This window comes from Podarcis tiliguerta (assembly GCF_965153285.1).
Source record: "Podarcis tiliguerta genome assembly, chromosome: 7".
NCBI classification, from domain to species: domain Eukaryota; kingdom Metazoa; phylum Chordata; class Lepidosauria; order Squamata; family Lacertidae; genus Podarcis; species Podarcis tiliguerta.
In genome coordinates, this window is record NC_139540.1 from 25737023 (window position 1) to 25809111 (window position 72089).

Consider the following 72089-nt stretch of genomic DNA (forward strand, 5'->3'; position numbering starts at 1 on the left):
AGAAGGGAAGAAGACTGCAGGTAACTGGACTGTTCAGTTTTATTGATTCCATACCCTCGTAACATTTCACAAACATATTCCTGCAATATTTCATTTCCCAAATCAAAGGTCACTGCCTGATTCCCCCTGTCCCCTGCAAAACATGTTGGTCTGCTGTATTCATATGCTTTGCAGGGCCCTGTCTGACACTGGCTTCTGTAGAAGCAATTAGCAAACTGGAGAGCGGTTGCAGGTCAGTGGTAGATCGTTGTTGTTTTCTTTGCATGCAAAAGGTCCCACTTTTAATCCCTGGCATCTCCTGGTAGGACTGGAAGACCCCCATGTAAAATCCTGGAGGGCCACTACTAATCACTGTGGACAATATTCAGCTGGTGGTCTGACTTAATATAAAGTGTTTTGGGGCAGTACATGAGATCGCAGACCCAACTTTTGTTCCAGGGAAAGATCTCAACCCGAAATCAGGTGAGAGCAAGGTGCCCCTAAAGGCCCCACCAACCTCAGCCTGCCTTAAGCAAGCCCTCAGCTGCCTTCCTTCCTTCTTACTTACAACCAGTCCGGGGGTGGCGCTGCCTGACAGCTTCCTCCTCTGTTGTCTTAGTGCTGCCCTCCCTGAATGAAGCAGGGAGGATGAGCCTGCCATTGGCTCTGGCGGCACTTATTGTTGGTCTCCCTACCTTCTGTCCTACCAGTCCCAATGGGCACCAGCCACGAATAATGAACTCCCTGCTTTCCTTTCCTGTCATGCTAAGTCCACCTGCCTTTAATGCCAAGTGTTCACTGCGCCCTCAAGATTGTGGGAGGAAAAACCAAGCTTTCAGGCTGTGATTAGGGGGAAAGGTCTGTTCAAGCCTTTGTTTGTTAAGATAAGGCAATTGCACTGGAGAAGATTCCCACCAGTCAGAAGCTTTTCTGAACTGATCAGCAGAGTGTTCTGCTTACACGTCGAGCCAATAGCGACAAAGTTGTCACAACCTGGTTAACCAGAAGAAATTGGGAAAAGCACAGGACTGTCAGCATTGCTGGAATCCAAACCTTTGACGGAAAGAAGTTTCTGGTGGTAAGGGCACTTCGACAGTGGGACAGACTTCCTTGGAAGTTGGTGGACCCTCCTTCCTTGGAGGAGGTTTTTAAGCAGAGGTTGGATGACCATCTGTCATGGATGGTTCAGTGGAAATTCCTGCATTGCCGGGGGTTGGACGTGATGACCCTTGGGGTCCTTTCCAGCCCTATGATTCCAGGGCACTCCATACAGTGGTACCTCTGGTTAAGAACTTAATTCGTTCTGGAAGTCCGTTCTTAACCTGAAACTGTTCTTAACCTGAGGTACCACTTCAGCTAATGGGGCCTCCCACTGCCACCGCACCGCTGCCGCATGATTTCTGTTCTCATCCTGAAGCAAAGTTCTTAACCTGAGGTGCTATTTCTGGGTTAGCAGAGTCTGTAACCTGAAGTGTCTGTAACTCGAGGTACCACTGTATTTCCTTCACTCTCACTTTCTCTCCCACCTTCATGCCAGCTTTCTTTTTACACTATAAAAGAGACATAGCCTTATGAAAACAAGACCTGACCAGGCCCAAGCCTATTACAAGGCCCAGGTCCTTGCAGACCCCATGCTGCTTCCACAGAATCTGGTTGGACAAGACCCTACCATCCGGGAGAATGTGGCTGCTGCCCCTGCTTTGAGTTTTCCGTATACTCTTGAAGGAATGGTTCCGTGCTCTTGTTCCTAAGCGCAAAGGGTGTTGTGAGGATTGATGCTGACAGTGTACATTTGCAGATGCCACCATATGGGTCTGGAAGTAAAAAAAAAATTGAAAAAAAATCCCACAAAAAAACTAGTTGCACTGATGATTCCCTGCACATGTAGGAGACAGTTTGCATTGTTGGCACCGTCCCTGCACAGAAACAAGCACAGCTTAGCAAAGCTAAGCAGATGGCGCTGGATCTGGTGCCAGGGAACCACTGAATTAAAGGTTATACCCACCAGGTTTGATGCTGTGCCAGTTTGAATTGGTACAGAAGCTTCGGCCCACCTGCTTATTGGCCTCATGACATCTGGCATCTTTTTTTATTTAATTCTTTTTTTTTTTTGACTGGGCTAAATGCAGTAGAAGGTTGGGGGGGTAGTTGTTTTAAAAGCTACTTACCAGCAAATGGGATTATAAAAGTCCCAAACATCAAAAACAAGAACACCAAGCTGAACATAAGCTATATTAGTAGTTATCTACTCACAATGTATTGGTGAAGACTTTTTTTTTTAAAAAAGGAAAGAATTGAACAAAATTTCATTTTGCAGTATTATTTCATTGGCTTGATGAGTGTTGCTAATGAACTCAAGGAAATATTGCGCATTTGACTATCTTTTTCTTCTTCTTCGGTGATCACTGGTAGCCGAGTAAGATTGTCTTCCATAAACACGGTTTTAACAGTAAGTCCGTAAGTGACTGTGGAGGCCAATTCTGGATCCACAATTCTGCATTTGACTATATGCAGGACATAACAGGTGGGCCTTTACATATCACAGTACATCAATGATAATTAAGGTATAGCTAAATATTACAATGGAAATGCGCTATTGGACCAACCGTACTACTAGGCAGAATGAGGCTGCTGCCTCAGGTGGTAGATGCTAGGGATGGTGGTGTTAACTCCATTGGCTATTCCTCCTGAGCCCCCTACTGCAGGTCAGAGATGTGTATGCTACCAAGACACAGCTGTGTGTGTCCCATAAAGCTAGCCTGCTGCTCTCAGATGTGGTAGAAGACATTGCCCCACCTGCAATCTTGAAGTAAAAATAAATCAACAGCCTGGCTGGCTTCTGTAAGTAGATCTGAGGAAGTGTGGGTGCCATCTTGTTCTTTGTCTTAGGCAGAAATAGTTTTTGGGCCAGCTCTGATGGACAGATAAATTAGCTGGCTGGATGACTTGCTGTACACAGATGAAGGGGACAAATATCAATGACACTGATTGATCCATATCAGACTCAACCCAGGCCTAGTGAGAGACAGGAGTTGGAGCTTTCTGCATAAGTTTGGGGTCCAGAAAGACACACGCACACACACACGATCTGCTCCAAATCTGTCATGTGTCCTACTTTACAGAGGACAGTCCTCCATGAGTTTTCCATCAACTTTTGGCACTTGGACAGCATGGAAAACAGATATTCAGGTCACCTGGCTGTAGCCTTGCCCACTATGGTGAGATGCATTGAATGTCTTAAATAGCAGTGTTTTCTAATATAAATTTGCTTCTATGCACATAAATAAGCACCTGCAACTTTAATGCAAAACGCTTTCCTCTTTCGGAGGGGCCATGCATTTTCCCTCTTCAGAGAGCCACCATATCTAAACCGACAGGACCAAATCCAAGGATCCTTGTGCCCAATCCAGTTATTTCTCTTACCCAGTGCTAAGATAAGGCTGTCTAGCAAGTAGTCATGTTTTCGTCGACCTGTAGAAGTATTTCCAATCTGTTTGTTATGTTTGGGGCTGGTCTTTGATCCTGAAGCAGCCAGAGCACCCTTCGCAGCTACGTAACATGGCCAAGGTCACTGTAAATCCCATGATATTTTTCCATCCACGCTGCTATGGGGACTGTAGCTGTTGTGCAGACTGAGAATGTTTATATATCTTGTCCTCCAGGAATGTCAGATCCTGCTCTTTTTGGTGTGAAATGAAAGCACCCAGCTGTATGGCATTCTGGCAATGACTGCTACCTGCAGAAGTAAGGCTGAGTTTATGTGTTTATCCACAGCCAGATTCATCAAGAGTATATTGACTTGAAAAAGAATCTATACAACATGGCTTTTGAGGGCTGGGGGGAAACCACACACACAAACGCACAAAAGGGCATCAGGCAGCCTGAATAATTGTAGGAAAATCTTTGAAGATTTAGTAAGTATCTGAAAAGCGGTGACATGCTTCTGGTGTCACCTGGAATACCTGGAGGGGAACAGGAATTAAGTGAGAGCTGAGCTATCTTTAAACAGATCTACGATATTAAACATTCTTAAAACAATAAAAAAAGGATTTTAAATGGTTAAAAAAATAAAGAAGTTGAAACTGCTCTGCATCCTGTAACCTCTTCTTTTTTTGCAAATGGCCTTGTGGAAAATAATAAGGCGCTTATTCCAAGATGGGTGTTATATGCCTTTTTCAAAAGGCAATTAGACCACTACTGGAAAAATAATACACAGATTTCTCATCAGTTATATAGACTTAGCTATATTATCAACACATGGATAAAAAAATGTTTGGGGTAAGAGCAGTGTTAACAACACAACCCTATACCTGTCTACTCAGAAATAAGCCTCAATGAGTTCTTACTTCAGCATAAGTGTGTATAGGGTGGCAGCATAAGTCTCTTAGGAATTCAGTCGTGCACCAAGAAAAATGGCAGAAGAAATAATTGGTCTGCAGTGCAGTAACAAATGAATTAAACCTGCACTGTCTAATCCAAGACACGAACCTATTGCATATGCTTAGAAGCCCCTCTACTAATAAGCAAAAGCAAGAAGCAGTAACAATGGTGGCAGAAGTGGTGTGGCGGTAGGTAGCCATTTGTCCACAAAGCCAACAAAGTCATGTGGTGTTGCTGAGGAACACTGTTGACATTTGCAATGGTAGGTGTGGGGTTGTGGGGGCTGGGGGACTGGGACCAGGGCAGCATCCACAGTGGTGGTCTCTTGGCAGCTGCCCAGTGATGCTGTGTGCCAGTGCTGGGCTTGTTTGTTTAAGACCACTTTATGAGTTCAGGATGTGGTGAGATTTGAACTTGGGTTTCATATCCCCGGCTCTTCTCCACTCTGCTGTACCAGCACCTAATTATTTTGTGGGCAATCATGGCCTTTTTCAAATGCTCTTAAGAGCATTTAGGCTCTTCTGTGTTATGCCAGACTGGAGATGGTAAATAAATATCATACACATCATCATGTAGAGACACCAGATGGCTACTCTTTTTCTTTTATTTCCTTTTTTTAAAAAAATATACAGTAGGGTGAGAGACTTGTCAGTTTGCCTTGATCACCAGCAGTTGTTTGATGATCAAGTAGCATTATTTGTTCGGACATTCGTTTCATGCCTTTTCATCCAAGTATTTTCTCTTAAATGCAGACCTTTCTTTTACTGTGATCTCTCACTCAAAAGCCAATGCATGCCATATGATTTCCTGTGGCTGGGCTTTCATCTTAAATTCATTCACAAAGCAGTACAGTGGTACCTTGGGTTAAGAACTTAATTTGTTCTGGAGGTCCGTTCTTCACCTGAAACTGTTCTTAACCTGAGGTACCGCATTAGCTAATGGGGCCTCCTGCTTCCGCTGCACTGCTACGGCACAATTTCTATTCTCATCCTGAAGCAAAGTTCTTAACCCGAGGTACTATTTCTGGGTTAGCGGAGTCTGTAACCTGAAGCGTCTGTAACCTGAAGTGTCTGTAACCCGAGGTACCACTGTATAGAGATTTTTGGACGCAATCCAGCAAAAATGAGTTGTGGTGACTCCTGTCACACTGAAATCAATAGGACTCAAGCATTTGACAATGCATGTTAGTTTCACTGATTTCAATAGGACGATCAACTTGACTTTCTCTGAACGGTGTGCCTGGTATCTAGAAAGACAGTGCTTCCTTTATCAATCAGCAGCTGCACACTGATGAAAGGAGTGTTATGAGTATGGAATTATGCATCTTTTCAAAACTACAGTACTTATGTTTCAGTCTTCAAGGACATTAGTAATGTAGGCTGAGGATGGTCTACTTACACATGCTTCTCCTGAGGTTGTTTGTTTAAAACAGTTCTTCTTCTTCTGTCAGCCTGTTCAATTTAGTTACAAATGAACCATTTCTTAGGCAATGGTAGGCACACATTGCCCAGGCAGGCACATTATGTGGCTCTTGAGTGAGGTGGTAATAATTCAGATGGACACTGGTGTAGGGTGAAAATCAGGCAACAACTTTATTGACTAAACAGCAAAGTGAGGTTGGCATAGCATCAGGGCAAAGATCAGTTCCTCGTTCCAATTAACCCTTGTTGATGGAATGGCATTTGGCTTGGAGTTTGGAATAACCCAACTCCCTCCACCATGGGAGTTATCCAGAGTTGGAAGTGACCAAAAGGGTCAATCTAGTCCAATTTCTTGCAGGACTGGAATCATAGCTAAAGAATCCCTGATGGATGGCCATTCAATCTCTGTTTAAAAACCTCCAATGAAGGAGAGTCCACCACCTTCCAGGGTAGTCCATTTCTGAACAGCTCTTGACATCAGAAAGCTCTTCCTGATGTTCATTGGGAACTTTCTTGTAACTTGAATCCATTGGTTTGAGTCCTACCCTTTGGAGCAGCAGAAAACAAGCTTGCTCCCTCTTCCATGTCACAGTCCTGGAAATAGCGATCATGTCACCCTCAGTCTTCTCTTCACCAGACATACCAACTCCTTAAAAATATAATTGTTTTTAATTGTCTTTATAAGAAAATATTTTAGCTGTTTTTTATATATGCAGTGGTTCAGCATATATTTCTATTGTAAATTGCTTTGGGATGCCTCATTAGAAGTGATTCAGAAATAAAGTAAATGCACTGATTTTGTTGTTTTACTGATTCCTGGGAGTATATATATATATATTAGCTGAAGGGGCAGGGTATAAATTGCATGATATATAGTCATCTGCCAGCTATGCCTTTCCATTGACTTACATGGGACAAGCAGGTCAGCCTCCATACAAAAGACACAAATCTGTCACTTGAAATAGCAACAGCAGAAACCAAGGGCTGAGCATTTAAATCTCCCAGGACAATTTGCCACTGACTGGGCTGAAAGTCATAATTTTTCAACAAAGGGACAGACTGGCAGGGCACTGCTGAACGCCTGTTGACACCTTCAAACACATTCACTGGATGTGTCAAACTGGTGAGTAGAATCGAGCCAACTCATTCCACCCCAGACCTCCAAATATTCAGCTAGAAGCATGAGAAAAGTCAATGCATGGTTTGGGATCCTGATTGTTGTGGGTTCCTGATTGTACAAAGCATCTATACACATAGGGTTCTGTTCACAGCATTTGCTGAATGAATGGAAGCCAAGAATAGGCTCAGCAGGCATGATTCTCCTCACCCTTACATGTGTTCAGTGAATGCATTGTGAAGGTGAAGGCAGGTATTAAATTCAGGCTTAAATAAAAACAATCCTCTTCATGGATCACTGCCTTCTTGTGGCAAAGGGGCTTGGAACAACTCACAGAAGCTATGAGCTATGCTGTGCAGGGCCACCCAAGATGGACAGGTCATAGTGGAGAGTTTTGACCAAACGTGATCCACCTGGAGCAGGAACCGGCAAGCCACTCCAGTATCCCTGCCAAGAAAACTCCATGGACAAAGACAACAGGGATATAAAGATGGTTGGACAGAGTTCTCAAAGCTACCAGCATGAGTGTGACCAAACTGCGGGAGGCAGTGGAAGACAGGAGTGCCTGGCGTGCTCTGGTCCATGGGGTCACGAAGAGTTGGACATGACTAAACGACTAAACAACAACAAAAGACAATAGTTTCTTCCCCTTCTACTTGAACTCCAAGTAGAACTGCTGAAATTAATGATCACGGCTAACTTAGCCCATTAATTTCAATGGGCTACTGTGAGTAAACATTAGTTGAATACAACACAACACAATTTAAACACTGCTTTTCAGAGTCCCAAAACCACAAACATATAACGGAAGCACACAAAAAATACATTAGACACATTGAAAAGTGTAAAATCCCATCAAAACAGCTTCTTTTGAATCACAAAAGCCATTTGGGTAAAGGCAGTCTTTAAAACAATAATCAGTTTTGAGGCCCAATGAAAAATCCGTATTGTAGACACTAAACACAATGTATTCCAAACAGAGCTGCACCATGTATTCACAATTGTGGGGCCACCACCAGGAAGACCTGTCTTTCAAGGCCACCAACCAAACCAGCCATACCAGCAGTCACAATGAGCACAGCAAAACTCAAGATGGTTTTAATATTTCATCATCACTGTTACTATAAATACATTATTATGCATTTAAAGTTTTACACAGACTGTTCTTCATGTTTTTCATGGCCATTTGCCCCCACATCACCCCCCATGCCCATATGTATCTATATATCTTGGATACATACCATATTTTCCTGTCTATAAGACACCCCCATGTATAAGACGCCCCCTATTTTGGGGGACTCAGATTTTTAAAAATGGGGGGAGATGGCCCAGAGTATAATACGCCCCCTAATTTTTGGCATTATTTTTTAGGGGGGAAACCTAGTCTTATACTCTGAAAAATACGGTATTTTGTAGCTGAGGATAACATATCATGGGCTCAAATCCGTAAAAACTTATGTTGCAATAAAACTGTTAGTCTTTAAGGTGCCCTAAGAGTCTCTGTTGCTTCCGCTCTGTCTTTTACCTTCATTAGTGCACAACAGCAAACACCCTGCTTCTATTTTTGTTATCCAGAATATAATTCCTACTAATGAATGGTATGGGACAGATGTATTTACCTCCTTTCATGGAAGATTATGCCTACATGAACACAATTTCCTCATTATTTTGGTAGGTTGGATTTAATATTGCAAGTTACAGAGTGCCAGTTTTTTTATAGACTTTCTTTACAATTGGAATGGCGGACAAATAAAAGGGAACATAAAAGGGGTCATTTGTTTTTGAAAGTTTTACTGCTACATTTACAGATAGTTCATGGAAGTGTAAAAATACCTGGACCCATATTAGTTCTGCCATATATTCTAGCTTTCTTCCTTGTTCAAATCAACCAGTGGAAATATATATATATATATATATATATATATATATATATATATATATATATTGGGGGGGGGGAGGAATGGGAAATGAGAAAAGAAAAGAAAACAGGCTTGTTGGCTTATTCCCCCAACACTTAGTAGCCAATAGTTTAAGGTTGTTTTCTGTCTTAATTTACTTTGCCACGAATCTGTAAAGTTCACATCTTCATAGACCCTCAGTCAAGTATTTGAAGTCTATGGGCGCAATGCAGTCAAAGGCAAGTATTCTTATATTCCTGTAATTGCAGTAGGAAAGATTCAAGGGATATAACAATGCTTACCTTTGCTAACCTGGTGCCCTCAAGATAGCAAAAGGTGTGCCAGAAATTGAACTACTTTATATACATGGGTGCCAACTTGAATAAAATATTGGGGGGCCCGAAGTAAGCCCTGCCCCACATAATTGATCACAAGACCCAGCACACATCCACACCATTTGAATGGCAATGCCCATCAACTTTGGGGGGCCCTACCACTGCCCCCTCAAATATTTAAGGGGGGGCTGACGGGACCTCGTCCCCTAGAAGTTGACTGCTTTGCAGATATCCCATACAGGGATCAAACCTACAAACTTGGCATGGGAGTTGTAGTCCAACATCATCTGGGGAGCCAAGGTTGAAGAATGCTGTGTTATATCAGAGTTAACAGGACCATAGCACTGATTTGCATCACAGGAATTAACATCAGAGAACAGAACAGAACCTAGTTTTTCATATGGCACCTGCTCACCAGTGATCTCTCATTGCTTCAGCAGCAAAGTCAGTGAAATTTTGCTATTTTCAAGCATTTAGCAAAGACATTTGGCACAAATATAGCAGTGTGGCACAAGCAGTTCCTCGCTACGTGTTTATCTTCTACTCCAACAAACAGCCTCTGCTTTTTCTCCTGCCTGCTTGTCTCTCTTCCAAACCTGTTCCAGTGAGCTATTGTGGAGGAATATGGCTGTCACCAGGCTGCTACATACATACATATCCGCTAGGAGGAAACTATAACAAAAATAAAGTTTTAACAAGGAAGAGCTGCCACCACTGCCTTTGTTGATAAGCTCCCATACTCAGAAAACTACTCAATTTACTGTCATTTTCCCCAAACTAGGCTATTTTTTTACCCTTTTACCCATGCCAGTACAATAAAAATAATAAAAAGTTTCAGCTTAGCCTTCATCATTTCTACTGTTTCAGTAAACAAATTGGACACAATCCCCAGTCCAGCAAAAGCTGGGTATCTGGTGCAACCGAAATCAGCGGGAGGTGAATACTCTCATCTTCCTATTAATTTAAACAAGATGTTAGCATCCCTGTATCCCTCTCAGTGCTCAGCCCCCTTAATAAGCTTACGTTGCTTTTAAAAAAAACTAGACAATTTCCATGCTTAGCTCTGTGTTTTGTTATGTACATTACTCAGCCATTTGACATTATCAGCTGCTGGGAAATGTGTGGTGTTTATGAGCTTAGCATGTAATTTTTGAATGCCCCCCCCCCAAAATAATAATAAGAGAGGACATATTAATGACACAGAAGACAGTGCTTTGACATTTTGAAGAAAGTAGCTTTTGGACACTGCAGACTAAATAGGCTCAGAAGAAGGAACTGCACCCTGTCACATAAATCCTGCTTAGCGTTCAGATTACTGACCCAAATGCCTCCTTAGGTCGATTGTGTCAATCCAGCTGCCATGCCTTTGCATGATGTGTACAGGCATTTTAATAGTCCCACTTTTGCATAAATATAATCAGTGGCTCTGCTGTAGAGCCAGCGATTCAGTGAAAGGATACGGGCAGCTTCTCCTGTCATGCCTCCTGACCTAACTCAAAACATTTGAAGCTATGGCAGATTGACCTTTTTCTTTCTTGCCTCATCTCTCCCTGCTTTGGCACATTATGAGTTGTTCTACATGTGAGCCGTGTCTAATCTTCTTTGAAACCAGCCTTTCCACCCAGGGCCACCTCAAGACGTTTTGCTGCCTGAGGCAAAGCATAAGGTGATGCCCTCCCGTGACACAAACGGAAGCCAACTGGATTGGTGGTGGAATTTGACTTCTACACTGGTGGCGGATAACTGTAACCAACACGTCACCAGCAGGTTAGCCTAGTGAGCAGAGAAGAGGTTATGTGTCACACACAGCTCTGTCTTCCAGCATCCCACCACCACTCCTGCAACACCTCACTGACCTTCTCAAACATCTCCCACTCAAGGCAGCTGCCTCACTCTGCCTAATGATAGGAGTGGACCTGTTACCACTGTGTGAAGCTGGTGCTATTTTTCTAGGAAAAGAGGTGCTTAAACTCACCATGAACTTGTTCTCTTATAATAGTAATGGCGCCTTCTTGAGAGGTACCAGAATTCAGTTCCGGCGAGTTCCAGCTGGAAAAAAGCCCTGTGTGAAGCTAAGTAAAAAATTAAATACTTTCTTAAAAGAGAGGTGGCAAGTCTCACATTTGCTTGGAAGACACAGCCTCTGGTCTTGGAATCAGGCTTTTATCAAGTCAGGCGATTGGTCTATTTTGATTGGCATTAGCTCTCCAGGATCTCAGATGTGGTTGAGTTTTCCAGCTCTTCAACCTGAGATCAGTTGATTAAAGATGAGGCCTGGAATCTTTTGCATGCCTTTGTTCCACCAATGAGTTGTGGTCCCCTAGAGCCAAAAACATCTGCCAGAAAGCTGTGATTACCTTGGTGATGTGGAAAGTGCTCTCTGTACATGCTCAGATAAACTCTTTAAAAATCAAATATGTCTGTGCTGGGTGCAAGTACTGCAAAGTCTATATATTTGAAAATGCTACTCTATTCATTGGAAAACAAGAACAAAAACCACCTGCAATCTTTCAAAGGGCCAGCTTTGTAAATGAGCATTTCCCTTTTCTTTTTCTTTTATGTACATAAAAGAGCATGGTTATATGTATTTTGATGGGCAATTAATTGTAAAGGCTTACTGCTAAAAGATTTACTTGAAGTTCAGCAGCATAATAATCTGTTGGGCATTTGCTATTAATCATGGTTGTTGGCTCCTGTCTCTGCTAATTAGTACACTAACTTATTATTAAGTCTCTTAAAGATTATATGAGATCTGGGCTGCGTTACTCTGAATTGCTATGGGAATGAGAACATTCAAACATTTTATTGCGCACCTTCAAAGACTATGGCAGATTGTCTTGGTTTCTGGACCGTTCTAATCTACATCTGACAAGAACAGATACATATCTCCCAGTATCCACTCTACCCATCCATAATTATAAATGAAGGCTCTTTATTGTGCAGCCTATAGTATGTCAAATCAGTCATTTCTGGCGCGCTGAATAAAGGTCTCTGAGCTCAATAATTCAAAGTGACTGGTAGAGTAGTAAGTGAAGTTTTAAACAACAGTAGACAAGTTGATTAGAGCCTTTGGAGATGCATGCTCTGAATAAAAGGATAACCTTTGCAAACTTTGAATACAAAGCTTTCAAATGAATTTCATATGAAATATGGAGGCACAGAGAGGCACTATTCAGGAGGGCTGATTAATTGAGTCACAGTACTTTGTAAACGTTGGCAATGCTGGGGGGGAAGGCATTGATATGCTGCATAGCCACACCGAGATGACAAGATCGACAGGAAAGGCTGAACCGAGAGGAACAAAAGTGGCTGTGTTGAACACCTCTGGAGATACTCAGGGTGAGTGAAATGCAAAGCCAAGATTTAAAAAATATTACACTGCTGAACGCTGTTACTGCACACAGATGGAGGAAGGAAAATTCCTGTTCGGATCCATTAAGTGGTTTAAGATGTGCAAATAGAGGTTTCTGGAGGGAGGCGAGCATTACAAGCCACCTGGAGCATGTGGTAGAGATTGTATCCATCAATACAGCAGCTGGGCTGAAATTATAAAGAGCACTGCTTTTCATCACGCTTATTTTTAATGCATACATTTCTCCTGTCACCGGTACTCTGGAGGCAGGCGGGGAAAAAACGGCAACAACAAATACAAATGGTACCCATTAGCTTATATTCATACTTGTGACAACAGAAGCTAGGATCCCACCACTACAGTAAACAATGAATATTCATTTATTTAGTAGCACTGCGCTGAACGTTCTCCAGTTGCGACTTACAAGAAGAAACCAGCAATTTTGTGATGGCTTGGGTTTTTTTCCTTGGGGAAAAAATGTTTACGATTGCATGCATATGTATTTCCCTATAAAATTAGCATTATGTTCCAGGCTGCTGCTGCTGCTGCTGCTGCGCCTTCAGTGCCCTGACGATTCAGCCTGCCCTGCCTTCCAGGATTCATCACATGGGTGACTCCACCCAATCAGGGGTCACACAGTGAGTGGGGCGGCGGCTTCACAACACTCCCTAGCCAATCAAATGTTGCTGCATGATGATGTCACAGAGGACCAGTAAGAACAGATTGACCGCTGAAGACACCATCACATGCCTTCTTTCCTGAGTCACCTGGACTGAACCCCTCCCTCACAATGGCAGCTGTGAAAGATATACAGTCACACCTCAGGTTACAGATGCTTCAGGTTGCGTTTTTTTCAGGTTATGGACCGCCGAAACCCAGAAGTACTGGAACAGGTTACTTCCAGGTTTCAGTGGTCGTGCATGCATAGAAGCGCTAAATCATGCTTTGCACATGCGCAGAAGTGCTGAATTGCAACCCGCATGTGCACAGACGCGCTGCTGCGGGTTGCGGACGCTGTGGGTTGCAAACGGGCATCCCGCGTGGATCATGTTCACAACCTGAGGGTCCACAGTAATGTAGTTCAATTTCTGGTGCACATTTCCCCAAGGGCTTGGTAATAACAATGAAAAACAAAACACGGGCACATAAAGCAAATTTTAAACGACACTGTTGAACTGCCATCCCACAGAGGAAAGGTTCACAGTCCATACTCAGAATCTGACAGCCACCCAAACCACCGCCTTTTGAGCTTTTGCTGATTGAAGTTGGCACAGGAATGGTACCGTCAAGGAGGACGTTGATCTGAACCACTGTTCTAGACCAGAGGTGGGGAACCTAAGGCCCAGGGCATGAATGTGCCCCCACAAAGCCTCTGCCCCACAAAAGTTACCCCATGTCCCTTGCCTCACTGGTCTGGCTTTGCACCCTGAGTGTTGTTGCCTGGGTGGAATTCATATTTGTGCTCTCAGCATGTCTCTTACTTTTCTGGATAGAGGACAAAGAGGAGTGTGTGCAGAATCTAGCCGATGGAATGAAGATAAGAATTACATTTGTCACTCTGCCCACCTTTTGCCTCCTGCTCTTCCCACCATTGACATGTGGCCCCTGGAAGGGTATTTGGCCCTCAGGCTGAAAAATGTCCCCTTCCCCCATTCTAGACCAATTGGACCCAAGGCATGAAAGAACCAAGCTCCTTAGGCTTTCTGTAGGTCCAGCCACACTGCATAATGCCCAGGAGACCAAAGGGATTCTGTGCACCTATCAAAGAGGCTCCTTTGAGAAAAGTATGTATGTATGTATGTATGTATGTATGTTTTTATTTCAAATCCTGGTAACTGGTCCACTAGCTTTGGGTCCAAGTGGATGGCAGGCAGAAATAAACAGGTAGAAGCTTTTTGCTGTGTTGCAGCAAGATGAGCAAAACACCTCCACTTTTCCTTTCCCCTCTTCTTATCATGCAGTTGTATAAGCAGCAGGGCTATTTTAACAGGCAAAAATATCCAATTGCAAAGGGTCTGGAGGAATAATGATATCGACTCTAAATCAAATCCAAGCCCAGTGCATCAGGATGATAGGACTGATCCATATGTACGTAGCTGCTTCCAAGAAAAGAAATCCATTCGTTAAGGTGCTCTCAACAACCGCAAGCAAGCCACATTGTATAGGGACAGCTTGTGCTATTAAGTCGCATGCCTGTGTTGTGGGTGGTAAGGAATCAAATCGTTCCAAGAGAGAGTTATGGAAGGCTCTGGGCTATAGGGACACACAATACCACCTACTGCTCTACAGCAGTTAGACGGGATGTGCTTGCTTAGAACACATGGTGTTCTTCCTTTCGACTACCACAACCCTGCCTGCTCCTCTTAAGCTTCTCCTGTTGGAGCCAATTCATCCACCCGCTATTCTGACTCCCACTAATATTGGTTCCCTAGCAAGGAACAGTCACAGTACTTGACAGAGTTTAGTGTATAACATTCTAAACGGCACTCATTTAGAATTTGGGTACAGTAAATGTCAATGGGCTTCTTTCTCTTCTTCTTCTTCTTCTTCTTCTTCTTCTTCTTCTTCTTCTTCTTCTTCTTCTTCTTCTTCTTCTTCTTCGTATGATAGACTTACCATAATCTGTAGTCTTTGAGCATATCACAACGAGTTGCAGCATAGGGACTTTTTCATTTAGAGAAGAGGCGAGGAAGAGGTGGCACGAAAGAAGTTTTAAATATTACGCACGGCATGGAGAAAGTGGAAAGAGAATAATTTTTCTCCTTCTCTCTTTCCACTGGAACGTGTGGCCGTCCAATGAAGCTGTATGTTGGAAGATCTAGGACATATACAGGAAAGTACTTAGGTTTTCTTTTTCATTTTTTTTTAAAAAACTAGTTTCTATTAAAGTTTTTTGTGTTACAAAACAGACAGATAAACATGGAAAGGTGCATCCATAATGCTATGAATCTCGCTCCCAGATGAGGCAGTGATGGCCACCAGCACAGATGGATTTAAAGAAGAAGAAGAAGAAGAGTTTGGATTTGATATCCCGCCTTTCACTCCCTTTAAGGAGTCTCAAAGCAGCTCACATTCTCCTTTCCCTTCCTCCCCCACAACAAACACTCTGTGAGGTGAGTGGGGCTGAGACTTCAGAGAAGTGTGACTAGCCCAAGGTCACCCAGCAGCTGCATGTGGAGGAGCGGAGACGTGAACCCGGTTCCCCAGATTACGAATCTACCGCTCTTAACCACTACACCACACTGGAATGGACCAATTCATGGAAGATTTAAAAGATGTTCGGACACATTTCATGGCTGGGAGCACTGGCAGGAAACCCACAAGTTGGACATAAACACAAAGGGCTCTCCCCTCCTGAAGTTTCCTGAAACTGCTACTGTATTCAGGAGCATTACTGCCTCCAGCTGTGGAGGCATAGCATAGCCATCATGAATTTCTCCAGTACTCTTTTAAAGCCGTACAAGTTGGTGGCAACCACTGCCTCCTGTGGGTGTGAACTCCATTGTTCAACTACATGCCCTAAACGGCCTCGGCCCTGTATACCTGAAGGAGTGTCTCCACCTCCATTGTTCTGCCCGGACACTGAGGTTCAGCACTGAGGGCCTTCTGGCGGTTTCTTCACTGTGAGAAGCAAAGTTACAGGGAACCAAGCAGAGGGCCTTCTCGGTAGTGGCGCCCGCCCTGTGGAACACGCTCCTATCAGATGTCAAAGTGATAAAAAACTACCTGACATTTAGAAGACATCTGAAGGCAGGCCTGTTTAATGTTTTATCATGTTTTAATATTATGTTGGGAGCCACCCAGAGTGGCTGGGAAACCCAGCCAGATGGGCGGGGTATAAATATATTATTATTATTATTATTATTATTATTATTATTATTATTATTATTCATGCTGTGCGAAAAACACTTTTATCTGTACCGAATCTCCCAGCATTTAGCTTTGTTGGGTATCCAAGAGTTCACACACTATTCCAAACATATCATAATGACATTATGACATCAGCAGTTTTATTTTCAGTTCCTTTCCTAGTGAACTCTAGCATGGATTTTGCCTCTTTCCCCTCTTTTTTTTTTTTTTACAGTTGCTGCACACTGGGACAGAGGACAGAGACTGGGGGACAGAGTGTGGGAGAGAATGGCAAAGGGAGGCACAACACAAAAAGAGACTTTACGTCAAAAGTCCTCAAATGATATATCAATATATCTCTGCTTTTTTCCAACTTTGGCACTGAACTTCAAGCATCTCCTTTTTTTTGTGAGAATGGGGGGGAAAACAGTGGGCTTTTTCTTTCTATTAATGCTTCTGTCATGCTGTGACTTGTTCCACATGACTTCTTTCTCCACGCATTATTTTTAGCTGGCAGCTTTGTAGTCTGGGCTTACCTGTAAGAAGAGCTCGTCTTGGAAAAGCCCTTTCCCTCCCCACACCCAGCCTGCATGGAAGGCCTTTAAAGTTGCCCATTAAAACGTGTGTCATTCTGTGAGGGAAAGGAATCCACAAGAAGAGCTGGGAGATCATTTGTATCTGGGTTTGCTTCCCATCGGTTTCTAGGTTGAGTCCTCTCCTTGTAATTGTCCTTGTTTCCTTTAAGATAGCTTCACGATTCATGAATCATTCAGAGGTGTACAGCCATAAATAGGTGGCTTCTCTGAGGCATCATGAGGGCCATAAGACTGCTTATCTTGGAGACAGTCCTTGTCATGCTTTTTACCACTTACATATATTTTTTACAGGAAACCTTGTCTGGTTTTTGCTATTCTTAAGTTAAATGCACTACAAAAGACTGACACTGGCCTCCGCTTCTGGTAAAGTTATTAAAAGGCTTAAAGATCTCGTTGTCTGGAGAAACAGATGCTTTCTCTTACTGCACACCATAGATAATATGAAAGATGGGCATAAAGTAGTCTTTTCCGAAACAGAAGATTGGGGACCTGAATAACCTAGTTTGATTTCCAAGCAGGGCTGGCCCCAGTCATTTCGCTGCTTGAGGCAAAATGTCTCCTCCTCATTCTGCATAAAGATGCCAATTAGCCTTCAGACCTGGAAAATGGAGCCCTCCAGATGTTGTTGGACTGTAACTCCCATCAGCCCTAGACAGCGTTGCCCCACTGTTGTCCCAGGGATGATGGGGGTTACAGTTTTTTAAAAAAATCTGCAAAAACAGACCACATGAAAAACTGAAAAGGATAGGAAATAGGTGATCTGTTCTTCCCTAACTGTACAGTGGACGCTCGGGTTGCGAGTGTGATCCGTGCGGGATGCACATTCGCAACCCGCAGTGTTTGCAACCTGCGCCTGCAAGTCTGTGCATGCATGGGTTGCGATTTGGCACTTCTGCACATGCGCAACCGCAGAAACCCGGAAGTAACTTGTCAGGGAACTGCCATCAGTGTCCGAGGGAGAGAGCAAGCTCCGAAGGGATCCCAGAGAGCGTCCCGAGAGTGGGAGGGGCAGCCCATCTTCTGGGGGAGAGAATCAGCGTAGCTCCAGTGGAGAAGGGGGGCAGATGGGGGAAGTGGTGAGGCGGTCCCATGACTCCTTGCCGGGGACCAGCGGGGAGAGAAGGGGTCCTCCGCTGCCTACGCCCTCCTTGCGCAGAAGGCTTCCACGCAGGGAGAGTAGGCGAAGACTGGGCGTCAAAGAACTTCTTTGCTGGAAGAAGTTTAAGAAATGCCCACTGACGGATTCTGCCAGCTATTGAGACGGTCACAGGTGAGTGGCTGCCCGGACAGGAAGGGTTCACTCAGGCAACCCAGCCAGACGTTGGGACAAGCTTACGCATGAGCAACCCCTAGAACCATTACATAACTCATTCCGGTACTTCCGGGTTTCGGCAGTCCACGACCCGAAAAAACGCAACCTGAAGCGGCTGTAACCTGAGGTATGACTGTATTGTTATTTGAACCACTTTAGCCTGCCCTGATATCTTTGGATGCAAGGTGTCTGTAGGTTTGTTCTGAAGCAAACAAAAATGCACAGCAGCGAGCCATCCCCATGGGCTTTCTTTGCCTTCATGCTACTCCTCCTGAATTTAAAATGTCTGCCAGAGCTGAAGTATGTGCTCCGTGCCACTTCCTTCAATTCACTTGAAGTTCCCTGCTCCACACTATTTAATAGAAGTGTACACTGAGAAAGCACAGCAAAAAACAGTGATGGAATGTATGATTGCATTCTACGTGGGGCTATCTTTGAAGGTGGCTCAGAATCTAAAGCTAATCCAGAATGTAGCTGCCAGACTGGTGCCTGGTGACTCAGCTACACTGACACAAAGAAAGTGCTTCATATGCGTTGTACTTGCATTATTACACTGAGACCCCAGGTGGCGCTGTGGAGTTCCATTTTGCCAACCTGATTTCTCATACAAAGTTTACAATGCGTTTAACTGAAACGTTTCTTTGATGTGTCTAGATCCAACCTGGGAGTGGCCACCGGGACCATATAACACCAGTCCTAAGGGATCTACATTGGCTCTCAGTCAGTTTCCAAGCACAATTCAAAGTGTTGGTGTGGACCTTCAAAACCCTAAACGGCCTCAGCCCTGTATACCTGAAGAAGCTTCTCCACCCCCATCGTTCAGCCCGGACACTCAGGTCCTCCTCCGAGGGTCTTCTGCTGGTTCCCTCACTCAGAGAAGCAAAATTACAGGGAACAAGGCAGAGGGCCTTCTCGGTAGTGGCACCCACCCTGTGGAACACCTTCCCATCAGATGTCAAGGAGATAAAGAACTGCACAACTTTTAGAAGACATCTGAAGGCAGCCCTGTATAGGCAAGGTTTCAACGTTTGATGTTTTGTGTTTTTATATTTTGCTGGAAGCTGCCCAGAGTGCTTGGGACAATGCAGTCAGATGGGTGGCATGTAAAAAAATAAAATTATTGTTATTATTAACAAACTTCTTTTTTATTGGGTTATCATCACACTGAGGTGCCTTTTCCCAGTGTTCCCAGTGCATGTCTAGAGTGAGGAAAAGCACAAATGAGAACAGGCATTGTGCCCTGTTTCCAATGAAGCAATGGCAAGAACAACAAAATGGAACAATTTGTGATTCCGAATGCATCCATTCTACTGGCCGGCCCTACCATTGGGCAGAGTGAGGCAGCTGCATTGGGGGCAGATGCTGTGGGGAGCAGCAAGGTGTTGGATGACAGAGCTATGCATGCAACATGGCGAACTATGTGCCCCTGCTAGTCTGCAGCCCTCAGATGTGGTGAAGCGCACTGCCCTGTTGAAGTCTCATTGGCATTCTTTCCCGGGCCAACCCTATTTGGAAATCAGACGAGGTAATTCGGGTTGCAATCTTATAACAAATGTACCTGAGAGTAAGTCCTACAAAAGTCAATAGGGTTTTCTTCAGAGTAGACATGTGTAGGATTGCCATTAGAACACCACAATCAATTTCAGAAGTATCCCCAAACATGCCAAGTTGCTCTTGTTGATGTATTGTAAATTGTTATTATGCAAGGTTTTACAGTAACCTTACATTTTAAGAAGGTCTACCAATTGTATTCTCTCCTTTCTACACCCTAAATCTCGGGATGTTGGTGCTTCTGTTTTGTTGCTTTCACAAGCTTCCATCTAATAAAACATTGATAATATATCAGTAAATTGCACTAGTAAAGTATTTGCAATATTTCAAAGCAACATTTCTTTAAATTCCTCAGGTTTTAAGTTTTTGCTCCTTGAAATCCAAATGTGTATCATGGGGTATTGTGGGGGAGGGGGAGGGGAGATAAATATATATCACCTATAAAAAACAACATTTAGGAGAAATGGAACTAGGGCAGACTCGCTTTAATGAAGGTTGTGCTGGCATTTGACCTGTACACTTTGGTTCTCAATTAAAATGACAGTTTAATTGGCAGTTCTGACTTGGAGTTAATTAAATCTAATAAGGAAGACATACTTCTATGTGGATACGAGAATGCTGCTGCTAAATGGTACAGCAATATATTTTACAGAAGTAGAAACATAGGCACCTTAAGAGCATGGGTCCTGGTGTTATTACAGTGCCCCTGTTCATACTTCTGGCAGGCTGGGTAGAAGCCCACAAATGAGGTAGAGTTTACCATCTCCCCTCCAACACACTATTAATCCTTTTTTGATTCAGGAGGAAGAATCATGCACAGGATCTTATCCACAAAGGAATCCACCTTATACCTAGTCAGACCATTGATCTATCCAGATAGATATTGGCTCTACTTACAAGCAGTGCCTCTCTAGGAATTTATTTATATGCCACCCATCCTACTGGGTTGCCCTAGCCATTCTGGGCAGCCCCCCAACAGAATATGTAGAACATAATAAAACATCAAACATAAAAACCTCCCAATACCGGGCTACTTTCAGATGTCTTCTAAAAGCTACAGAGTTGTTTATTTCCTTGACATCTACCATTGAGCTATGGCCCTTCCCAATATAGCCTGGGTTTCTATGCATTTGTTCATTTGTGTGGTGCACCTATGGCACATATAACAGCCTTCCACATGAGGCTTCAAAAGGCTGACATAAAGCATTATCGCTAGGGGTAGGGAGGAAGCAAGCTTGTTCCTCCATAGCAAAGAGATCTACATCTGGGTCCCTTTTATAGGATCAGGGTGCGGGTGGCGCTGTGGGTTAAACCACAGAGCCTAGGACTTGCCGATCAGAAGGCTGGCGGTTCGAATCCCCGCGACAGGGTGAGCTCCCGTTGCTCGGTCCCTGCTCCTGCCAACCTAGCAGTTCGAAAGCATGTCAAAGTGCAAGTAGATAAATAGGTACCGCTCTGGTGGGAAGGTAAACGGTGTTTCCATGTGCTGCTCTGGTTCGCCAGAAGCGACTGTCATGCTGGCCACATGACCCAGAAGCTGTACGCCGGTTGCCTTGACCAATAAAACGAGATGAGCACCGCAACCCCAGAATCGTCCGCGACTGGACCTAATGGTCAGGGGTCCCTTTACCCTTTAACAGGTAGCTGGCAATGACATGTATTAATTCTTTTTAAAAAATGGATAGGAAGGAATCACAAGCATATATTCAAATAAGCTCTTAGATAATATCTGTTTCTAGCTATGGATGAATTTAATACCTTTGTTTTTGACTAGAGAATGTTTAAACAACCAGATAATGTTGAAAAGGGGCATTAAAAACACTGCATAAAATATCCATTGCCTCTTCTCCCCAAAATACCCATCCATGGCTTTCTTATTTTGCAGGCCTCAAGATCTCTCTCAAGGTCACTTGTGAGTAGGGATGTATGAAGTTATCAATGTCTGTTCCATCACATATTCACCATAAGCAGAGCTGATTCTGTTCTGCTGCAGTTTTGTTTCCACAAAATATGTTATGCTTCCCACTGTCCACTGTGGGTGGAATATTACTTCTTTTTTTGTTGAAATTACTGTTGTGTTTTTAATGTAAAAGAGTATTTTAAATACACTGATAGCAGTGCCATAGGCCATTGTTTGGAGTCAAAACCCAATCATACACATGAGATGTGTGGGTTATGCAAATCAGAAGTTGGCTTCACTGAGTTCAATGGATCTCACACCCCAAAAAATGTGCATAGCATTGTTGCAAGGTGGCCGGGAGACAGAAGGGCACAATCATCTGCAACCATCAACACTGCACCATGACAGGAGGGGTTAGGGAGAATGTAAATTTTATTTATCTTTTCTCTGTCATTGCAGCCCACAGAATGCCAGATAAATAATCACATAAAAGTACATAATCAAGCCTCAGTAACATTATTAATTACATAATATTCACAGATTTTCAGGAGGAAGGGGGAATCCAGTAGCAATGAATGCTGTTTACAGTTACACAAAATGAATCTGTCCATGCCAATGAGCAAAGATGCCATTTCTACACCCATTTCCATTTCTGTTGGAATTCACCAACATCTCTGCTTGTAGGAGACTGTGATGGTAAGGCATGCCCTTTTTCTTCCTTGCAGATGCTCAGCACTGCTACTAACACACCCAAATTTCAGTGGGATTTCGGGTTGCCATTCTCTGCCATTTACCAGGGCGTGGGGGGTGGGGAGCTTGCACAGGGTTGTGCTTTTAAGCCGCTTGTGTGCAGGATTGCTACTGGTGTATTTATTTTGTGTCCTTGGATCCTTTCATTGTCATCCACCCTTTGGTTCCCATGCTTTTGACTTGGTGGGTTTTTTTGTTAGTGACCTATATTTATTGACTTCTCAGTGCCTAACTCCATTAACTAACAAGTTATTTCCCCTCCTTTCCAGGGAATCATATTGTTCCTGACACATTCTTTGAAAATAAACCTCACTACCCAAAGGGATGCATATCTGAGAAAGTGCCTCTGTCCTTCATCAAAAGTTCCCCCGTGTGTTTAGATTTTCGTACACATTCACAGATGCACTTTTGAGCTTTGGGTTGGCTGTTTTAACCTGCATATTATCATTGGTTCCTACTGGACATTTGAGTTGCCATGTTATTTACAACATCTGTCTGTTTTCTGCATTAGACATCAGGCATCTAAAGACTTTTGTGCGCATGACTTATTACCTATAAATCTGATTATCCTCAGTGGCAATATTCTGTTTCATTAAAAAAATAAAAAATAGAGCAGCCTTCACAAACCTGGTACCTTCCAGACGTTTTGGACTCTTATCTGCCCTAGCCAACTTTGCTGTGCTGTGATTGCTGCAGCTGATGAGAATTGCTGCAGCCCCAAACAACTGGAGGGCACCAGGTTGGTGAAAGCTGGCTTAGTGCTTCTACAGATCATGGTTGTTATATTTAGGCTGTATTTTCTCCATAGGTGCATAAGCTGGGGCACATTTTGTTTTAAGTATCAATGTTGTTATTGTTTAGTTGTGTTGTTTAGTTGTGTCTGACTCTTCGTGACCCCGTGGACCAGAGCATGCCAGGCACTTTTGTTTTCCACTGCCTCCCACAGTTTGGTCAAACTCCTGCTGGTAGCTTTGAGAACATTGTCCAACCATCTCGTCCTCTGTCGTCCCCTTCTCCTTGTGCCCTCCATCTTTCCCAACGTCAGGGTCTTTTCCCGGGAGTCTTCTCTTCTCATGAAGTGGCCAAAGTATTGGAGCCTCAGCTTCACGATCTGTCCTTCTAGTGAGCACTCAGGGCTGATTTCCTTAGGAATGGAGAGGTTTGATCTTCTTGCTGTCCATGGGACTCTCAAGAGTCTAGTATCAATGTTAGCATCTCTCTATTGCTGGATGAAAGACTCCATTTTCACATTGGCAAAAGCCAATGAAAAAAAGTAAGTGAAAAAAGACAGTCATGGAAACAAGAAATAACACAAAACAAAAGAATTACTGTGAAAATCCCTGAAACGAGAAGTAATCGACTATAGAATTGAATTAAATAACAAAACAAACAAAAAACACACACCAAAAAAACCCCCTAGAATTAAACAAAGACTTTACGAGATGCCGGCTACAAAACTCGTTTCACTGAACTAATCAGTTTATTTTTTGATTTTTGTTATTTAATTCAATTCTATAGTCGATTACTTCTCGTTTCAGGGATTTTCACGATCCCCTATGTCAGGCATGACCAAACTTGGCCCTCCAGCTGTTTTGGGACTACAGTTCCCATCATCCCTGACCACTGGTCCTGTTAGCTAGGGATGATGGAAGTTGTAGTCCCAAAACAGCTGGAGGGCGAAGTTTGGCCATGCCTGCCCTATGTCATCAAAGAAGCAACAACCACATAAGGGCTACAGGAGGGGGGGGGAGATGAAGGATATCTGGGTGGGAAACAGGCATGCCTCTCTTCTATATTGCTCAAGAACTAGTATAGCTTAGTGTGGTTCAGGGATGGGGAAACAGCATCCCTACTAATGATGGTGGACTACGCATTGGCTATGCTGGCAAGAGCTGATGGGAACTGGAGTCCAAGCACTCCACAGGTTCCTCATCCCTGGCATAGTAAATAGTGTTAGATTTGGACACGTGTGACTTAGATTCACACACCCTTTCTGCTAGGACTGCTTTGGAAATACTCGTTCAAATGTCTCCCTGCATTTTGCACTAAGGTTTTGTTGTTGTTTAGTCGTTTAGTCGTGTCCAACTCTTCATGACCCTATGGACCAGAGCACGCCAGGCACTTCTGTCTTCCACTGCCTCCCACAGTTTGGTCAGACGCATGCTGGTAGGTTCGAGAACACAAGCACTAAGGTTACCTAGCCTTAATGGAAGTGATGCACTAAATAAATTAGAATATGCAGATGTGCATGCTAGGCCTTTCCCCTGAGTCCTTTAAGAGTGAAAAAAATCACAGAAACAAAAAAGGAGCAGGGCACAGAAAACTCTCCCAGCCATGGCTCCCTAGTGGCCCTAGACCAGTCTCTCCCTCTCTCTGTCTACTATTTCTCCTTACACCATATAATGTTTTCTTGCTCATGTGCTTGCCAGCATTCCTCTGAGGAGCTCCAGATAGAGTACAGGAGGATTATTATCTTGAGGATCAACAATCCTGCTCTCTTCTCCCCTCCCCTCCTTACTATAGAGGCACAAGTCTGCTATGAAAACTTAGAGGAACTGGATATTAGTGGTTGGAGTAGTCACTAATTTCACCTTCAGTGATGTGCAGTGGTCGTTAGGGGTCTACAAAGCTTTTGTGGAGCACCACTTGATGCTTTCTGATAATAAACAAATGGACTGAACACTATTTCCATACAGGGAGGAAGGGTTGAACATCCATCCATCCATCATGTTTTCCTAAATGTACAGAGTGTGCTCAAGAGATAAATGGAGAATCGTGCAGAAATTGATGGCCAATGACCAACCATTCTGGGCATTTAACAGTATATTTTTGGATCTCCCCACCACCAAAATAAAAATAAAAATAGAGAGAATTAATCTACTTGATGAGTCCTCAAAAAGAGGTTAGTTGCTAGTAATTTCTAAGGTCTGGGAAATGAAGATAGTTCCAGATCAGAAAAATAGACTTGTGTGCTGTGCTGGATGGATTTATTCTAGTGATAAGTAAGTAGCTATGAATCATGGATGACTGATACTGTGTGAAAAGAGTTTGCTTTCCAAGTCAGTGCAGCTGAACTTATCAGAGGATAAGTGAGATTTGCCATACGACAAGGCAGCTTTTGACACTTTCATTTAGATCCCGAACTTTGGGGGTATATCTTCTGTGATGGCCTATTTAAAGTCAATATGAAGCATAAGCGTTCAAGACCCATGACAGCTTTAAAGCTCAGCCATCTCCAGTGTGTTGGTTTTGCTATTCTATACATTTAATTTTCCTTTAAAAAGGGGGGGTGGGATCATATTTCTCTGAGCAATCATTTGCTTTTCAAATTATGGCTGCCTAGCTAAGGCTTGTGTACCAGGTGCCATGTAAAATGCATGTTAAGTGGAGATAAAAACCATTTATCCTGCCCTTTAATTAGAGATGTCTCATCTTTACCACTGACAATAGCAGAAAGCAGCTGTGGCAGAGAAGAGATAATAGTGTTAGAGCAGAGAGAAATTAAAGATATGTTATCATATGTTGGCTCTTGCAAAGGATCACCACTCTACTGCAGAGCTAAGATGGTACTCAGGGAGAACACAGACCTTGGCTCTTGGCCTGACTTGAGAAGATTAATTTTATAGTTATTAAATCCTATATAGGATTTTTATTACAGCGAGGTGCAAGAAGCAGAGTAATGATGTCTCCATTAAAGGTGCAAAAAGCAAGAGGTCCAGGGTTGTTGTGTCAGTAAACAAACATTATTATTTTTTTGTCGTCATCTATGTACTGCTATTAGAGTTGTGGTAGTACTAATTTACCGTACTTATGATTAGGGATGGGGAGAAATTCAGTTCCCTTCACATTTAAAGATGAGCTTACCAAATCTGCACATCCTGAAGCAATGTGTGATACAAAACACAGTCATCCTTTGAAATCCGCACTTCTCTGAATTTTGGAGTTCTGTAACCAAGTAGCATGTACAAAAATGTGTAGAAATGCATGGTGAAAATGACGTACAGGAATGCGCTGTATTTATAGAAAATCACTGTGGCGATCACACAGGGTCCCCGGACGTTTAACGGTCTATTCTGAGCCAGAGAAGAATATCCCTGGGAAGAGCAGCTGCTGGATTCACAACAGAGCTGAGCATTACAATAAATGGTGATCAGGGACAGAGCCTTTTCAGAAGTGTTACCCCAACTGGCCTTGCCAAGGAAGATTGTGTGTTAGCGCACACTTTATCATTTTGGTGCCATGCAAAAGTTGCTATCCCTTTCTAGGCTTTTCACAGCTCTTTACCATTTTTAATCTTTTAAACTCTTGTGGGGAGGCATTGTACTGAAGATTGTTCTGAGTTGTGCTGTAGTTCCACATGCTCTGTCGTGTATTTTTTATTCCTATTTACTTTGAAGGGTGAGCTATACACTCTAGGACAGGGGTCTGCAACCTTTAAGACAAAAAGAGCCACTTGGACCCGTTTCCGAAGAAAAAAAAACTGGGAGCGGCAAAACTCGTCATTATAAAAATAACTTTTTTTGTCACTTTTTAATTATTTCTTTGTTTGACCCCTCAGAATTACTCCTCCTCATAGAAATAAACGTTAAATTAACAAGTTACCTTTTTTTGTGTGTGTGTATGTTCTTCACTCCCCTTCAAAACAGTGACCAGCGTACATGCCCCCTTTCAATGCAGTGACCAGCGTACATGCCCCTTACAATGTAGCTGGTGGGCGGGGAGGTGACGTCGGGACGGTGTGTGACTAACGCACGCACCGCCCCCATGCGACGTCACAGCCAGTACAGCGCCCGCCACAGCGGGGAGTGTCGGGGCGCACAATGTGCCTCCTCCCCTCACTAGTATCCGCCCCGGAGCTGCGGCAAAGGTGTAAAAGAGCCACATGCGGCTCCGGAGCCGCGGGTTGCTGACCCCTGCTCTAGGAAATAAATACAGTAAATGATACTGAATGGCATAATCGTGAATTTTGGCACCATCACCATTTAGGGATTTGGTTCTCATTGATTGGGTTCTCTTTGCTGTCAGGAGCAACTGACCACTAAGAATGGGTGTTATTTTCACTGCACACCCCTAAATGTGCATGCATTTACACTCCAGAATTAACACCTCCATCCTTCTCAGTTATCATTGGCGTAATGTAAAGGAGTTTTTTCTTTTCTTTGGGGGGGCGCGCTTGAATAAGTTTGATTGAAAATTGTATTTATACAGTGCATGGAGCCTTGCAGAATTTTACCCTGTAATTTCAGATTTATGTCCTATGGCTCTAAGCTTTTGAAATCATTTCCTGACTTCACAGAAATAATTTTACATGGTGCAGAGGGGGAATGCAACGTGTACTCTGAGACCACAGCAAGGATTTGCCTTAATGGGCTCATGCTGCTGTTAAGCATAGCTGAGGAATTGTTCCCCTTCTCCAGACTCACAGGATCTTCATTGTTCAAGGAGCAGAGCAAGGTCACTGATACTGCTATACTTGTTAGCTTATGTTGCGTAATAGAGGTAATTTTTTTTATAGCTATATTGCCCACGTTATGTGTGTTTTCACCCCCTTTTTTGTTTGCTGAGTAAATCTCTGCTTGTAAAAGAGATTTCTGATGACTGCTAACATAGAGCTGGCATCAAGCAAAGGTAGGGAAAGGTAAAGGACCCCTGTCCAGTCAAAGGCAACTATGGGGTTGTGGTGCTCATCTCGCTTTCAGGCCGAGGGAGCCGGCATTTGTCCACAGACAGCTTTCCGGGTCATGTGGCCAGCATGACTAAACTGCTTCTGGTGCAATGAAAAACCATGATGGAAGCCAGAGCACATGGAAACGTTGTTTACCTTCCTGCTGCTGTGGTACCTATTTATCTACTTGCACTGGCGTGCTTTTGAACTGCTAGGTTGGCAGGAGCTGGGACAGAGCAATGGGAGCTCACCTCATCACAGGGATTCAAACCGCCAACCTTCTGATCTGCAAGCCCAAGAGCCGCAGTGGTTTAGACCACAGCACCACCCACGTCAAGCATCAAGCATCAGCATGTTTGTTTGGTATCTGTCAGGGCCCTACACCCCAGTAGTGGCTCATTGAAAAGGGATTCCTGGAGAGGCTGCAGTGAGGGGGTAGACTCCCTGGAGGAATGGAGCCCATGCAAGGTGTCTAATCTGAGGACCCTCTAAAACCTGTAGCAGATGCTGTCTTAAAGTCTAGCATATTCCAGGTCGTGGTATGTTTCCTGGAACTTCCTTCTGAGTGCATCTGGCCTTCACTTCCCCTTTAAGCTGGTTGAGACAGATCAGTTAATTCTTGCATGTAGTGCTCTTTTGCTCACGGATAAAGGAAAAACTTGGAGAGTGGCATGGGTGGCATAATTCTTCTATCCAGCTCTTGTTCCTTCCTTGGCTTAGTTTTGAATGATCAGAGAGCAGCAAAGTTGCACATCTACCATTCTCAACAACAAGGTTTCTGGTGCAGAGAACTGTCTCATATTCTTCGTATTCTTGGGAACTTGGGGGTTTAAAAGTTGACTTATGACAACATGTAATGGAAGTCTTAAAGCATACCACCAGGAAGCTAGACAAGAACTTTGCTGACCCTTTCAAACAGCAGCAGGAGTCTCCTGATTCCGTCCAGATAGAATTAAGTCCACTGTCACCGAGTGGTTTGACTTCATAATGATCTATAAGGCAGGCATCTACCTTAAGTTCCAATAGAGTGCTGGAGCCCTGGCGCTTTCCTGAACATCCCAGGTCCTGCATAAAGAAAAGCCATATCCATGCAGCTAAAGTAAAACTAAAAGGACATCCCAAGTGTGGCAAAATATAGTTCCAGCCTGTTTGTCTGCAGAATGGTCACTAAGAATGCAGAGTTTGTTGACCTTGTTGTAAGCTCCTTGAGACAGAGAATATAGATTCTGTATAGATGCAATAATGATAATAGAATTCTGCAGTTTTTCAGAAAGTGGTTTTACAGTTTAGTACGTATGTGTTATATTTCGCTAAGTGAACAGAAGGATTTTGAAATGCATTAAAGAAGACAGTTGGTGGAAACGCAATGTTTTGTAATCTTATATGACTATGTATTCCTGCTAGGTATGTGGGCGGCACTATAAAAGGTTTACCAAAGTAAAAGTAAAAAAGATCAAAGGCGCCTTTCGCTCTGCATTTCACCACTGTTCAAAACTCTACGGTCTGAGGAATTTTAATGCGGCCTCCAGATCTTGGAAATAGTTGACTGTGACTAATTATTCCTGGTCTATATGTTTTAAAGGGTGATAATGCTAAAGAAGTTCAGATAGGCTGGAGATAAGGATCAGAACAAAAAAGCAATATCGGGGGGGGGGGGGGGAATGCATTCTCTTAGCCTGCATTCCTATACTCAGTTGCCTAGATGTAAGTCACATTGAGCTCAATGGTGTTTACTTCTGAGTAGACATGCATTGAATTACACTGCAGGCAGAAAATTATCCATAAGAAGAAACAGAGAATTTTGACAATCCTATAATGTCTACTCAAAAGTAAGTCCCATTGAATTACACAACCTAGTGATAGCAGACTAAATGATGCAAGGAGGGAGTTGCAGCCCAAGATAGGAAAAGAGGTAGCAGGGGAACACCAGGCAACTTTAAATGAATTTAAATCTCCAGGGCCTGATGAACTGCACCCAAGGGTACTAAAAGAGCTTGTGGATTAAATCACAATGTCTCTGTCTATAATCTTTGAGAATTCTTGGAGAACAGGTGATGTCCCTGCAGACTGGACTATGATTACTAAGGCCCAGCATGGGTTTCTCAAAAACAAGTCATGATAGAGTTACAAGCTTGGGGAATGCTGTGGATGTAAATTACACAGGGGAATGCTGTGGATGTAAATTGATTTCAATAAGGCTTTTGACAAAGTCTCCCATGATATTCTTGTGGAGAAGCTGGTAAAATATGGACTGGATGAGGTTAGGTGGATTTGTAGCTGGTTGACTGACTAAACCCAAAGTGTATTCATTAAAGGTTCCTCATCATCCTGGGAAAAAGTGACAAGCAGGGTGCCGCAGGGTTCTGTCCTGGGCCCAATGTTGTTCAATGTCTTATAAACAAATTGGATGGAGGAACTGAGCTCATCAAATTTCCAGATGACACCAAACTTGGAAGGGTAGCTAATGTTCAGCCTAAACCAACAAAATGCGTTACAATAGGGACAAATGTAAGCTTTTATACTTAGGCAGAAATAGCCAGTGGCCCAAATATAAACTGGGGGGGATACTTGGCTTGCCAGTAATACATGTGAAAAGGATCTAGGGGTATTAGTAGACCATAAACTGAGTTGAGAATCCTGCATTGCAGAGAGATGGACTAGACGACCCTTAGGATCCCTTCCAACTGTACAATTCTGTGATTCCAGGCAAGTAGGGGATTGCAGCCTAAAACAGGGTATGAGGAAGGAAGATTTGGATGTATGGAGATATGCACAACCTATTCTAGAAGCAAGAGAAACTCAACATGGAAAAAAGGAAGTGTGATTATTGCTTGTAATTTATGTAGCTATTTCAATGCTATTACTTTATTGTATGCCTATACAGCTTGGTGTGACCTAATCACCATAGCGAACAAAGATTGATCAGTCATGGATTGTGGCCCTCCAAATGCTTGACATGCCCCCCACTTGTACTCACCATCTCATTTTCTTGCAGTTGCTGGCAGGATGGATCTATCCTTTCTTTCCACATCACAGAGTCTTCAAGGCACTTACAATTTCAGAATAACAGTTTACCATAAAAGCCATATATGTTGCAAAATGAGATTCTAAAAACCATCCGCCTACAAACAAAGAATACAACAAAACAGGCATTACAGTTGCATTTGCACAGTGAGAGGGAATCATATTATTGGTCCTCAAAAGCATGAAAAATAAAACAGAAACGAGGCAGCGATTCCTAAAAGACAAAAGAATCGGATAAAAAGTATCCATCTCTGGCCTTCCCAGAGTAAACCCAATCATAATGCAGAATTTATTTATTCTACACACACACAGCAATTTTATGAAAAATATCAAAGTGGTTTACAACAATTGGATCTATTCAACAAAAACCATGTAAAAGTCCAAAAATATAGATCACCAACTATTACAGAAGGTGTTTTCCAAAGTACCTGCATAAGCCTACTGGAATAAACAATTTTTCAGCAAGCGTTTATAGGTTAAAATAGAAGATGCTTGCTAAATTTCCTTTGAAAGAGCACCCCACAGGACTGGGCTGATGACATTGACGGCTCGGTTTCGTGTTGATGTCAGATGAGCCTCACCCACTCGGGGAATGACCAACGTCACTCCAGCAGATGATCTCAGTGATCAAGCTGGGATATGAAGGTTTACATCCCAGCTTGAATGGAGAGAGGCATCTCACTTTCTATGCCTAAATTTATATGCATGTCCTGAGGACAAATGCCATTTCCCCAACACACCCATAACAAAGACTTGGGAGATTGTAGCATTTGATAGAAAGGCCATATTCAAAATATAATGCTGAGATCTGCCAACAGTTAACCAAATTATGAACATCTGAGTAGGTGTGGTTCATTCCAGCAAGCTTCCATCACCAAAGAGAAGGATGGGAGGCTGATTTTCCCTTCCCTGCTAAGAGAAACGTGGATATGAGTACCTGAGCTATATAAGTAAAGGTAAAGGGATCCCTGACCATTAGGTCCAGTCGTGGCCGACTCTGAGGTTGCGCCACTCATCTCGCTTTACTGGCCGAGGGAGCCGGCGTACAGCTTCTGGGTCATGTGGCCAGCATGACTAAGCCGCTTCTGGAGAACCAGAGCAGTGCACGGAAATGCCGTTTACCTTCCCGCTGGAGCAGTACCTATTTATCTCCTTGCACTTTGACGTGCTTTTGACCTGCTAGGTTGGCAGGAGCAGGGACCGAGCAACGGGAACTCACCCTGTTACGGGAATTTGAACCGCCGACCTTCTGAGCGGCAAGTCCTAGGTTCTGTGGTTTAACCCACAGCGCCACCTGTGTCCCTGAGCTATACACCCTGCCCTCAATTTCTATCAGGCTGGGGCAAACTTACCCCATCTCATGGGCAGGAGCAACATTTTTTCTCCCTTTCCAGCTAAAGTAGTGTTCAATATACCAAACTTAGTAACAAATATGATACAGTGGTGCCCCGCAAGACGAATGCCTCGCAAGACGGAAAACCCACAAGATGAAAGGGTTTTCTGTTTTCAGAGGCGCTTCGCAAGACGAATTTCCCTATGGGCTTGCTTCGCAAGACGAAAATGACGAAAATTTTTGAGTTTTTTTCCCTGCTCCCCAACCCCTTTTTCTGAAGCGCTAAGCTGCTAAGAGCCTTTTAGCAGCTAAACCGCTAATCCCTTAAGCCTTAAAAAGCCGTTAATAGCCCTTAAACTGTCAATAGCGCTAATAGTGCTAATCTGCTAATGGGCTTGCTTCGCAAGACGAAAAAACCGCAAGACGAAAAGACTCGCGGAACGGATTCTTTTCGTCTTGCGAGGCACCACTGTATTTATATTCCACCCGGAGTAGGGTGACCACATGTGTCCTGCTTTACAGATGCAGTCCTCTACTTGAAGGAGCCCTCTGCTAGAAGGGGTGTCCAAACTGGTTTTAAAATAAAAAATAATCTATCTGAATTTGCATTGAAAGCATCCTATTCAAATCTGCATCCCCTCTTCTCCACTTTTTTTGGCACTGAATAAGTGCCCATCGTAAACAAGAGGCAGACTGGAGGAACGTTAGGAGGAAATGGGAAAGCCATTTTGCAAGCCACTTGTCCATGTAACACATTGTTGCCTACTTTCAAAGTCGCTGAAAGTCTTCCCACCCCCAGCCCCTCCGCCTTGAACTATTTGTTCGTTTGGGGACAAAATCAGAGATATCAGAATATAAACGGTCCCCTCCAAACAAATCCAAGCTTGGAATTTTTTCTTTGTGCCCTCTTTTAAGAAATATATATATGTCTTTGTCCTCGCAGGAAGACCACACAGGCTCCGCTCAAGTGGAAACAGCTGCGTCCAGTCTTTAGCACTTGCTTTGAAGGATTGCATCTGTGTCATCGAACCTAAGCAGCAATACCACAGGCTGCCTGTTTACAGATCATTTGTTTAGATGCAGCTCTCGGCAGTCACTGTTTCAGTAGCTACTGTATCTGCCTGACTTCTGGGTGTGCATGTTTCTTGCCCCTGGCACTCTGGGCCATTGTCCTACACTTGGACAGACTATCCTAGGAAGCGATAAATAACAACTTGGTTTGATTGCTTAAAAACAGACAAACACCCCTCTTCACATGGCAAGCCTTTTCTGTATACAGTAGGCAAGCCTACCCACGCACTTAAACTTAACTTGTCATTTCAACATGTCATTTTATCATGTATTTGTTTTTTAAACTACTCATTTTATTTATATTTTGATAAACTTTTATGTCAATTTGTTTTTGCATTTGGTTTTATCAAATCATTATGAGTTTGAGCTGCATTAATTGTTTGCGTGTGTAGGTCCCCAGGCCACCCCTCAAATAACTTCACACATAACACGTAATTTAGTTTTGGTTTTTGGGCACTATTTTGGCCACAACTTTATTAAAATACAAAATCAGTGAGTGGTTGTTTAGACATTGGTTATGACTATCTGTCCCCCCGCCTGGGACAGAACTGGCATCCCGAGGTCCGATCGGTAGCCAGTAGAAGAGAAAGTCAAACTGGGGGGTCACCTGAGCTAAGCGTCGGACCCACGCCGCTCTCCCCAGCAGCTCCCCGAAAGCTTGCCTGCCCGGTCCTATAACAAGGATTCCCATAACAGGGATTGGGCGGCCCTGGTCCCATAACAGGGATTCCCATAACAGGGATTGGGCGGCCCTAGGTCCCATAACAGGGATTCCCATAACAGGGATTGGGCGGCCCTGGTCCCATAACAGGGATTGGACGAAATCATGGCAAGCCCCAGGATTCCTTTAACGGAATTCCCTTCATCGCAATAGGAGGGGCAGGCACCGCCTGTTCAGCCCCCTCCACCACCAGCATATTATAACCAATGCCTAACCGCAACCTTACAAGTTGTGACGAATTGCAGAGTAGTAGGCAAAAACCAAATGGCACAGCCAATCACCAAATGGCAAAATTCCTACTAGGCCCCTGCGCCAAGGCAGACGACCCCCATGACAGGCAAAGCAAGGTCAACCGGAAAAGAGGGCGGGTGGGCGGGTGATCCGATGCACTCTGCAAAGAGAAAGAGAAACCAGAGTGCACCAATATTTAAAGACTATGGTCCCACCCACTCAATTTGCAACATACAATTTGCCCCAGCAACCCGGTTATCCAATCACAGATGCCAGGCAATAACTATTAACAGCCTGGCAACAAGAGGCCTGGCCCGGTGGCCCACACCGCAACACGTGCTCTCATTTATTGGAGAACACGCTTTGCGTGTGTAGGTCCCCAGGCCACCCCTCAAATAACTTCACACATAACACGTAATTTAGTTTTGGTTTTTGGGCACTATTTTGGCCACAACTTTATTAAAATACAAAATCAGTGAGTGGTTGTTTAGACATTGGTTATGACTATCTGTCCCCCCACCTGGGACAGAGCTGGCATCCCGAGGTCCGATCGGTAGCCAGTAGAAGAGAAAGTCAAACTGGGGGGTCACCTGAGCTAAGCGTCGGACCCACGCCGCTCTCCCCAGCAGCTCCCCGAAAGCTTGCCTGCCCGGTCCTATAACAAGGATTCCCATAACAGGGATTGGGCGGCCCTGGTCCCATAACAGGGATTCCCATAACAGGGATTGGGCGGCCCTAGGTCCCATAACAGGGATTCCCATAACAGGGATTGGGCGGCCCTGGTCCCATAACAGGGATTGGACGAAATCATGGCAAGCCCCAGGATTCCTTTAACGGAATTCCCTTCATCGCAATAGGAGGGGCAGGCACCGCCTGTTCAGCCCCCTCCACCACCAGCATATTATAACCAATGCCTAACCGCCACAAGAGCTCTAACGCTCGCCGCCAACCACTCACAAACCCAACCAGGAACCCAATTTAGTAGCCACCACATCCAGCCAAACATCATTCCCCAAATCGGAGAGGTGCACTATATCTGCCCGGTAAAGGGCCTCAGCCTTAAAATTAATGTCTGGGTGCGAAATCACCAAACCACCCAGCTCCAATACCTTCACGCAAACAGCAGAGTTAATGCGCTTCCTGGCCCTTTCAGCGGCCTCCGGGCGGGAACACCGCGCCAGGTTTGCCTCTGCAACCAGTGAGACCAAATTATTCTCACTGAAGGTAATAAGGCTGCCAATGCCTACAAATCCCTTTTGGATTGAGGTGTGCAAAGCAAGGCAATCAATAGTTGCCACATCATTTTTCCCCAGCTGCACCACTATGGCCATAGGGTGGGGAGGTCTGAGAGCAGCCGGTGACCAATCATCGGCATAAACTCTCCCCATGACATTCCGCGTCTGGAAAACCATGACACTTGCACGTGCTGTGGGAGGCCGAGACACGCTCCCCTTGCAGACTGCCTCGCTCTGCTGCCAGCCCAATGAACGATGCTGTGTCCCACTATCCAGACACGGACCAGCGTGGGATCTACAAGGGTTGAAACAACAAGCATTAGTACCAAACTCAGCATTTTGTTTCGCACATAACCCTTGAAAGCATACGATTTCCATCTCCCCAAATCCTTGATCCTGGTGGCTGAGAAGCCCCAATGAGCTGCCATAGTCGCTGTACCTATGCGAAAGGAATGAGGAGCGAAACCAGAGGCCGAGATCCCACAAGCAGAGATGGCCTTACGTATGACTTATGTGAACTGGTGTCGCGCCAAAGGGTGACCATTTTATTGCATGAGTAGGGGGCTGTCCTCAGGAGGTCTCAAGGCCAAGTACTTCCTTGCATCCTTGACCGGGAACGGGCCCACCTCCCCAGTCACTGGGAGGTGGACAACCTCCCCCCGACCCAGCTGGTCAGTTTGTGGAGTTGCGCACTACAAGTCTCAACTCCCAAAGGGAAACACATATATTCCGAAGGAGCAACCCACGAGAACCAGCAACTTCTAGAATCGAGCCAGCCCCCAGGGGAACGAAAAGTGCAGTCCTGTGAAGGCTGGAGCCTTTACCAACCTTCCGAGACCCTGCGCACGACACACTTTTAGAAGAGTCTCTGAAAAATTAAAGCTTTACTCCAGCAGGCATTGCAGCGGACTGAATTCTGATAGTTTTAACAGTGCATCCGATCTGCAGCAGGTGGGCGAATTATGCAGGTCCTGCTCAGAGAATGGAGGCAAGTTCCTCTGAATGGCCGAGGACTGCCAGCTAAATGATAAGAAATCAGTCCAGGCCTCCTCATAAGACCTGAAAGCAGAAGGGGAAATGTAAGCTACTCCTCCTCTTAATTATCAATTGTTGCCAAAGCGCCACAGGAGCTCCAGAAAATCCGGCTATAGCTGGGCGTCCAGAGCCCAGGATCTGAAGCTCTCCAACTGAAAACGGGATACAGTGACAGTGAGAACAATAGATGATCCCGTAATAAAACGAGCAGAAACACAATATTAAACCTTAAGCAGTGCAGCTGGAAAGCACATAAAAGGGGGGCGGAGACTGCCGAAGCATGAGGACCATTTTGCCAGGACCCTCACACTGCCTGGTTATCAGACCAAGACAGACCTGACGGTCCCTGTACTCCTCAGTCCAGATGTGCGCTGACACTACAATGGGGAAAACTCAAGAAAAGTTAGGTCACATGTGATTGCCTTGCCCTGCCAGGCTCAGAGCCACTGTACAGGAAGATGAAGGGACCCTGGGCCATGAGACCACCCGGCCAAGCAGGAATGGAAGGGGCAGCCTGGAACAACCACCCTGCATGCCAATTTTATTTTTTTTATTTTATTTTTTAAACTGACCTAGCAATGATAGAATCTGACAAAGCAACATTTGCTATCAGAGGAAGTATTACAAGAATAACGTCCTTCACAGCAAACAGCTTTTCCACAGGCAAGCAGAGGTATGAGCAACGGTATCCAGCTAGCCCCCAAATACGTTAAAGGGGCAGTGGAGCCACTGACCTATCCACTGGGCACACCCAGCTCCTCAGGAAATAAAAGGGGCGTACAGTAAGCCTTAGCAGAGGCTGATGTCACATGAACCAGCCAGTAAGATAATCCAAATAATGGTACCCCCAGTTAAACGAGTCTTGACTCGCAATGTTCAATCCAGAAAGACGCTAAAGGACTTGAGTGCTGCACAGCCTATAGCGCAACCCATTGGCATCACCTTATAAATGTAAGGACCATCCAATTAAAGCCCAACTACTTATAATCTAGAGGGTGGACTGGCAGCAGCCTAACAGCCAATTCAATATCGCATAATGTCAACCAGGCCCTCATCCAATTTGTTGGTAAGCTCAACTGCCTGATCCAAAGATGCATATTTCACGGAACAATTCCAGAGAGTCATTCACTGAGGTGCCTATGGGATGCGATAAATTATAAGGGGGATTATATGGGGCTTTCTTAGGGACGATCCCTAAAGGGGATAAATGAAAATAGGAATAGCAGGAGAATCAAGGGGATACCTCCATGCGTCCCAATGAAAGCTGCTTCCAACCTTCTTACTTGCTACCACAGGTAGCTCTCTGACTGGCTTAGAGTTGCTGTGTTCTGAGCCACTGGCTGAAAAGCCAGAGGAATCCCAAACCTTGGGAAAACTCTTCCCACAAGAACAAAACCACTGACCCATCTAGATAACCTTTTAGCCAGGCTTTCAAGGAAGATATTTTTATGGAAATATGGGTGAGAGGTATCGAGTTATTGCTTGCTAGTCGCCAGCCCCCACTTGGGCAGAATGCCCTGCCTTAAGTTGCCACCATGATGTGTAGATTTACAGGGCCAACGCCAGCCAGAAACCCTAAAAAGTCCCAACAAAGCTGCTGCCGGGCCAGCTTCCTGCATACAGCTTAAGGTTCTATTGCTCAGGGAATTTCCATTTGAAATGTGGAGCTGCGCAAGTGGTCCACATGTCCCCGTCCCTGCGATCCTAGCAAGCTGAGGGGATAATGGCAGCCCTGCATCTAACGTTCCCATAGTGAATTGCAACTTAAAGAATAGTGGGGTGGAAGGGACCCTGAGGATGATCTAGTCCACTCTCCCACAAAATAATAATAATAATAAAATAATAATAATAATAATAATGGTGATGATTATCTATTTGTACCCCGCCCATCTGGCTGGGCTTGCTCAGCCACTCTGGGCAGCTTCCAACAAAAGATTAAAATACAGTAATGCAGCAAACATTAAAGGTTTCCCTAAACAGGGCTGCCTTAGATGTCTTCTAAAAGTCTGGTAGTAGACATCTAATGGATTACCGGCACCATACGCTGACCAGCTGAGCTATCCAGGATGGTCCCTAGAGACCCAGGTTTGACATACCTGCAAGGAGGTGTAAGCATCATCCCTGCTCCCCTTTTCCCTGCTCCTGGATCGCCACCTCTGAAGACGCTTCCTTCTGGAAGAAGGCACCTAGGGCATCAGCAAGTCAACCTCTGCAGGAGAAGCAATCTCTGGAGGCATCTGCAAAGGCTCTGTCATAGTCTGCAAAAAACTAAATGTGAGGAACTGGTGAAACCAATGCTTTGTGCACCACATGGGGAAGCTATTCAGGCCGGAAACGCTGCCAGAGGCCAACAAATTCTAGGGCCAAGCGGGCCAAGCCCTAAGATCACCTGCTAGGCCAGACATAAATGTTTCCAATGAGTTAACAAACTCGAGGCAGCCCACCGCCTGTCCAGGTACCCCTGCTTGCCCTTTAGAGGGAAGCACGCCCTCAAGAAACCCGAACTTCTTTTTGGGAGCAATATCACAAGTGGGCCGAACTACCAAGCAACAGAATAGTCCAAAAGGAGCAGCTTGTTATGTTATGAGATAAGAATGGCTAAGTGGGGCATATGAACCCTGTCTCCCAGGTCCTAGTCCTGCGCTCTAGCCACTAAGCCGCAATGGCTCGTCTCTAAAATGGCAGTTGCCGCTATAAGGGCAAACAAACTTGAAGAAAATAAACTTGTTCAGAAACAGCATAGTTAAAGAGCATACACAGAGTGCTCACTGGAGGCATGGAGAGCCTCTGGCTCCACTCTGTCTGCCTAAGATATACATTAGCCACAAGTGAGCCTGCAAACAGATAAATTCTTATAGAGAAAGTGAGTCACATGCCACAGAGACTAACAATTGCTGTACTGCTAACTGTAGCAGGCTTAGGCTTGAATGATATGTGCAGGCCGAGAAGGCCTCCCAGCTTCTGCTCTCTGCCTTTTTTGTCTCATTGCAATATTAAAGGAACTCAATATAGTGCTCCTGCCCAAGGCTAAATTAAAACTCGGCCAACAGCACTGCAATCACCCAAAATAAAGCCAACCTATGAGGATACTATAAACAAAAGTGATTCCAGGTAAGCTGGGAATTTACTGTACTGCTAACTGTAGCAGGCTTAGGCTTGAATGATATGTGCAGGCCGTGCAGGCCTCCATGCTTCTGCTCTCTGCCTTTTTTGTCTCATTGCAATATTAAAGGAACTCAATATAGTGCTCCTGCCCAAGGCTAAATTAAAACTCGGCCAACAGCACTGCATGCAACCAAAATAAAGCCAACCTTTGGGGATACTATAAACGAAGTGATTCTAGCTAGGCTGAGAACAGCCCTGACTAGCCCCACAATTAAACAGGCAAAAATGGGGGAAACCTCTTTGCAAAAGAAAGCCCCTAATGGGGGCTCTCTCCCTATTGGGAAAGGCAAGCCCAGGAGGATTATGCACAGGCAGTGCTCACAGGTACAGGGAGAATCTTCCCACAGGGCAGGGAAAGGGGTGGGGTGGGAAATCAAACAGGAAAAAAGGGGAATTAAATTAATTAAGGGACTAGAGAGGGGAATTAAATTAATTAAGGGACTAGAGAGGATTAAAAAGAAGGGGGGAAATAAAGAAATGTAACCAGACAATGAGAAGATTGCTCCTGATCCGATGCACTCTGCAAAGAGAAAGAGAAACCAGAGTGCACCAATATTTAAAGACTATGGTCCCACCCACTCAATTTGCAACATACAATTTGCCCCAGCAACCCGGTTATCCAATCACAGATGCCAGGCAATAACTATTAACAGCCTGGCAACAAGAGGCCTGGCCCGGTGGCCCACACCGCAACACGTGCTCTCATTTATTGGAGAACACGCTTTGCTGGCTTTCCTCTTGCCTTATTTATATGCTATCGTGTTTTTGATACGATTCCGCTGACTGAAATGCTAGCTAATTTTTAACGCCGTTGTTATTCTCGTGAGCTGCTTTGAGCTCAGCCTCGTTGTTGGAAAAGCAGACTACAAATATGAATGGAAATCAAAATGCAAACCGGAGATTTCCGTTGATTAAGTGCTGTACAATAAATAAATAAATTATTACAGTGTTACCTCGGTTTACGAACAGCCCTGTTTATGAACTATCTGGTTTACGAACTCCGCAAAACCAGAAGTAGTGTTCTGGTTTGTGAACTTTACCTCAGTCTACAAATGGAAACTGAACGGTGGAAGGGCACCAGCGGCGGGAGGCCTCATTGGGGAAAGCGTACCTCAGTTTAAGAATGGATTTGGTTTAAGAACAGACTTCAGGAACAGATTAAGTTCGTAAACCGAGGTACAACTGTATTCGTATTCTGCAACTCCCCTCTCCTGCTCCCCCAAAGTGTTATTTCTAATAAGACTGCACACGCCTCCTCCATACCTGAAGGAGCGCCGGAAATAGTGTTTGTGCATGCATGCGCATGCACTCCAGCCCACCGCAGCGTCTGCAGGACTGTGAACCAGCCCAAGCCACAAAAACTTTGCCTACCCTTGGTTTAGAGCCTCCAAATTTAGGGCTTTGGTCTGGTTACCACAGCTAGAATTTGTAACCTAAAGTGGATGTGAAAAGAAACCTCTGCTGTACAGTATAATGTCTCAGGGCAGGCAGTGGCATTTGTGAGGTGAATGTTGGGAAAGTAGTGACAAGGTGTTGGAGGACAGAGCTGGGCGTGCCAAGCGGCCTATCCTAAACTCCCTAAGGAAGCCTGCTGCTTTCAGGTGTTGTGTCAGATACCACCACCTTGCCAGTGTGGAATAAAACTTAACTGTCAGTTCAGTACATAGAACTGAGGTAGAGATTTTATTCCTCAGGCTGCCACTTAGCTACCAGCCTAAGTTCAGGGTTCTGGTTTGGGTGTATAAAGTCCTACAAAACATGGGACCAGGATACCTGGAAGATCGTCCTTATATATCAAATCAATCACTTTGCTCTGCGGGTGAGGGCAGATAGCATTCTGTATAATGTAGGAACAGAGCCTTCAGTGTTGTGGCCCCAACAATAGCCGTCACCTTGAATATTTGTGTGTGTTTTTCTGTTTTACAATTTTCTGTTTTACAATTTAAAATAATCATTTTTGCATCCTTAAGATACCAAGGACTTCCGTTCTTCTCTTTCCATGGTTCATTTTACATATCATAAATCCCTGCATATTTTACAAAAACTATACCTTTCAGTATTCCAATATTGCATCCATCAAAATGCTCACCTTGAATTCTTGACAGTTGCCATCTGTGTGTAGTCCTTTTGGCACCTTCCTCTTTCAACAAGCTGAGATCCCTCGCCGTCTGCGTCCGTATTGTAATTGTATGCCGCTTGGGGCTCCTTTGGGAGGAAAAGCGCGATATAAATTAAATAAATAAATAACATGCATTGAGCCAGCCCTGGAATGTCCTGCAAGGGAAAAGGGTCACTAACGCTCAGAGCTGATCCAGTGGCTATTGCTTGCTTTTTGTTTTGTCCAGAATTCCTTGCTGACCAATAGGAGGGCACGCCTGAGTACTGGTGGCTTTACCTGGTGGTGGGAGTAGCAATAGTCAACCAAGGATGCCCCCTGCTAATGACAGACCATGTGCATGCTTGTAGTGCCTGCTATTTTCCAGCACTGGTGAAATAAACCAGTATGCAATTATTCTAACTTCCCCAACAATGGGAAAACAACTATAAATAGAAGTTAAGAGTGTGAGAATTGAGTAATTTCTTGAATATGTAAACGCAGTGCAAACTCTTTGTGATTAATATTTGATAAATTCAAAGGTGAGAGCTGAGTAGAGAAATGCCACGTGGAGATAAAGAAACTAATGTACTTAAGGACCCTATATAGCTGTGTTGAGAATTAATGGGAATGTTTCTTCCTTAATTGATAGACCAGTGAAATATGAAGATGAACTAATGGAGGTATCCTAGCAACTGTATTTTCATAACAAGCAAGGCCTGCAAGATTACAGCAAATTTCAGCTGCGTTTGATTGATATAAAAAGGCGCGGGCAGATTATTTTAGCTAATAAAAATAGCAGGGAGTAAATTTGAAATGCAGAAATCGGATATTGCCTTTAAAAGGAACAGCAAGTCTATTTCAAATTGTGGATTTCATTTCTAATGGGCATTCTGGTTGGAGTGCTTTGCCATTTTTAACACAGCTTCCTAACTTTGAAACTATTTTGTTTTTCCTTCTGCTGTCTAAGGCATTTGGCATGTTGTGTCCCAGCTATGATCTGCTCAAACCTGCAGGAAATGTTTCTTCTTTTCATTGGTTGGCTGGATCAGGGTTAGAACTTGATGCAAACAAGGTTGAGGATGGAGATTCAGCATTGGAATTCAACTATGGCGAACATTCTGTCTGTGCAAGCAGCTTAGCTTGCCAGCTGGAACATTCCCCTCTCTCCAACCCTAAGTGCTGTTCTGGAGGTTCTCCTGACCCCTCTCAGCCAAATTTGGAAGTTGGGGGGGGGGGAGAGTGAGGGGAAGCCCTCTTGAACAAATGAAAGTACTTGTACAGGTCTCCTGTGGGCAAAGTATGTTAACTGAATCAGTGGCGTAGCGTGGGTTGTCAGCACCCGGGGCAAGGCAAGTAATTTGCCCCCCCCACTGCACTGTCCCTCCCCCAGATAGTCCCTCACTCTCTCTCCGCACCGCACCGCACACCTGGCACCCTCCCCTCCACAGTGGGCGGCGACCCGGCGGCTCGGATCAGATTCGCACAGCCAGCACTGCAGTGAGAGAGAGAGAGTGAGCCAGGTAGGGGCAGAGAGCTGCGAGTGCGAGTGCGCCCCCCCCAGATGTTGCGCCTGGTGCGGCCGGCCCCCCCTGCACCCCCCACGCTATGCCACTGAACTGAATCTTGCCCGGCATGTAAATGGGATGAGGAATGTGTGGTCTTCTCCGTTTTGTGTGGAATGAGTGGAATCATGAAATTGGAGAGCAATTTTTGTCCCATCTTTAAACTTGCCAAGGACTGTCTACCCTGAGGGGTAGTTGCTCTCCAGGGTCTCAGTCAGGGCCGGCCTGCCCATGGGGCAGGCTGAGGCAGCTGCCTCAGGAGGCAAAATCCAAGGGGCTCTCCTATGGCCACCCTATCTACAGAATGATTGGTTTTCTCGAATGCTTTTCGGCAGTTTTAATTTATCAATTACCTGATTAATCAAGTAAATCTAATATGCCTAATCAACTAAGATTCATTTAATCAAGTCAGAGTTGTAAGTAAAAAGCTTAAAAGCAGCCTATTGCCGAAATTAAAGGATAAGTAAGACACCGTGCAGCTGTCCAAGAGCAGTTCCTTCCCAAATGCAGCCCTTTTCCTGGATGAGAATAAATAATAACTACTGATTTAAATGCATGTAAGGGCTCATTGGCACACTGCATGGGGGCTAGACCTCTTCCCTGACTCAGGGGATCCCAGTTCTTGCGGAGGAGGGGGGAGGGGAGAAGTATGTTCCACCCTGATCCAGTCTTGCTGATTCATGTGATCTGTTAAAGCTGAAGCCAAGTAAGGGTTTGGCAACGGGCTGAAATTGGCTCTTGTTGTAAGAGTGAGTTTGCCATCGCAAACAACCTGGTAATTTATTTACTGAAAAAGAAGCAGTTTGTTATGTATTGGTGTAATAAGATGCAAGAAAATATCTAGTCATACACACATACACACACACTTTAGAGAACAATGTCATGTCATCTAGTTCCACCCCCCCCCCCAATGCAGGTACCGTATTTTTCGCTCTATAAGACGCACTGCATCACAAGACGCACCTGGTTTTTGGAGGAAGAAAACAAGAAAAAAAATATTCTGAATCTCAGAAGCCAGAACAGCAAGAGGGATCACTGCGCAGTGAAAGGAGCAATCCCTCTTGCTGTTCTGGCTTCTGGGATAGCTGCGCAGCCTGCGTTTGCTCCATAAGACGCACACACATTTCCCCTTACTTTTTAGGAGGGAAAAAGTGAGTCTTATAGAGCAAAAAATACGGTAAATTTTGCCCAACATGGGGCTTGAACTCATGAGCCTGAGGATAAGAGTCCCATGCTCTAACAACTGACCTATCGCATAAGTGTGCATGTTCTTGGTCTTTGAGCAGCTTCCTTTCTTCTTTCCCCAGGACCTGCTCTGACCAACACGTAACGATTTTGCTATATTGCCTCTTCTAAGGCAGCGAGTACTTAACAAGTCTTGTTTACTGCTCAGTACTTTATAGTCCTTATGCAGCATTGACAAAGGAGCAAGCAGTGCCGCAATCTTCCACTCTTACAGATTGCTCTCCTGCAGGAGGACAATGGGAGAATGTTGTGGATTGACACAGAACGGGTTTTTTTTTGTTTTTGTTTTTGGTTCTCATTAAGTAAAGAATGTGAGCAGCATAAATATACTATAAATGGCATGCAGCACATGAGTCACTAGAGCAGCAGGAGAGTAGATGCATGGAATATCAAGGCGCGGAGTCGGAAAAATACTTTTTTTTCTTCAAAAAATGAGAAATGGTTGATATATTTATGAGAAATCTTTCTTCCCAAGAAATCTTACATGGTTTTCTGATCCTGGACTGATTCTCTGGATGTGACTTGCTTCTTTAAAAAAGCAAAATAGTTTCTTGGCATCCTTTTATGGCCCACATAGGTAAAGTGAAGACTCATAACTTGAATTCCGAGGCTCACCTTGGTAGTACTCAGGTAACCTGTCTATGGAATCAGGAGTAACTGATCACCCCATTTGGACCAGGGAAGCAATTATTTCCCAGCTGAGATTAGGGCGAGGAGTTGTAAAGGAAGGCAAGAGCTCCTGTATTTCTAATAGTTGCCTAGAAAACAAAATTTCATTTCAGAAATTCAATTCCCCTGAACCTCCTATTGCGAAACTTCCCCCCCACATCAGTGATTGCTTTGAGGTTTCAAGGAGCTGTCTCTCATTGGTTAAGCCTCTTCCCTTCCCAAGGTGAGTGTTTATTATAATCACTGAGGGAAGTACTGTAGTAGCAGGTAATGACATTATATACTCCCACCCCATGCCAGTTATCCTTGGCTTTCCTGTGTAGGAGAGAAATGGCACAGGGATCACAAACTCAAAGGATTTTGCAAGCAGCATGCTTGTTCAGCACCTATTAACCCCCCCTGAGATTTTGTGGATCCTCAGTTTTGTGAGCTGAGCAGGGTGATGCTCAGTCACCCCTAAAGCTAACCTCATTTTTAAAAAGGCATTAGCAAAGCATTTCCACAATAGGCAAAATGGGGGTAGCAATTTACCCCAAAGCAAGGGGCACGAGTGCACGGCATCCTTTTACTTGCATCTCTTCTTTCCTGGAAGGCTTATTTCAATGCCACTGTGCTTATTTTTAAATGTCCATAACCAGTTTTTTGGCATATCTGCATCTATCTATCATCCATCTATTGGATAATTCGAATCAAATGGTGGTTGATTTGAACACACTGTTGTGTTAGCCTCGTAACATTTGAATGTTGCCATTAAGATTGCAGTGCTAAGCCCTTCTTCATCCAGATAGCCTTAACTATCTGGAAAGCATTATTAAATGTGATTGAATTACTTAGTTTCATTATTTTCTCCAGTATATTATATTGTGTGTGTGTGTGTGTGTGTGTGTGTGTGTGTGTGTGTCACAAGAAGCATTTAATGCATTCTGTTTAGCAGTCACAATACCTTTGCAGGAACAATTGTTAATGCTAGATTAATCACCCAAATGTTTTAGCAAAGGCTGAGAAGTCTTATCCTCTAATCTGAAAGACTGCATAACCATTTTTTATTTGGGGAGCTTGCACAATGCTGCGATGGCTTTGTAACCATTAAACAGTGTGAATGAATAATACTCCAGTGCTGCTTGTAGCCCATTTTATCTGGAGATCTCAAAGTGCTTTACAGAGATAGGGAATTAGGGAGAGTAATTAGATCGTTTGTATTTCTCTGTCATTGGTATATATTGCCAAGACAGGCATTTTTAGGGGTGGTTGGGTGTCCCCCCCCCCCCCGCTGTGTTGTCTAATGTAGCTTTAAACATTTGAAACCCTGGTATTTTCCACCGTTTTAAAAAAAAGTATTGTTTTTATTATCTGGTTATTACTGAAACGTAGAATTCATTTTACATGAATTCCTGATCACATATTGATGTGCATTCTGTGCACTCTTCTTAAGAGCAATGTTGGCCAAAATATAGGGGATTTCTATGTCTGCCTATTCTCAGCCAATCCCAAATTCCACCCTTCATACCTTTGAACAGCCCACCTGTTGATGGGGGTCTGTCCTGTGGCTTCCAGCAACTGGCATTCAGAAGCACCTATGGAGGCAAATCAGCCCAATGATAGTCTTATCCTCCTTGAATTTGTCCAATCTACTTTTAAAGAAGAGTTTGGATTTGATATCCCACTTTATCACTACCTGAAGGAGTCTCAAAGCGGCTAACAATCTCCTTTCCCTTCCTCCTCCACAACAAACACTCTGTGAGGTGAGTGAGGCTGAGAGACTGAGTGTGACTAGCCCAAGGTCACCCAGCAGCTGCGTGTGGAGGAGCAGAGAATCGAACCCGGTTCACCAGATTATGGGACCACCACTCTTAACCACTACACCACACTGGCTCTCAATAAGACATCCAATAAGGTGGCCACCGTTGCCTCTCACAGTTCCATAGTTTAACTATGCACTGCATGAAGTATTTCCTTTTGTCTGTCTTGATTCTTCTGATGTTGAAAAGCTTCCACAAGCCATGAGAGAGGGAGGAAAAACCTTTTTCCTTTTTTGTATATAATTTTTATTACATTTTCTCTTTTGCAATTTAAAATACAGTGGTACCTCGCAAGACGAATGCCTCGGAAGACGAAAAACTCGCAAGACGAAAGAGTTTTTCATTTTCTGAGTTGCTTCGCAAGACGGATTTCCCTATGGGCTTGCTTAGCAAGACGAAAACGTCTTGCGCCTTTTTTTTTTAAACCGCCAATGCATTCCTATGGGAAACCGTCAATGCACAGTGGTGCTTTGCAAGATGAAAAAATTCACAAGACGAAAAAACTCACACAACGAATTAATTTCGTCTTGCGAGGCACCACTGTACTCATTTTTACATCCATAAGATATCAAGGACTTTCCTTCTTCTCTTTCCATGGCTCATTTTACATATCATAAATCCCTGCATATTTTACAAAAAATATACCATTCAGTATTCCATTATTGCATCCCTCAAAACTTATTATTTACACTGTTGAGTTTATCTCAATGCTGCCAGCGTTTTCAACTTTACACAATTATTTCCCATATATTCAATAAACGTTTTCTAATCTTTTCTAAATGTATGTTCTTCTTGTTCTCTTATTCGATATGTTAAGTCTGCAAACTGTGCATAGTCTGTCAACTTAAGTTGTCATTCTTCTTTGTTTGGGACCTCGCTCGTTTTTTTCCATTTTGGGGCTAACAAAACACGGGCCACAGTAGTAGCATACATAAATAACTTTTTTTGACACCTGGGAATTTCAGTCTGAATTATCCCCAACAGAAAGGACTCTGGTTTCTCGGTAAAGTGTGTTAAAACATTTTTTTTCAATTCTTTGTGGATCATTTCCCAATACTCTTTTACCCTTTTACAAGTCCACCACATATGAAAGAACGTTCGGAAGGAAAAACCTTTCTCTAACCAATTTTGTCATGCCACGGATAATTTTATAAACTTCTAGGATGCCACATCTCTGTACCTATGTACATAAATAACTGAGCAAAATCAATCAATAAATGTGCACTCTTTCACACAGCACATTTGAGCATGTGTAGCTCAGCTTGCATCTGTGTTCAGTGTAACATGTGAATGAGCTTGTAGTATGCCAGGATCTAATTCTTAATTGGGAAGAAGGATTCATATGTCAGAAACGCAGTCTGGCACAATGTAAAGAGGCTCCACTGAATCAGGAAAACACACAGGAGTCTCATAGCTCTGCATTCTTGGCTTTCAAGCTTGCCTCCAATCTCCTCCTGCATTTGCTGCTTGCTTTGTGGGGCCATGTTAACCGGGGCGCACCTGGGCATTTCAAATCCAACACTGATTGATAACGATGACCTACATTTCTGGCAGCCTAATATTGCCCAGCTGTTGGAGAACCTCCTTTTGTATATTGTTCATAAAACAAGCTGCTTTTTGAAATTGCTATAGTCTTCTTTTGCGCTTGGTGTAGCCTGACATCCTTCAGCTGGCAGATGGCAAAAATGGAAAGAGACTTAAAAAAAAACAGAGGGGGGAGGGAGGGAACCTGAGTCAACTTGTCATTACTCAAGTGATAGTGAACTTGCCGGGGTAAAGCAGTACCATTCTTTCTGAAATTACCAAATTGCTCCTTTATTCCTCCCTTTGCCCCTGCCAGTCTTCCCCCTCTCACTCGTACACAGGTAATCTTCAATGTCTTGGCTTAGCTGTTTTGATTCCATCTCTGCGCATTCCTTTTGAAATGTTATTGGCCAGGATGCATTCTTCTAGCGTTGACAGCTAAGAAGCAGGAGTGCAAGTGAAAGAACTAATCAGCTCGCAGAACCGAGGAATGAGCTAGCGGCTTGGAAATCGAAGCCTTCCACTACCCTGTTTTCCTCCCACACAAAAACACACATGCTTTTCTGTAGGCTAAGCTGAAGTCGAGCATGGTCTCTAAAGAAAATGTATTTCTCAAGCTCTGCTATGCTTGTTGGTGTCCTGGGAAGAAATCCTGCCTGCTCTGGAAGGCCAGAATGAGAGGGCTTTCTCTATGTCCAACCCAACAGGGAGGCAACAAGAGATAAGGCCTTCTCAGGTTTGCACCAATATTGTGGGACATCTTGCCCCCAGGGAGTGCAGTCTCTCATAAACGTATAAGAAGAGTGCTGCTGGCTAGCCAAAGGCCTATCTAGGTGAGCATCCTCTTCTCAGAGTAGCCAACGCGATGCCTATGGACAGACCCTTCAACTGTCCCTATTCTCTAGGGGCAGTCCTGGATTTACAAAAGCTGTCCCAGTTTCTGATTTGATCCCAGAATGTCCTACTTTTCCTCAAGACATCCCTATTTTCATCAGAAAAACATTGAAGGGTATGTGGAAAACCTACAAGCAAGACCTGGGTGCAACAGGACTCTCCCTGATCCCCAGCAGCTGCCTTTTTCCTCTGTGAATTTGTCTAATCCTCAAAATGGCAGCCACCATTATCTTTCATGGGAATGGATTCCATAGTTTAACTATGTGCTCGTTTAACTATTTCTCCCGCAGCAGGATTTTGCCTCCGAAGCATTTGCTGCAAAGATCATGTCTTATCTGTGTTCTCTACCCTCGTCACATAAGCTCTGTGGTGCACAGGAACTAGAAGGACAGGAAATACAACATTATATATAAAAATAAATTGGTGTCCCCACCAATGATTTATTCTTATGACTCACTTTGCCTAAAGGTAGGACCACCCCTGGTTTGAATGTACTTTGATGTGAGGCACATATCAAACTGCTCCATATATCTTAGATAAAGCTAAAACCCTGAAAGCAGACAGCTTTTTCCTTTTTTTAAGTTACTAAGTGCTCAGTGGGAAGCTCTTGTTTTCCTTGGAATCAGAGAGTTGAGCCAACATGTCCTGCAAAGTCAGATGTTACAGACATCACTGGATGTTACAGACATCACTGGAAAAGCACAGAGGGCCAAATGCTGCACAGTGTAACAAATCTGAGGCAGTGCAATCCTGCGTGTGTTTACTCAGAAGTAAGTCCCACTGTGTTCAATGGGAACTTGGTCTCTAGTAAGCATGCATTTGAATGAAACAAGGAGTGGCCCCGAGACCATAGCACACTGGTCCTGAAAGACCTACATGGGCTCCCAGTACATTTCTGAGCACAATTCAAAATCTTGGTGCTGTCCTTTAAAGCCCTAAAGGGCCTCGGCCCTGTATACCTGAAGAAGTGTCTCCACCCCCATCATTCAGCCCAGACACTGAGGTCCAGCGCCGAGGACCTTCTGGTGGTTCCCTCACTGCAAGAAGCAAAGTTACAGGGAACCAGGCAGAGGGCCTTCTTGGTGTTGGCTATTTCCAGACTAGTTGCACTGCAGAAGGCTTGCTGGGGAGACCACACATTACAAGGAACGCAAAATAACTTTAGCTAGGTTTTAATAACAAAAACTCATTTTACATTAATTATAATATATCAATAAGCATGACCCATCCACCAACCCAACCACCAAGGTACTGAGAGAGCTAGGTGCTGCTCTTTATATACTATACCCAATTGCTGACACAGCTTAAATAACACAACCTAACTGCTTATACTGCTTCACAGCTGTAAAACTAGGTCACGTTATTTGCTCTGGCCCTTAAAGACAAACACATCTTGTGGAAGAGACCATTCAACACTCGGTAGTGGCACCCGCCCTGTGGATTGTCCTCCTATCAGATGTCAAGGAAATAAACAACATCTGAAGGCAGCCCTATTTAGGGAACTTTTCATGTTTGATGTTTTATTGTGTTTTTAATATTCTGTTGGGAGCCACCCAGAGTAGCTGGGGAAACCCAGCAGGATGGGTGGGGTATAAAGAATAAATTATTATTATTATTATTATTATTATTATTATTATTATTATTATTATTACCACCATACATTAGGGGTGTAAGTTCAATGTTTTAACTCTGATTAACCGATAACCTTGACACTCTGAACTTTCTTCTCAAAAATATTTTCAAATTATGAAAAAATTAGGGGTCTCCCCACCCCCAGAGCCATGGCTCAATTCATATAGTCTTACCTGCTAATGGCTTATCAAATCCTTATCCCAGTAAACTATCAGGGTTAACAATGAATTCAACTTTCCCATATGAAGCTATCTCTCAGAAACATTTCTGCGTGCTGCACATTCAAAGGTCCATTTTAATGCACTTCATCCAGCAGTTCACATTGAGGTTGATCCTTGATCCCATTCACGGTCTAGTGCACACAAGCAAACTGTCTCCTTTGGCACGCTGCTTTGTGGCACTCCTTCAAGGTGAGTGCAAAAACTCCCAAGCAAGTGTGCGCCAAGATGGCAAGGGGGGAGTGATGCTCCCAGCCAGCTGTTTTGCTGCTTTTGATCATCTACTGAAACACCATTTTAAATTACCTGTCCCTGAATAAATTAACTTGCACTTTAAACAGTGTAATTATGTTTCTTCTTTCTTCTTTTTTCCTGTTCATTTCTCCTGAATTTGAGGGGGAGGAAAGTACTCCCTGCTCCTGGATTTGCCATTGAAAGTGTGGTGGGAAGTAGTAAGCGGTTGCAATGAATTAATTCAGATTAGCTAATTTACTGAATTAATTTTTTAAAAATATCTGAATGACACATGAAAGTAGTTCTTAGAAGTTCTGGGTAAACGGAGTTCTTTATTATTAATGGAACTCTGGGTGATTTTTAATTCAATTCTTCTTCAATCCATATATATATATATCTGACCTTAATTCTTCTGCTCAGTGATTTCATGATTACTCTTTTATTGTATATAAGGATGGAGGAGAAATTAGATTCCATTCACATCTAAATGCAAGCCTACCTAATTTGTACTTTCTGAAACAATAAGTGAATTGAAGCACAGAAATCTTTTGAAATCTGCACACATCCAAGTTTGGCAATGCAATTCTCCAGCCAAGTAATGTGTACAAAAATGTATGTAGTAGGGCAAACAGTGAATAAAAAGGTATCTATGTGCAAAAACGGTATCAAATGCAATGCATTATGAAAAATTGTATATTACTAATATAATGTGTATATTAGGAGTATCTTGTATCAGAAAATGCTGATGAATTTTCATGAAGCTTATCATCATCATCATCATCATCAAGCAATGTGGAAATGCAGAGAACTAAACTTTAGATGGGAGGAAGCAAGAAACTCAGAGAAACTGAAATTGACAGATTTGCCCATTCCTAACTGTATATTTATGACATTTTCTTGTGGTTGATGTTTAGCCTGGAGAAGAAATGAGTGGGAAGAGATATGATGCCATCTTCAAATATCTTAAGGGCTTTCACATGGAAGATGGAGCAAGCTTGTTTTCTCCTGCTCCAGAGGGTAGGATCCAAACCAATGGATTCAAGTTATAAGAAAGAAGCTTCCGACTAAACATCAGGAAAAACTTTCTGATGGTAAGAGCTGCTCAACAATGGAATGGGCTCCCTTGGAAGTTGGTGGACTCTCCTTCATTGGTGGTTTTTAAGCAGAGGTTGGATGGCCATAGGTCAGGGATGCTTAACTGAGATTCCTGTTCTATGACCCTCAGGGTCCCTTCAAACTTTATGATTCTATGGTTCTATGATTTTACTGTTGTCAGGAGAAGAAAAAGCTAAGGAGGTAATCCTGCAGAAATCCGGAGTCAAGTCCCTAAGACGGCTGAATGATGCTTTGCATGCCTCCGTCCAGCAACTCCCACCAGCGAAGCTGGTGTCAAACGTATTGTTCTGTTTTCCTTTGGACCAAATAAGTGAGCCCAAGATCTGGGTAATCCAGGACCTCCATACACACTGTCCAGGTTCAGTGGCGTCGCGTGGGGGGTGCAGGGGGGGCGGCCGCACCAGGCGCAACATCTGGGGGGGGGGGCGCTCGCACTCGCTCTCACTGCAGTGCTGGCTGTGCGAATCCGATCCGAGCCGCCGGGTCGCCGCCCACTGTGGAGGGGAGGGTGCCAGGCGTGCGGTGCGGTGCGGAGAGAGAGCGAGGGACTATCTGGGGGAGGGACAGTGCAGCGGGGGGGGCGCAAATTACTTGGCTTTCCCCGGGTTAGGGGGCGCAAATTACTTGCCTTGCCCCGGGTGCTGACAACCCACGCTACGCCACTGCCCAGGTTTGTGCCCCAGGGATGTCACTTCGATGCTGATAACAGTTGTTTGACTTCACCCCTGGAGGCGCACTCCATTGTCTCTCGAGACAGATGAATGCCACCAACAACTGTTGTTGCTTAGGTGAAAAGCCGTAAATAAAATGAGGGGGAAACTCCAAAGGTTCCAGCCCAAAGGCTCACAGCAAAGACATAAGTAAAGAGAAAGGGACAGAGCAAGGTGTTTCTCTTCCAAACTTTAATTAAATGCCCAGATCTCTTGCAGCACCCCGATAGATATCCCCACCTTAATCTGATGCATGGACCATTTATCACCTGTCTTTGGAATCCTACCGGAAAGATTAAGTCTAATGGGTTCCTGAGCAAACACATAAAACTTAACTTCCCTATCAGTCATGAAGTGGTGGGAAGACAGAGTTAGGGCTGTCTTTCATCGCTGCAATATTTATAGCCAAACAAATGAGCATTGCAGCTTTGTAAAATCCTAAATTTGTTGCCAGACAGAATCTGGAGATTGTTTTGCATGTTTTGATTAAATGCAGATTCTGTAATTCTTTTCCCTCTTACACAAACCGGCCTTTTGAGTTAGGCCTTGATCTTTATTTTATTTTCTTTATTTCCTTTTAAGAGTCTATGGTGAACAAGACACCAAATAAATGACCCGTGTCACAAAGACTAAAGAGCCACTTTGTTCATGAATATAGCAGGTCACTTAAAATAGCTATATGCAACAACTAATTTAGGCCAATTGTAGAACTTTGGTTCAAACGGCCATCTTAAGAGAAATAACAAAAACAACAACAATAAATTGTCCCAATGTTCTAATATCATGTGGCTCTTCAAAAACCAAAATGGAAGAACAACAATAAAACATCATGTAGCTCAGGCACATGAAATGCAGAATGTGATACATCTAGATGCCACATAAGATACCGTTTATAGTTTGTTTGAAAACAATATGTTTGGATGTGGAAGTACTTAGCATTCCATCCAAATTCAGCACCTCTTTGTGTATTCTTAATTCTCTTGTTTAATTCTCTTGTTAAATCAGTGGAACTTAAAAGTACAGTGGTAACTCGAGTTACAAACGCCTCAGGTTACAAACGCTTCAGGTTACAAACTCCGCTAACCTGGAAGAATTACCTTGAGTTGAGAACTTTGCCCTAGGATGAGAACGGAAATCGTGTGCTGGCGGCGCAGTGGCAGCAAGAGGCCCCATTAATGAAAGCACGCCTTTAGTTAAGAACAGTTTCAGGTTAAGAACGGACCTCCGGAATAAATTAAGTTCGTAACTAGAGGCACAACTGTATTACATTAGGGGCTAGAATTCAGAAGTGGATCACCGGATGAGGCAGAACTGCTATGCTAGCTTCTTAGGAGGTCAGCTACTGTTGCTTCCAGCAGGGAGAGAGGGCATCAGCAGGGAGGTAAAAACACTCCAGCAGAGCCAATCTGGTGCTCCTGCCAATGCATTTGCACTGTGCCAACTTCCTTGCCACCTTTCCTGTCTCCTTCCAACAGCACCTTACAAGGGATGCTAGCATAGCAACTTTGCCCACCCAGCAAGTCACTTCTAGGCTAGATCATTGTCCCTTGCTAATGCTGCTGCATTGTCACCGGAAACTTTCATCTTGATAATCATTAGCTGTTGACATTACCTTTATACAGCCTTTGTATGAATGCTCCCATGCATGAAAATGCTAGCTAACCCCTTATCACATAGCAACAAAAACAAAAGAAGGTCTGGAGTTCAGTAGCAGAACACATTCCACACATGGAGAAAGTCCCTGGTTCAGTCCTCAGCAACTCCAGGTAGGGAGGGGGGAATCCCATTCCAAAACCCAACAGTGCAGACAAGACTGAGCCATATGGACCAATGGTCTGACAGTATAAGGCAGATCCCATGTCCCTGAATCAGTGGTAGGGTGGCAGTGCCCTTCTAGGTGCCATTGGCCCATCAGTCCCAGCCAATGGTTAGGGCTGATGAGGTTTGTAGTCTAGCTAAACACTGGACAAACCACAGGTTCCCCACCCCTGAACACTTGTCTTCTACTCAGGAAGAAGAGGATCATAACTGCTTACAGCATTCTCCCTGTTCCATGCACATTCTGCAGTAACATTCTGCAGTAAAACAAATTTTACGCAGCATAAACTTAATAAAATGAACAAACCTCAATGGGTCACACTTGTTAATTTCAATGGGTCCACTCTGAGAAGGGCTCACATTGAACAGAACCCTTTATCAGGGCATAATTACCCAACCAAAGTTAAGCCCTTAAGAGTTCCGTTGATTTCAGCTAGAGAATTAAGAATGCACATGGCTTGGAGAGTTCTTTGATTAAGCAGTTTATAAATCTTTCTAAATATATAAAATAATCAAAAACAAAATTGCTGTTAATGAAAATAATGGGTTATAATGGCATTATTTTACAGCTACGTTAAATATTAAAATAAGGAGAACCATCTGAGCAGATACCTGTGTTCACGAGTATACTATTGTGAAAATATGACTGTTTGTTTGCCCCCATTGATGCAGTCAATGGCAAGCCCTCTGAGGCAAGGATGTGGGGCTGAGCAGCTGGGTCTTGCTGAACCCATGATGCAAGCAGGCTGCCTGTGCAATGTGGGGCTGAGCAATGTTGGGCTGAGCAGCTGGAATGACCCAGCCCATGAGGGAAGCAGTCTCCTTTTGCTGGCAGTTGCTACAGTTGCTCTTGGGAGAATGCACTCAGTAGCATCTTCCTGGCAGTAAAGGCACTCTGCTTGTCCAGACAGGGCTGGAGTGGTGAGGTTGCAGGAGCTTCAAGTTGTTGGTGGTGGCTTTGTAGGTGCACCTGCACCTGCGGGACCACTGCTGCCACTCAGAGCTCCTGCCTTCCTTCTCCACTTCCTCACTCGGCCCCATCCCAACAAGTGCAGTGCTGCCACCACCAAGAGGATACCACTGACTCTGCTCCCATGAGCTGCAACTGGGCAGCTGGTGGTTGTCAGGCAATAGCTCCCTCCAAAGACCTCCAAGACAAGGGATGAGGACTGAGCAGTGGGAAGTTGCCCTGTACTGGATGGAACCAGATTTCTCTTGCTGACAGTTGGCAGGATCTAGGGATGATTCACTACTTGCTGATTTGCCTTATTTAGAAGGAAATCAAACAGAGACATCCAGAAGAATTTCCTGTCAACACAGTTGTTGTTTTGTCAAATGAACAAAAATTGAATTTCTATTAACCAGCTGTACTACATATACAACCAAAAAAGGTAGCTTTATTTGCTGTTGAAGGGGAGCGTATGCGCCAAATGTTTGGGTTCTGCTTATATGATAGATTGAGTGACTGACTCTCCATTTCGATAACTTGCTTTCCGATTATCTAATCATGGCTTTTGTGACCTGTGGTTCAAACAAATCTATATATGATGTACACATCTAAGTACTGTTCCTGACTTTTATTTTGTATTGATATCTTAGCTTTGTTATGGTTTATGGCCAAATAAATATAAATTTATGACTGCTACTAAATCAGCTGCCCAAAGCAGTCTGTTTCACATTGCTACATGATAAGGCCAACCTTGTTTTCCTGCTTCCTTAATTTCTATATGCTTCTGAATGGTACAGAATGAAGCTTACTTATTCTCTCATTGCTGCAACAAGGAAGGGATGGAGGCTGGTTTCACACTGAAGAACAATTTTCTTCAGCCAAGCATTTCCCTTCTACTCTTGGGGAAAGGACTGCAGGCTAGTACAACAGATCCAATTCAGAATATAATTCAGCCCTTGAGACTGACCCAGAAACTCCAGCGGGTGCAGAATGTTGCGGCGAGACTCCTTACGGGGTCCTCGCTGTGGGATCACATTCACCCGGTGCTATACCAGCTGCACTGGCTCCCGGTGGAGTACAGGATCAGGTTTAAGGTGCTGGTTTTAACCTTTAAAGCCCTATACGGCCTAGGACCCTCGTACCTACGGGACCACCTCTCCTGGTATGTCCCACAGAGGACCTTATGGTCTTCAAACAAAAATATCTTAGAGGTCCCGGGCCACAGAGAGGTTAGGCTGGCCTCAACCAGGGCTTTTTCGGCTGTGGCTCTGATCTGGTGGAACACTCTGTCACAAGAGACTAGGGCCCTGTGGGACTTGACATCTTTCCGCAGGGCCTGCAAGACAGAGCTGTTCCACCAGGCCTTTGGCCAGGGCACAGCCTGACCCTCTCCTTTGGCAATCCTCACAGAACTCTAGCCCAATGGTTGCCATTAATCTATTTTGAATTGATTTTATAATGAAATGATTTTAGAATGTTGTATCATTTTAATGTTGTTAGCCGTTCTGAGCCCGGCTTCGGCTGGGGAGGGCGGGATATAATTTTATTTATTTATTATTATTATTATAAGAAGAGCCTGCTGAATCAGGTCAGATGCCCACCTAGTCCAGCCTTCTATTCTCATGGTGGCCAACAAGATACCTACTGGATTATTCCTGGTTCAGCTGCCACAGGAATGTATGAAGGAAGATGTCATATGGGCAGGGACCGTAACTGGTAGTGTGATCCTATAAACATGTACTCAGAAGTAGGAGTGGGGAAGGAATTTGGTTCAGTTTGCAGTCAAAAGTGAGCCTACCTAATTGGTAATTTCCAAAACAATACACAACCCAAAACACAGCCATCCTTTGAAACTCACATTTCTTTGAATTTTGCAATGCAGTTCTCCAGCAAAGTAACGTGTACAAAAATGCATACGCAGTGTAAAGTGTGCATGAAAATGCGTGTGCACCTGAAAAGAGCATACAAAAAAGTATTCTTATGTGGGAAATTACTTTGCAAAAAATGTGTGTACTGGGCATAATTGCATACCAAAATGTGTTTACTTGAAGGAATTCACACTTAAATATTGATGAAGATTCATGAGGACTTTTAAAAGAATAATAACAATTGCAAACTGATATGGGATTGGAAAAATGAGAAACAGAGAAAGTGGCAAAGAGTTGACCATCCCTATGCAGAAGTAAATTCAAGTGAGTTTAGTGACTTACTCCCAGGTAAATGTGTACAGGATTGCAGCTGTGCAGCACAATCACTAGGTTTAAGTCCACTCAGTTCAATGCCACTGATTTCCAGATAATGCTGTAATCTTAATGCCAGCTGCCTGGGAGTGAGCCCCAAGACCTCTAGACATGTTAGAATTATGCTATAACTATGAATATGATTGCGGAGTTTGTTTCTTTACCCCGGCAGAATGAGTAATATAGAAATCCAGTCTACCAAATATATGAATTAACAGGGTTTTTTAAAGAAAAACAACAAAGAGGAAAGGAATTTTTGCTTGTTAGCTTTTTCACATACTGGCTCCTCCACGGCATTCATGACCCAGCACTGAACTTTCAGTTTCAATCTCTCTGAATGAAGAGCGCCCATCAGGTCAAACACAGCTTTGTAGGCGGGAGCGGGGGTGGGGGGATGTGGAATAACTTCTAGATAGAACTAAAGATGAAACCATCACATTCGCTCTCACTCATGACCTTATATTTTCTGGCTTTCCTTTGGCAGGTTTCTCTGTTGGCCCAGAGGGTAACAGCACCTTGACTCAGTGGGCTGCAAATCCTTTTTACGCTAGGTAATGAATCTTTGCTGGCTTGAAAGTAAAGAAATGAGGTTGCTGACCTACGAGTTGAGAATGGGTTTAGTGGGATTTCTCTATTTAAAAGCTAGGAATAAGACACCACTACTGCAAATAATATATATTTATTTATTTGTTTATTTATTTATTTATTTATTTATTTATACATACCCCGCCCATCTGGCTGAGTTTCCCCAGCCACTCTGGGTGGTTTCCAACAGAGGACTAAAAACAGAATGAAACTTCAAACATTAAAAATTTCCCTAAACAGAGCTGCCTTCAGATATCTACTAAAAGTCAGATGTTTATTTCCTTGACATCTGATGGGAGGACGTTCCACAGGGCGGGTGCCACTTCTGAGAAGGCCCTCTGCCTGGTTCCCTGTAATCTCACTTCTCGCAGTGAGGGAACCACGAGGAGGCCTTCAGAGCTGGACCTCAGTGTTGATGGGGCTTGGAGCTGCTCCTTCAGGTATATTGGACCAAGGCTGTTTAGGCCTTTAAAGGTCAGCACCAACACTTTGAATTGTGCTCGGAAACGTACTGTGCTCAGTAAAAATCTCTGCTTAGGTTCTTTCAAAGATCAGGTTCTTTCAAAGCAGTCTTAGCAAAATCATATTGAACATTCTGAAGTTTGCTTTGGTTTAATATTTCACATTCCTGTAATGGCTTTAGGTTGCTGGCAATACGGGTCAGGGCTGCTCGACCAGGAACAAAGTCCAGGCCAGTGGCTCACCCAGAAGCAGGTTGTGGGATGGGGCAGAGGTGCTACTCTATCTTCCCAGCAAGTGGGCATTCGTTGCTTATCAGGAGGGGGAGGACCAAGATGGTGGGGAGGTTGGCATGGTGCAAACACACTGGCAGAGCAAATCTGGTGCATCTGCTGGTGCATATGGAGTGTGCCAACCTCTCTGCCACCCTAACATGCCCCGTCCTCATAAGTAATAGTGGCCCAATCCCAAGGAGACTATCTCAGAGACTCCACTGAGATTCTGAGTTTGCCGCCCTGGTTACTGAAGAATGCCTTTGTGGGGATGTTTCAAGGAAAAGGACTTGTCCATGTACTTTCCTCGCATTTGTGTATTCAGTGGAAGAGTTTTGCACACCAGCTGGCTGCAGAATCTATTGTCACTGTACTTTTTAAAAATGGAGTGCTCTCATAGAAATTTTCATGCAAGCTCACATAAAAATGCTTAGCTAAATTATCCTTCCCCTTTGCTCTGTGTAATGAAGCACATATTTCATTCCAGCCAGCGAGCTGCTAATTTTCCAAGAGCAAACAGCAGGAATTTATATATTACAATACGGAGCCACAGCCTGCCCCTATGATCTAGTAATAGTGTATGTGTGTTATTTTGTGTGTATGAGAGAGAGGGAGGGAGGGAGGGAGGGAGGGAGGGGGGGGAGAGAGAACATTCCATCATGGTTGAATCTCAGCATGAGTTTGCTTTAATTCTTCGCAGGGAAAAAGATATTCTGTGAGTTAACCATATTGCTTGAGTGGTGCCTGAAAATCAACTATTGTGATTTTCGTTCCTTAGCACCATCCCTTATTTTGTTGTACCAGACTCCTAAATTGTGTCAAGTGCAAGGCATTTCACACAGGGAAACAGAAGTGGAAGGGAAGGATTGCTGGTGCTAAGCAGGAATGTCCATGCCATTGCTTCAGTTGCACATATATATGGATGCCCTGTTACAGGCTGCAATCTTAATCCCATGTGTTGTGAGCTGCCCTGAGATTTATGGATGAAGGGTGGTATACAAACTGAATGAATAATAGTGATAATACCCAGGAATAAGCCCGACTGAATTCAGCAAGAGTCACTTCTGAGAAAACATGAGGAACTTTGCACTATTAGTTACAGTAGGTCATGGGAACGTACGCTACAGAAAATGTGTTTTGAGAAGGGATTTGAAGGAAATAAGAGACCTGTGGTCATGCAGCCCACTGTTTCCTCAACCCAACCTTGCAATATAGGGCAATAACACTAGCCTTCCTTATCCTGCTGTGGTACTGATATATCATGTGTGTCTGAAGCGCTCTGTCAATAAGAAAAAGTGCTTTACGCTCACTAACAGAAATGATGACCTTGCAATGCTACAAGGCAAAACCCCTGTACAGTTTAAGGTTGGAAATTAATCCTTGCCTTCAAATCGTGGGGTGGATGACTCTGCAATGCCCCCCCCCCCCCCGCAGCGGTCTCAGGTTTCCCAGGCTGCCGCAGTCAGAAGACGACTCTTCTCGAGACGGCCGCACCTGTTTGAACTCTAGGTACTCCCTCCGTTTTTCTGCCCAGGTGTTTCTTTTGTCACCCCACATGATAACAATCTGCAGGTGCGCCGAGCTGTTGGCAGGCAAGGCAGATATTTCCACGTGATTCAGTGAGGAAGGAAAGGCTTAATCTACAAGAATGTAAAACACAGCAAGATATCAGCTGCTCGTTTAAACTCCCCCGTTTCCTGAAATATAGCTTGTTCTGTCTTTTTGCCAATGCAGCTGGGAATACGAGCCGCGTCTTCTCAGGCTGGCCTCCTCCCTGCCTCCGTGGGGACCTGGAACAGCGAACTTCTAACGCCTGCTCCATGGGGCCGGCTGGGCTTGGGAGCATCACAGCCGATATTTGATTTCCTGGGGGCAATCTTGACTCATGTAAAGAGAAGGACCGGTTTTCAATTTCCCTGAAATAACTAGCTGGCTATTTTTATTTTTCCTTCATAGAAACTATTCTGTGCGTGTCCTTCCATTTAAAAAGGATGCCCAGGAGCATTACAGGGATGTCAAAACTGCTCCGAGAGAAGCTGTTTGCTTATCTGCTAAGCATTATTCAGGACCTCACCCTACCTATGGCTTTATTTATGGAAATGGGTTAGTGATTTTCCAAAAAATAAGGAATGCAAGTTGATTCTTAAGATTAATGGCAGTGAGGCTTTGAAGAGCAGAGGGCGACGACTTTCAAACTCCCTTTTATGAAATAACTTCACATTTTCCCCCCCAACGATGCTACCATGTTAATATGAAAGACTTTTGATTGGGGGAAATAGTTCTATGATTTCCAGTCCAGTTTTATTTGATGTTTAAAGCCCCATCTATATTTCATAACAATTGCTTGGCACACTTGGTTCCTCCATTGCCTCCAGAGTAAAGGCTTTTGGCTTTTGGAAGGAACAAATTGTGTGTTTTTTTTACCATCTACATCCATTATAGAAATATTAATAGGATGTCAGACTGTGATGTACAACTATTGATCATAGCTTAATGAAATTGCATCATTATTTTGTGTGTGATTCCAGTCAGAAACTGGGATTCTCTGACCCTACTGGTTGGGGATCCTAAACAGGAAAAAGCCCAACTTGAGACTGCAGAGAAAGCACTCTGTTCAGGTGGCCCAATTTCCTGTGGACAACCAAGAACTATACTCACCTGCAGAGACTAAGTCCTTTCCTTCTGTTGTAAATGGTCAGGATACCCGAGACAAATCTTCCCGCACACTGCTGAATTATTTTGGTGTGATGTAACATAAAGGTTAATGAAACTGTCCTTGGTTTTCTTTTTTGATCTTTGTTTCTAATAAAGGGATTGAAGCTGCACAGAGGTGGAGCCCTTCAAAGTGCTCCTCCCCCTGGACACCCCCCCCCCGCCATTCCAATACCATGCCAAGAAAAGCCGATTTCTGTGGTATGCATAAATCATGCAAATTGAAATAATTAGCATAATTTCACACTTTGCATAATTCATCCTGGTTTTGATAGACATGAAAGGGAGAGGGACACTGAAGCCCAGCCATTGTAAATGTTGTTCACCCACCCCTTTGGCTTCTGAGATTTCAGCAGGCATCCCTTGAAATGCAAATAAGCAGCTTCAGAGAGGCAGTTCTTAGGTACAATTTACTTTTAATCAGGTGACAGTCCTTTTGAAAAGCTTTACATTCCTAGGTGGAATCTATCCTGTTGTCTTTATGTATTCACATCCTGCTTTTCTTCTATCATGGAATTCAAGGTCCCAAGAATTTTTTCATCCAAGTATGACGCAGACCCAGAAAACCTCAGCCATCTTTCACCTTTAGACCAGGGGATCTTTATCCCACCCCCCATGCCCTGTGGGCCAATTGTGGCCAGGAGGGGACACACCCACCTGCCAATTACCGGACATCACAGTGATATCAGGTCACATGCTTTTGCCCATGTGGTTTGAAAGGAGGCCATGCAAGCAAAGATACCACACTTTGCAGTCCCCAGAAATCAGCTGTCCATACACTAACTCTGAGTCATGAAAAGCCTAATTCTGTGGCTTTCATCCCATGGTGTCATGTCACTAGCGCAAAACCTGGAAGCCTTGTTTTAAACTTTGTACCTTTGTTGAATCCAGTACTTGTCTTCTGCTTGCCGCAGAAGATGAACGATTGTTAATGCTCATTGTTTATAGCACTTTCCTATGTTCTTTGGAAGACTAATTCTTGTCCAATTACTAGCATAAACAAAAACTGCTAGTGGAACAATGCAAAGGCTAACATTTTGGGGAGGGGGTTCCCATTATGTTGGACATCATCCTATCATCTAAATACATGCAGCAGATTAAATGCATCTGCACACTGATTTTCCTTTTCATGATGGACAGCACTTGGGTGGGTTTGCCAAGGCTGGGCATCAAAAGTGACCAGAACCTTATTTCTCAGGAGCGAACGAAGCTGGTGCCTCGGGTGAAGCTTGAGAAAGGTGCTCCAGGCCACAGATGCCACCTAAGAATCAAGTTGCAGAGCTGAGTTATATAATAACAGGGTTGCATGCAGAGCATAAGAAAGTGATGCTATGTAAACCAAGCCAACCAGTGATCCCCGGTTCAGTTGGGTTCCCGTCCAGCAACGGGTCTGCATCCGTCTCACCCACATTGAGCTTCAGTTTGCTAGCTTTTCTTTAGCCCATTTGTGGACTCCAGACATGTCTTCTGAGATGCTCAGTAGGAAGAGGAGGTTCTGTAGGTTTCAATGCATGTTCATTCCAAAGACTTCGGAAATACAGCTATCAGAACAATTACCTTAAAATGGATCTACATCCAGGTAGATGGTTTATAGACTGTCAGGGCCACACTGCTGGTTTAGATTTGAGGAATTACTGTAGGAGAACAAGGCAGGTTCTATTTTTGACGTTTCAGCTATGAGACCACTTGTACGTTATGACCCAGCTTGATTTACTGTAAGAAAAAAAGAGTGCTGTAATTTGTAAGAGACATTTATTACATGCGTGTTTTGTTTTTTTAAAAACAAAATTGCTTAGTGTCTCTGTCCATCCCCATCTGGTTTTATTTTAATCTCACTCTAGTCACATATGAAATTTTGCTTAGCTGTCTTCATTTTCCTAGTCAATCTTGATTAATGACCTTCAAAGTAAAAATAATTGGCCTGCATCAGGCTTGTTTTATAACTCTTGTTCGCAAAGAATGTGAAAGGCTGGAAAATGAGCCCAAACAGAAGGAATGCATTACGTTAGCCTTTGAGAAAGAGCAGTCCACCAGTTGCGTTTCACTGTATATTTTTATAACAGGCGCCTCCTTGACCGTCCATGATATTGCTGATACGTCCTGCCAAAAACCCGATGTCTGCTTCATCAGACTGACCAGGTCACCTCTTAGTTCTCATGCAGCCCTGTCTCCAATGGTCACATCAAGCAGAGAAAATAACAATAACGTTAATGCATAAGTGTTGAAGTCTGCCGTGTACTCTCTAGGGATCATCCTGACAGACTTATAGTGGGACTTACTTCTGGGTATGCAAGCCCAGAATCCAACAGACTTTCTGCTTTTTCTGATGGATTGTAACAGAATGCCGTGGATTGTGGCCAAAAGTATAATACTTTGAAATCCATCCTCGCTCTTCAATGAGGAGCTGAAATAGGTGGCACCAGCCTTTTTTCTAGTGTGTAATTTCAGTAATTCAAATAGTCCAAGGGAAAACCACTCCCTTGCCATTGAATACAATGAAATCACAATAACTATTTTTTTAAATTTAAAGTGGAGGAATAAATAAGGCTGTGTAGCCACCACACAGTTAAAGCTCATTTAAAGCACATGGCTTTCTCCAAAGAATCCTGAAAACTGTAATTTACATCCTCACAGTGCTACAGTTTCCAGCACCCTTAACCAGCCACAATTCCCAGGATTCTGGGGGAAGACATGTGCTTTAAATGAACTTTTAATGTATGGCATGTGGCATGTATGCAGCCTCATTCATTTTAGGAAGGGAGTTGCATAAAGGAGTGTAGGCAATTGGGGGGAACCAATGGTTTATTCCCTCCAAAGATGCTTGTCATATAATAAAGGGCCCTGTCTCACCAAAGATGAGGATGGATTCAGTACACGGCATCTCCGGGTAAAGCTAGGAATGTACTTGTTCTAATACCCTTGCCAGTCAGTGTGGAGTCTACATTAGATAATATGGATAAAATAATAATAATAATAATAATAATAATAATAATAATAATAATAATAATATAATATGGATCTATGGTCTGAACTCAGTACAAGGCAGTTTCCCATGGTCCTAAGAAGCATCTCCCCACTTAATCAATCTGGCTGATATATATATAGAGAGAGAGAGAGAGAGAGAAAGAAAGAGGTGTTCCTTCACGTATATAGTCCAGTGGGAAGAAACAAGATGATTATCTCACCTACCTGTCATGGAGGGATGCAGGTGGCACTGTGGGTTAAACCACAGAGCCTAGGACTTGCTGATCAGAAGGTCGGTGGTTCAAATCCCCACGATGGGGTGAGCTCCCGTTGCTCAGTCCCTGCTCCTGCCAACCTAGCAGTTTGAAAGCACGTCAAAGTGCAAGTAGATAAATAGGTACTGCTCCGGCGGGAAGGTAAACGGCATTTCCATGCGCTGCTCTGGTTCGCCAGAAGCGGCTTAGTCATGCTGGCCACATGACCCAGAAGCTGTACACCGGCTCCCTCAGCCAATAAAGCGAGATGAGCACCGCAACCCCAGAGTCGGTCACGACTGGACCTAATGGTCAGGGGTCCCTTTACCCTTTACCTTTACCTGTCATGGAAGAAATTTGACAGTGGGTTAGCTGACCAACTGTCCACCACCTGACACCACCTGACACCATAATGATTATCATTATGATTTCAAAGCGCCATGCAGGATTTCCAGTCCTTATCAGCAGGTTTGAAGGCACCACCTATTAGCTTGGTGGTGCAGCCAATCCAACAGGCTTGAAGTCATTGCCTATTAACTGATGGACAATGACTTCAAGCCTGATTTCTGCAGGGATCAGCTGTGCAATCAAGTTCTCCACTGGCTCCTCACTCAATTGGGCAGCTTATCCAATCACATATCTACATATCTTGCATCTGATGTCACATATGACAGGTGATGTGTTTTGGGGCAAACAGCCTCATGGTCCAAAGTGGGACCTGTGCAGGGCAAAATCTGGCCTGCAGAATGAAGGTTTCTCACCCTCGTCCTAGCACAATGTTGTCCACTTCAACTGATAGCAATCGTAGGCTGCCACATCCATCTAGCACACAGTTTTGTGATCACAACACAGCATAAGTAGTTTTATGGTGTACATGTCTAAATATGTTCCCAAACATATCCTTTGGGGATATCGCAATACATGGCAATATAACTCCTCCTTTCTCCAGAAAAATGCATGAAAATATTATCACCCATTTTTCACAAACCTATGCGAATCAATTGTTGATAGGGTAAAAAATGCCCCGAGCCCTTTCTGTTCCAATTCCCTCTCCTCTCCCCTTTTTAAAAGTTAAGGCACAACAGCATAAAAAAATAATTGATGGAGGAGAATGTTATGTCTGTGCCGTTCTTTTTTCAGAGCACTGTAATTACTGTATTTCACGTAGCCCTTTAATTACACAGTAGTTCCGATTAAAATTCAATGGCATTTCTCAAAGAGAAAGTGCTTTCCTATCCATAAGGCTTCTCCTGTAAATTGGCATCTTGTGTTGTTGTTGTTAGGTTGTTGTTGTTTTTTAATGTAAAAAAAAAGGTCTGAAATGCTAACATTCACCTTCCTTCTATCTGACTGAAATGCCAGGGAGCTGCGCAGAATCTTTAAACAGACCTCCCACATTCTTGATGGGATGTTTTCGATCAGAGTGATCCACAAATATTATCATTCAATGACAATACAGTTTCATCAAGGTACGTCTCTATCCGCAGGATGCAAGCCCCACACAACAGACGGAAAATTTGGCGCAGTGAAGTGCATACTGAATGTGTTACTTACTGGTTATTGCGGTGGTCATACCGAGTCCCGTATGGCAGTGTATTAACGAATAGCATGCAAGCACCTTCTGTTGAAACATCTGCGACAGGGAAATTTCAGGCAGTATTCCAATTTTTTTTCCCTCCCTGTAATGCTCTGGACCAAATTTTCTTCAGGACTATAAAATCTGGCAGGCAGCGTTGTTGTGCATGATTTTTTAATAAACCGGGACATGCCTTTGTTGGAAGAGTGAGGAAAAGGGCTCTTTTGAGACTTCTTTCTGTTACAGAAAGTTCGGAAAACATATGACATCTCACGAAATCGCATCCCGCCACTTTCTCCTCTCTCTTGCTCCTTCCAAGTATGAGGTTTTCTGCTTCTTTAGATGTATGTGGAGATTTGCTGTTTTGAACTATGTTTTCCACTACGAAGTTATCCAGAGCAAGTCCATCACTGCAATGAATGGGAAGTGTGCAACAGTGCTCCCATTCATTCCAGGGGAACTTGGGCAGCAGACCTTCATCAGAATTTTGCCCTTTTTATCACTGCCTAAAAACGCTGATATATGCACTTACGATTTTTTTTATTTTAAAAAAGCTTTCAACAAATGTTCCATTCAGTCATAATAGGTATCTTATCTAATGCTCGCTTGTTTCTGTGTAGCTCCTCCCCTCCCTTGCAAACTTTCAGTTAATAGCTTAATTTAGAGCAATGTTTCATTTTCCTTCTTACAGGTGGCGAATATTACCAAGCGCATTTCAGCCAAACTAAACAATTGAAGCTGTTATTCTTGGAAATCATCTTGAAAGGCAAAAGGTTTATATCTCAGACAGCCTGACAAGGAAAAAGAAAGAAAAGAAAAGAGCAAGACTAAAATTGGACCCCCAAAGTCGAATTATCATACAGGTTTCAGCTGGTACCTATATTTTGTTTTTGCTTTTACAAATTTTGTTTCTAGTTTTCATTACAATTCACATTTCGTTGAATATCGCCACACCACATTGACGACCCTTCCCCCACTTCCAGTTATTTATCCATTAAGGCTGCATATTCTATTTCTCCCTTTTTTTCCCAAATTTCCCCTTCCCCCTATAGTGTTGAAAGTTCAAACTGCTGAATTTAAATTAATCCTGCTAACACTTTGTCCTGCTTTACACAATTTGTCCTGCTTTACACAATTCTTCAGATATACCGCAAACATTTTCCATTCTTCCCTGAAAACTGATTTCTTATTATGTTATTTCCCTGATTTCTTATTATGTTGGTAAATTTGCCAATTCTGCATATTCCATTCATTTTATCTGCCACTCCTCCTTTGTCGGAATTGTTCTCTTTTCCTTTTGTACCATGAAATTCATAGATTTATGGCAGCATTCATTCTCTTATCTATCCAATAAGAATTTAAGAAGAACCTTCTGGATTAGGCCAATGGTCCATCGAGTCCAGCATCCTATTCTCACAGTGGCCAACCAGATGCTTATGGAAAACATGCAAGCAAGATTTGAGCACAAGAGCACTCTCCCCTCCTGAGGTTTCTATCCACTAGTATTCAGAAGCATAACTGCGCCCAGCTGCAGAGGCAGAGCATGCCCATCGTGGCTCGTATTCATGACTCACCAGACAGTTCACCCTGTCACATTTTTGTTAATATTCTATCAAATTTGTATTCCAAGCTTCCTCCCAAAGGAGCCCAGGGACCTTTGCAGGCACTTGCATTTGTGGATGCTAGTTCTTAATATCCAGGTAGATATCAACTCTTCAAGGGACACATTTAAAGAAGTATTAAAGCACAGCAAGAGCCGTGGGGGGCTATTAAAAGGGGGAATATTAAAGGGAGCCCTTAGATCACTCTGTTGGATTCACTGTGGTGTGGATTCCTCAAAAGGACTGTGTCCCCATCTGTCCATTAGTCCAGGGAGAGCGGATCAGGACTATTCGCAGTGTTGAGCATAAATATGTCTTATGCACTGTGTTGAACAGAAGCTGCAGTTAGTTCCTGATGAGTTTCAGGCATTCTGCAAAAACAGTCCTTGGAACAGAAAACGCTACGTGCCATAAGAAGCAAAGGTAACAGTCTTTTATGAACTGGAATGTTTGCTAATAGATCACCAAACTGCACAAAGTGCCTATGCCCAAACTCTTCTTCCTGCAAACTCTTCCATCTGTACCTGGCAATTCTGTAGCGAAAGTGCCGAGTTGAAGGTTACTGGCGTCTCCCTTTTGTCAGGATGTGCTGCCATGGAGCTGCCTTTGCGTTCTGCATGGTCTCCAATTGCGTGTGCGTGCGCTCACATGATCGCGGCCCATCTGCTGCCCTCTGCGGCACGTATAGAAAGGCAGCATATGGACCAGACAGCAAGCACACAGAAGGCAGAGAGGTAGGGAAGAAGGTCTGAGTATTCCTCTCGCTACCACATGCCTGGCTGTTACTGAGCAATTTTAATTATAACAAGCGAAGCTTTTCTTTCCCAAACACAAAGAAGCATGGCCTTAAATCAAAAGGAGGAAGAAGTGGAAGGACAGACAGATTTTGATCAGGGCAAGTTCAGTTTATCCTTCACAGGTTCACGGTGGGGACTTCCCTCGAGTCCGTGAAGCAATAATGAAGCCATTGCACAACATCTGAAAAACACAAAAATGCAAATCACAAAAGCATTCTGTGACAAACGTTGCAGCTTTAAACAATCAGGGAGTGGGTTTTGCCATTACGACACTGTTTTCTGAAATGCAACCTTTTTATTTATTTATTTCCTCTCATATAAAATAGCAGCAGCGAGTCACTAAAATAGGAGACAATAAAAGGCTAGGCATCAGTTCCGTGACAATGACATGGTCTTCAGGTCACAATCTGGAAGACAGCCATCTTGCTGGCGTTAAGCAGGTCTGGGCCTGGAACAGGACCTCAGAATCCCATCTATGTCACCTCAAATTCCATCACAGAACTGTGATATATATAAGTGTAGCAAGTACATTAGTAAATAACTTAATATTGAGGGGAAATGTTACCCTCAAATTCCCCATGGGATCGTGTTATATTTCGCTATATGTTCTTGAGGGGGAAGAGTGAAATTCTTCAACAGTTTAGATGTAGGTAAACATCTGTCAGGAATAACTTTTCCGGAATATTTCAGCTCACTGAATGATGAATGAATACTCTTACTGTGTATTGGTGGATGAAAAGAGAGCCTTGAGTGAAGAGAAGGAGAAGGAGAAGAATACTAGGAAGAGTGGGACCAAGCCCCTTACACCAATGATATTAAAATAATATTCAACAGTAATCAACCCAGAGTCATACTTGCATCCAAAATTCATGGATGGCGCTTTTGGGAGGTGACTATGTATGATGGGGAGTGCTGTTTCACTAAATATTCTCAAGGTGAGGGTTGATGTTCACAAACAGTTTAGCAGGCACTCAGTTTAAAAACAGAACACCAGACATTTTGAAAGCATAGACCTTTTTTTGTTTTCCTAATATTCTTATAGATATCCAGTCATTATAAAGTTCTCCCTGACCTGCCTCTTAAATCTTCCATTTCCAAAACGCTTCCCTTCCTTCTGGAGAAAAAGTTTATTGGCATTATATTTACTTTACAAAGGCAGAAAAGGAAAATGATTTTCAGCCAGTCATGGTTTTCTGCTGGGCCCGTTTACAAATCTATATCACTTTCATTTGTAGTTGTCAATGTCATGCCGTTTAGTCCAGATGAGAAATGAACCTTTAAACTCTGAAATCTGCTGATGTTAGACACTGATTAAATGAATACTTCAAATGCTCATACTGCCTTGAGCAATGTACTGCATGGGGTGACTTCATCTTTGTACTCCCCCTTCCTGAAAAAAAAGGATTTAACAAAGCTTTTTCACTGAGGGTAAGTAAAGATTATTGCTCTCCATGGCTGACTAAAGAGGGTTTTGTTTTTTTAGTGCCTCTATTTGCAAATTCCCTTGTATGATATGCTTTTTATATTTTGGAAGGTCTCTCTGGTTTCTGCATTAGTAGTGTTAAGTGGAACACGGGAAGCTTCCTTCTCCTGAAGCTGCTCATTGGTCCTTCTAGCTCAGTATTGTTTACATTTACCAGCAGCAACTCTCTGGCATTTTAGACAGGGGTTCTTCAGCAGTCCTACCTGGAGACACCAGGTAGCTTGGGACCTCCTGCATGCACTATGGCCTTTGCCCTTCCGAGCTGCATCTGGGGCTCTCTTCAAGCTCTCTTTCTCATCAGAATGGGAGTAGATTTCCCTGCTTACAGTCTTCATCATAGCTGAGCTCAGGTACTCGCCTGACATGCTAATTTGAAATGTGGGCAGGACCAGGGGCACACAAGCACATTTCTGGGTGCTCAGGCAGCTCTTCTGACTTCCCACAAGAACTGGAAAGAGTTTTTAACTGCATTGATGAGTGAATGCACTTAGAAACCACCTGCAAGTGGGAAACTGAGGGTATCATGGCTTTTGATTGTGAGAAGAGTTTCTAAGGTCATTTCCAGGTGGCCTGTTTCTTGAGCATTCACCCTGATTTCTTTGCAGGGAGATCAGATGTCATTGGCTATTTGTGGAGCATTTGTTCTGATTTGCTTATAGGGAGGTTAGACAGCATTCCTTTGGGCAAACCCTACCCCACACTTTCCAGTGCCTTTCCCCCCATCACTTTCCTTATTGCAAAAAGTCTAATTGTTTGGG